This window comes from Mauremys mutica, unplaced genomic scaffold, assembly GCF_020497125.1.
Source record: "Mauremys mutica isolate MM-2020 ecotype Southern unplaced genomic scaffold, ASM2049712v1 Super-Scaffold_100183, whole genome shotgun sequence".
NCBI lineage: Eukaryota > Metazoa > Chordata > Testudines > Geoemydidae > Mauremys > Mauremys mutica.
In genome coordinates, this window is record NW_025423281.1 from 687,955 (window position 1) to 758,946 (window position 70,992).

Consider the following 70,992-nt stretch of genomic DNA (forward strand, 5'->3'; position numbering starts at 1 on the left):
TCGCCCAGCCCCGCCTCCCCCGCCTTGCCCGGCCCCGCCTCCCCCGCCTCACCTGGCCCCGCCTCGCCCGGCCCCGCGTCCGCCTCCGCCGGCCCTGGCCTCGCCTCCCCCGCCGCCCGGCTCCGGCCGCGGCCCCGCCTCCCCCGGCGCCCGACCTCGCCTCCCCCGCCAACCGGCCCCACGTACCTGCCTCCGCCGGCCCTGGCCTCGCCTCCCCCGCCACCCGGCTCCATCCCCGCGTACCCGCCTCTGCCGGCCCAGGCCTCGCCTCCCCCGCTGCCCGGCTCCGGCCCCATCCCCACCTCCCGGATCCGTGTACTCGCCTCCACCGGCCCTGGCCTTGCCTCCCCCGCCGCCCGGCCCCGGCCCCACCTCCTGGCTCCGGCCCCATCACCCGCTGCCCGTCCCCGTACCCGCCTCCGCCAGCCCTGGCCTCGCATCCCCTGCCGCCCGGCCCCGGATCCCTTCCCGGCCGCCCTACTCTGGCCGGCCAGCTACGTCGCTCTGGCCGTCCGGCTCCCGCCACATCCTCCAGCTCCGGGCTCCGGCCGCGTGACTCCTGCACCGGCCCAGCATCCCGGGGCTCCTGGCTCCAGCCGCGGCCAGACTGTAGTGCCGCCAGCCACATCCAGGCAGCGCATTGAGGGGGCAGGGAGGGGGTGTTGGAGAGAGGGCAGGGGAGTTCGGGGTGGGGGGTGGATAGGGGTTGGGGGGTCAGAGGGCAGGGAACAGGGGGATTGAATAGGGGCAAGGGTCCTGGTGGGGCAGTTAGAAAGGATCAGGGGTTGGATGGGGCGGTGGGAGGCAGTCAGGGGCAAGGGTTCCAGGGGCTGTCAGGGGACAGAGAGAAGGGGTGGTTGGATGGGGCAGGGGTCCCTAGGGTGGGGGGAGGTGTCAAGGAACGCGGGGCGTTGGATGGGGCAGGAGTCCGGGGGGGGGGCCATGATCCCTAACCCTAACCACATTTGCTAATGTTGTTGATTGTTGTGCAGGGGAGAGGGTGAGAACTGTTCCCATCAGTCTCCTTGTTCTCCATTCCTTTTCCCTTCTTTATTTACAGTATACCTACAAAATAGTTTTCAATATTTCTGAGTATATAACATATGCCGTCAAAAGCAGGACTACCAAAAGTGTTAAAAAATACTGGTTCATGTCTTCCTATTCATTAAATAAAATACTGTTTTACTGTTCTACTAATGTGTATATTTTCTTTAAGTTAAAGTTAAAAATTTAATTTTTTTAAAATAGCACCAAACTTTAAGGATGCGGCTTATAATCAGGAGTGGCCTATACTCGGAACAATACGGTACTAGGGAATCCTCTTCCCAGCCCTTTAGAAAAAATACTGACCTAACCAACTGAACAACAGGGGGATTGGGATGGTGATGGGGAATAAGGGAATCCCTCTGACTTACCCTATCTCCTTCTATTGTTACAAAGGGTGAAATGACATTTTCCCCTATCCCTGTCCTGTTCCTGCTCTTTCTTATAGTTCAATATATTTGAAGTGAGGAAAATAGTAGCAAAAATATCTGCTCTGCAGCACAACCTGAACCAACATCAGAGCAACTGGGAATGAAACAATTGGTTTCCGAAGGGAGAACTCGATGACTAACAATTGCTGTGAAAAGGGGGAACAGTATAACCGTGCTGTTCAGGGTTTGTTTAGACTAGGGAAAGTGATGGAGTTTAGGTCAGGTCAAGGGGGAAGCTAATGCCAACCCCTGCACCTGGGCTGCATCTGCACTACAAGTATAATTGTCTTTTTACACCAAGATCACTAACTTGAGCAGCCAACGCCATGTACAGTCCTAGTGGATGTCAGGCACAGGTAGTTTTTGCCTCAGTGTAGCTTGTTGGGATCAAACCTCCAGGAGCTGATGAACATTCCTGGCTCAAAAGGAAAGGAGTTGATAGAAAAGATCACAGGACTGACCCCAAAGAAGGGTGAGCTGCAAGAGGCAGAAGCAGGTAACTGATCTGGTGGAGCTGAGACACCACGGTGAAGATGGTGCAAAAATCACAATGTGGGAATTAGGAAAATGTGATTTTTTTTTTTATTTTGCCCAGCCCAAGTCAAGGGATTTATTACAGTTCTCTCTCATGTGGATTCTCTGATGTCTGATAAGGTGTGAGCGGTAACTGAAGCTTTTCCCGCACTCAGCGCACGTGTAGGGTAGCTCCCCTGTGTGGATTCTCTGATGTGTGATAAGGTTTGAGCGCTGATTGAAGCTTTTCCCACACTCATGGCACATGTAGGGCTTCTCCCCAGTGTGGATTCTCTGATGTGTAATAAGGTTTGAGCGCTGATTGAAGCTTTTCCCGCACTCAGAGCATGTATAAGGCCTCTCCCCTGTGTGGATTCTCTGATGTAAGATGAGGGCTGAACGATAAATGAAGCATTTCCCACACTCAGAACATCCATAAGGTTTCTTACCCATGTGGATTTTCCTATGTGTCATAAGGGCAGAGCTCTGATTGAAGCTTTTCCCGCACTCATGGCACATGTAGCGTGTCTCTTCCAAGTTGATTCTGTCGCTTGTTATAAGGTCTGAGTGGCTACTAAAGTTTCCCTCTGGCCTCTGCTGAGTCTCACAGGCTTTTGGTTTTTCTGGGAGTGCACAACTCCTGGAAACATTCCCTTTGGGTCTTCCTAATAAAGTTCCATGTGGTTCTCCTTGCTCAGCATCTTGCTGCTGGAGTTTCTCCTCCTCATTCTCACTCACCATCCCATCACCTGATGGGAGACAGAGAGAATCCAGGCATAGATCACTACCTGCACCGGAAAGAAATAAAATCTCAGAGAGAGGAATGGAAAAAGGGATGAACAATTCAAAATATGTGGGGGAGAGATCAAACCAATCAGGAGCTGATTTTCCCCAAACCCTTCCCCAGAGGAGAGAGGAAGGGATCAGTTTTGGTCTGCATCTCATGAGAACACTCAGGGGAAAGTGAGACCGGGGAGGGACCTGCTGCCAGTTGTCAGTCAGAATAGGAGGGAAGCCATGAGTGACATCTGCCATAATGACTCCACATCTGCAGGGAACAATCCTGAACTTGGAGAGCTCACAGGGTCTTTGTAGGGCATCCCGAATGTTTCCTGCATTCCCGCACAGTTGTTGAGTTGGTTTAACCAATTCCTCACCTGTGCAGGCAGCTCTCGGGAGCACTTCTTTCTCAGAGCCCTGGAGGTCTGGGACCCACGGCTCTTCCCCTCGTTCCAGCTGCGAGATCACATCAGGTTTGGAAACTGGAAGCCCTACTGCAGGCAAAGAAAACACGGGAGGTCAGTGGAATTTGTGGGATACTTATCACAAAGAATAGTCCATGGTTTTACCCCCGGCTCATTGTTAAGCAGTAACATCCCAAGGCCAGCTTCCTTGGCTCAAAGTGGCAGGAGAGTTATTATAATAAATCATATGAACTACCTTCGTGCCTAAGAACTAACAGTGGGCCCCCATTGTGCTAGGACAAGTACAAACAGAGAACAGTAGCTGGGCCATGCCCTGAAGAATTTACAATCTAAATATACAAGACAGACACAGAATGGGGGAAGGGGTAGAACCCACTGTTAGGTGTATTTTTATCACTCAGCTAGTTACAGGGTGTAGATGAGCGGACTCACTCCTGCGGTGCCTTCTGCTGGTGACTCCTGGGAATTGGCTCTTTCCAGCTCTGGAGCGCTTTCTGCAGGCCGGTGATCCGCCTGTCCTCTGGCCCCCCTGCCCCTCCCTGGACCTGGTGCCCCTTTATTTGGGATGCTACCCACTGGCAGTACCCCACCAATCTGGGTCTCCCCTCCCTGGGAAACCCCCAAGCCACTATCCCCACTTTGCATCAGTTACTGCCTAGTCTCCATCTAGCCCCCGTTCACTGGGGCAGACTGCAGTGTCAGCCACTCACCACAGGCAAAGCGGTTTGGACCTGCTGCCTTTGCCTACCCCTAGGCTGCCTCTGCAACCCCCCAGTACCTGTTGGCTTTGTGCTAGGCCGCAGCCTGGGGCTTTCCAGGCAGGAGCTCCCCAGCTTCTCTGCCTTTCCCCAGCCCTGCTCCACTCAGGTACCCTGTGTCCAGCTCCCTGCAGCCAGGCCCTTCTTCCTCTACAGGCAGAGGGAGACTCTTGTCTGCCCCTGGCTTCTCTGCCTTTATAGGGCCAGCTGAGTCTGTCTGGGGCGTGGCCCCAGCTGCAGCCACTTCCCCCCATCAGCCCAGCCTAAAGGCTGCTTTCTCCAGCCACAGCCCCATCCCAGGGCTGTTTTTAATCCTTCAGGGCAGGAGCAAGGGACCACCCTGCTACACAGGGGTATAAAAACAAAGAATCAAAATCACAGTCTGCCTGTGTCTGGGCCTTCTCTCACTAGGATCGTCTGAGGCCTTGTTCTTAGGCTAAGGCCTTTGGCTAAGCAGCAGGGGCAGCCGTAAGCTGGGAAGCGAAGGGTCACATCCTCACATCCCAAACCAGTCACACTGAAATAAGGTGCTATTGGGCTGTTAGGAAGATGATCCTGTCCTGATAGCGCTCATCACCACCAGATAAAGATACAGATCTTAAGATTGTTAAAGAAAACTTAGTTTGATAGCAGCCTGTCCGGCAAGAAATCACTTCTCAATGCTTGTAGTTGTAAAACCCTCATTTCTGTATTGTTTTATCTTTATGTCCCCCACTTTTACATTGTTAATCAGTCTGGTTCTCTAATTGTTTCTATCTGCTGTATAATTAATTTTGCTAGGTGTAAGTTAATTAGGGTAGTGGGATACAATTGGTTAGAGAATTATGTTTCAATGTGTTAGGATTGGTTAGTTAAATTTCAGTACAATGATTGGTTAAGCAAAGGTATAGCTGAGAATATTACTATATAACTGAGTCAAACAGGACGGGGGACAGGAACAGGGACGCAGGCAAGGCTCTGTGGTATCAGAGCTGGTAAGGGGGACACGGGGTAAACGCTGTGGTGTCAGAGCGGATAAGGGGGACACGCCGCTGAAGACCCCAGGCCCCCTGAATCCTCTGGGCAGCCCTGGGTGAGAATCATTCCCTTGTCTGTGTCGGGTATTCCATTGATGTAGGTTACTCCCAGCCAGTCCTTAATGACCCATTCATATCACCCCATGACAGCTACGTGACAAAACACTTCATGTCTCCTGCTTGTTCTAATCTTAGCAATACCAGTCACAGCAGGAAACTGCTGACTTGGCATCATACAAGTATCACCAAAAGTCCCACCTCTATCACACACACACACACTGCTCACAGCCCCTGGAGAGAAAGCAAAGCACAGGAACTGGACGTTAGTCCAGCAAACACAGTGGAGGACAAGCTGCAATCCTCACACCCTGGTCAAAAAGGAGAGACATGTGAGTCCCTACCCATAGAGAGGGGCTGGCTACAGGCCTGATACCTGACAGGGCATTCCTTGAGCAGACCAAGGAGGCAGGTGAAAGGGTTAGCTACCCCTGAACTGTGAAATTGCAAAAGCACATTTTGGGGCATTAGGAAATCTAGTGACTCAGGTGTAATGGGAGGGAGAATTACACTCCCGCAATGTGTGGAAAAGGCTGGGGAATTACACACTAAAATTCAGAAGTAACAGCCTCTAATTCTTCCAGAAAAGGAGAATGTAAGAAACAAGAACTGGGCCTGGAAGCCTGGAGGGAAGACAGCTTGTGGCTGCTGCAGATGGGGAGAGGGGGGACAAGACTCTCTCCAAACTCTCACTCTTGTTGACCCTGACCTGATTTTACGATCTATGACCTAGTCTCACGTCTTGTGGGCAATTTTATACTCGCTAGAGGTAAAATGTCATGATCAGAGTATTGCTTATTAGCTTGGAACATGCGTGGAGGGGCAAAGAGGTGAACATAAAGAAATGGGTTATTAAGAGCAGGTCGACACTACAGCCGGGATCGACGCTCTGAGATCGAGCCATCCGTGGTCGATTTATCGGGTCTAGTAAAGACCTGCCAAATCAACTGTATATCGACTGCAAGTCGCTCTCCAGTTCTCTACTCCAGACTCTACCCGTGAAGGTCTCCCGTGTACCCCCCTCAGTGCACACACTGCTGTAACTCGACCTAAGCTACGTCCACTCCAGCTATGTCATTCATGTAGCTGGAGTTGCGCAGCGCAGGGCGACTGACCGCGGTAGTGTAAACATAGCCTAAGCTTGCTACAGTTCAGGGCCTTATATTAAGTTGAGGCTTTGTGAGAGTGGTTATGCTGAAGTCTGGGATTTACCTGAGGTTTGGGTCGGGATTAGGGGTTAAAGGTCTGGGATCCCCCACAGCTCTAGATCCCCAAACCTCTCCTCCCTCCCACTGACCCACCCAGCCCACTTCCTGGGTGCCCTTCCCCCACACTCCCCTCCCCTTCTTCCCATTACTCTCAGCCGTCACCACCTCTCGGCACCTTGGGAGCTTCTTGTGTTCCCTCCTCATCTCTCACAACCTCCTCCCTCTCTGCTGATTCTTAGCTCTAATCCTGCACACACCCTCCCCATGTCCTGGCACCCCAGAACTATCTACTCCCCTGCTTCTGCTCCTCTACCACAGCTCTGTTCTCCCTTCACCCGTGGGCTCCTGAATGGCAACATTATGTGCTCTCCTATTAAAAGAGGAGCTCATCTGACTGCCACACAAGCCATGAATGAATCATACACCTATTTACTTAATTTAGAATTCTACCAGGTGGTATATTTTCCTATTAAAATGAGGAAAAGGCATGAAAGCTACAGTGATTAATGTAGTTATGAATGTAGCCAATGAGGATACATTCAATGCAATTTTAAAATGACTGACAGCACCAAAAAGGCACATGTCCAAAAATGATACTAGTGGGTGGGAGATAAGGCAAAAAAGGAGGGCAAGGAAACTTGTCAAAGCTTGTATGACGAATAAAGGTATAAAGTTATTACTACTCAGGTTCTTTAGAGACCCCACAGCTTCTAATAACCCAGGGGACAGGACTCCTTACCCAGTGAGGTCACCGTCTCATAGTTCTCCTGCATGACATCCCTGTAGAGGGCTCTCTGAGTGGGGTCCAGCAGAGCCCATTCCTCCCTGGTGAAATACACAGCCACCTCCTCAAAAGTCACCGGCCCCTGAAAGAGAAAGAGTCCGACACTCAGTACCTGCTGCCCCACTCACAGCCCCACTATTCACGGAACAGCAGCACCAGGTAAATGTAAGCTCTGGGAGGCACATGTTAACAGAGTCCCACCCCACCTTGCCTAGAACAGCCAGAAGGCATCAGAGGGTGGAAAGAAAGAACCTTTGTGTCTCCCATCTGACAGACAGAGGCAGGGTCATCACATTTATCACATAGCTACTAGCCAGAGCTTAATATAGGAGATGGGGCCGTCTCTGGACCCTGCTGGTAGCTCCCTGGTAGGAATCACAACACTCTCTAAATAAAATATATGGAAGAAAGGGGAAGTCAATAGTAAAGAATAGAAGTTAGAAGGTCAGAATTGTAGAAAATTGTTAAGGGAAGCTATCAGAAATCAATGATCAACCAATGAAAATAAGAAGGAAGTTATTAAAAGTACAAAATTAATCCTAACAATGGTAGTGGTACATTACTAGATGGAAATGGCAGAATAATCAACAATCATGCAGAAGAGGTAAAAGTGTTCAATAAATATTTCTCTCCTGGATTTGGAGAAAAACAGATGATGTAACTCATATCATAAGATGCTGACACTGACAGTCTTTCCATTCCAAAAGTAACTCATGAGGACGTTAAACAGCAGCTATTCAAGTTAGATGTGTTTAAATCAGTGGGTCCAGATAACTAGAGTTCTGAAAGACCTGCTGGAGGAGCGTGGTGAACTGTTAATGTTGATTTTAATTAGGACTTGGAATACTTGGGAAATTCCAGAAGACTGGAATAAAGTTAATGCTGTGCCAATATTTAAAAAGTATAAAAGAGATGACGCAGCTAATGACAAGTGTGTCAGTCTGAAATCGATATTGGGCAAGAGAATGAAGCAGCGAATATGGATTTAATTCATAAAGAAAGGAGGGTAATATAATTAGTATCCATTAAAAAGGTTTAGATACAATAGATCCTATCAGACTAACTGGATATCCTTACTGGATGAGATCAAAAGTTTGGTTGCAGCTAATAGTACTGATGTAATATACGTAGGCATATGAGTTGCTTCAGCACAATATGTTGACTAGAATGTACAAAATACACACGGCATACATTAAATAGATTAAAAACTGGGATTTTAAATGGGGAACCAGGGTCGAGTGGATTTCTTTCTAGCGGGTTCCCGCAAGGATTGGATCTTGGCCCTGTGTTATTTAACATTCTTATCAATGACCTGGAAGAGAATATAAAATCATCACCGATAACGTTTGCAGTTGCCACAGAGACTGGGGGTGGGGGAAACTAATGAAGTGTCAGTAGGTTCAGGCTCCAGCACTGGGAGTCTGGGAAGTTTTCCCATTCCTGGCTGGAGGGTTATTTCCTGTTCCACAAAGAGGGGAAGTTCCATTCCCTACACTTGTGCTTTGACATTAGGACCTATCTGACACTACAGCCCATATTCAGCACATAGTGGCAGGATTATAATATGATTAGGACATGAGGCATTTTGTACAAGATGAGTCATGTGCGGTGTCACTGGAAAAGTTATGATTTGCTGAATATGATTATCCTACCTGTGTGCATGGATCATGTTTGTATCTGAAGTTATGGATATTGACTCTGTATCTGTCTTTCAAATGTGCTTACTCTGCGTAACAGCCACAACGAGCCTTTCAGGTACAACAATGAAGAAGCCAGACAGTGCTGATGGTTCAGCAACAAAGACATGTGACCAGACCACATGACAGTGAACTTCATTTTGGTACCTGTATTTTTCAACAAACTGGACTGGGAACTGAGTTTAGAACAAAGGGTTCCTGCCATATGGAAAAGCTACATAAGGTGGGGTGTGACATCATCTCTTGGCCTCCTTCCCCACACAAGAGAACTCCTGGAAGCACCCGAGGAACAAAGACTGAACTGGGGGAAGTGCTGGTCTCAGAGTAAAGGGATTTCTAGCTTGTGTATGGAAACTTGGTGGACTGCTTGTATCATCAGTCAGGGTGAGAAATTTCTAGTTCAAATTCTATCCATCTGTTAGGCTTGGTTTGAGTTTTTGGTTATTTGCTAAGTAATCTGCTTTGATCTGTTTGCTAACACTTATCGCTGGGAAATTGGCTGTTGTCTTCTCTCTCTCTCCTTGAGTGGCTCAGGTAAAGCACTCAGGTAGCTTAGCTGGGTGTATGGCGCCACCTGCTGTTGTGTTGGGTGATAACAGGCCCTGGAGAGGCTGGCTGAATCTCCAGCAAAGCAGTGTGAGAAGGGCCAGCCCAGCTTGAGGGTTAGAGGGCACAGCGGTTCCTAGAAGCCCCCCAGACTGCACCCGGGGGTGATAACACATCACACCCTAGAGTACACAAGTCTCAGCAGGTTTGTCACATCCTGTCCCCTCCCTTTCTCCACCCAAAATACTTCCTGCCTCCCACCACCTCTAGCAGCTCCCACCAGTGGTGAGCTCCAGCCGGTTCGCATGAACCGGTTGTTAAATTTAGAAGCCTTTTTAGAATCGATTGTTCCAGGACAACCGGTTCTAAAAAAGCTTTTAAATTTAACAAAGGCTCGGGCAGCTGTCCACCCGACCCCCGGCCCCAGCTCACCTCCCCCTCTCCTCTGAACGCTCCGCCCTCCTTCTCCTCCCCCTCCCCTGCTTCCCCCAAATCAAATGCGGGAAGCCTGAAACAAGCAGCAGGCAGGTAAGCCGGGCCGGGGGGGGACGGCGCATGAGGCCCAGTCCGGCTCCACCTGAGTGGCTCCCCCTGGCTCGGGCTGATCCCGGCCGAGCGGCTCCGATCCGGCCCAGCTCGGGCCCTGCAGCACTGCTCCCAGCCGAGCAGCTCCAGCCCGGATCGGGGAGTTGGATCCTGTGGCACCAGTCGCGGTCCTGGCCCCAGGCAGTGTGGTAAGGGAACAGGGAGGGGGTGTTCGGTGGCTTGTGGGAGGCTGGATAGGGGTCGGGGCGGTCAGAGGGCAGGGTACAAGGGGGTTGAATGGGGGCAAGGGTCCTGGGGGGCAGTCAGGAAGGAGCAGGGGTTGGATGAGGTGCTGGGGGGCAGTCAGGGACAGAGAGAAGGGGTGGCTGGATGGGGCAGAGGTTCCAGGGGGGCATCAAGAATGAGAGGAGGGGTTTGATGGGGCGGCAGGGGACAGTCAGGGGACGGGGGGGATGGGTCAGGGGTCCCCGGGGGGGGGCGTCAACGAGCATGGGGGGTTGGATGGGGCACGACCCCTAGGGGGGCATGACCCCCTCGTGAGGTGAAGAGGAGGGAACCTGTTGTTAATATTTTGGCAGCTCATCACTGGCTCCCACCCTCCTATACATTTACTGCTTCTCTCCCTCCAAGCAGAACCCACCACCACCTCCCTGAGAATCCCTTACCTGAGCCAGCTCCATTGCAGCCATTTCCTTCCCCCTGGGAGGAGGGGATGATCTGGAGCAAAACGTGGACGTTAATCTGTAGCCTGCCAGGGCGAGAAGGGCAATGCTAGAGAATTCAGACAGGGTTTAGGTAATAGGTAATAATTGGAGATATACCAATCTCCTAGAACTGGAAGGGACCTTGAAAAGTCATCAAGTCCAGCCCCCTGCCTTCACTAGCAGGACCAATTTTTGCCCCAGATCCTGAAGTGGCCTCCTCAAGGATTGAACTCACAACCTTGGGTTTAGCAGGCCAATGCTCAAACCACTGAGCTATCTCTCCCCCCCAAGTGACCTTCTCCCAGTAGAGGCCTAGCGCCCTCCCACCAGGGTGTAACCCTCTGACACAGGGTGAAACCCTCCCATCAGCAGAGTCTCTCTGTTTCAAGTACATAAAAGGTTGTTACAAAGATGCTGGAGAAAAATTGTTGTTCTTAACCTCTGAGGATAGGACAAGAAGCAATGGTTTTAAATTGCAGCAAAGGCGGTTTAGGATGGAGATTAGGAAAAAAAACCTCCCTAACTGTCAGAGTGGTTAAGGACTGGAATAAATTCCCTAGGGAGGTTGTGGAATCTCCATCATTGGGGACTTTAAAGAGCGGGTTAGACAAACACCTGTCAGAGATTGTCAATACTGAGTCCTGCCTTGAGTGCAGGGGACTGGCCTAGATGACCTCTCGAGGCCCCTTCCAGTTCTATAATTCTAAGAACCAAAGGCCAGAGAAGAGCAGAATCAAAGGAGTCACTCCGGGGATTCTCCCTCTCACTGTCCCCAAGGCAGCTCTCTCAGATTTACAAAGCTGTTTGATGCTCCAGCCTTTATCCAGTCTCTCCTGGCAGTGCCCCCTTCATGGGCTGGGCCTAGTTTTAGCCTTTGGGAAGTGTGACCCCGGGGGCTCTGAGACTGGGCCTTCTTGCCGCAGCACATCTTGTTCCTTTCTGTGGCTCCCCAGTGAGTCCCAATGAGTAGATACTCCTCATACAGACTGTGAACATAAGAACTGCCCACTGCATCAGACCAATGGTCCATCTAGCTCAGTGGCCAATGCCAAGTGCCCCAGAGGGAATGAACAGAACAGGTAACCATCAAGTGATCCATCCCCTGTCACCCATTCCCAGCTTCTGGCAAACAGAGGCTAGAGACACCATCCCTGCCCAGCCTGCCTGTGACACTGGCAGATGAGGTGTTAGCTCTTGCAAAAGCCTTTGTGTCTTCATTGAACAGGGACAAACGCACAGTGGAATCAGTCTGACTCACCTGTGTTAGTATTGTTAAAACAGGTATTAGGATTATAAGAACATGTTTAGACTTTATTGAATGCTTTACTGAGTTGCTGCCTGGGTTAACATCTGACTAGTTGCATTGTGAGCCTCTGTGGCTCTGTAAATCACCAGACAGGAGAGAGACTTTACCTAGGTGAAGTGCTGATTGACAGCCGAATGCATTACACCCTGCCTGGCAGGAAAGGTCCATCCACACCAGAGAGACTATTATGGGATGTTAAAGAAGACACAAGGCTGGTGTTGTGCTCTTGATTTCCCATTAGCTGAGTTTCCAGCTCAGAGCACATGGCAGGAAGGGGATGAAAAACCCCATACAGAAGGAAGTGATGATCTGTATGTTGTTTGGACTCTGGGGGGCAAAGTTTCTAGGCATAAGCAAGAGATCCCCAGTTGATTAGCCGGGGTTAGTCCTAAGGAAGATATAGAGCTTGCTTATTATAGAAGCTTCTATTACCTTTGAAATTTAAGACTGCAACTCGTCTGCATCTATAGGATTACCTGCTTTAACTTTGTAAACAACTCTCCTTTCCTTTTAAATAAGTCTTAATACAGGTTATGATAGGACTGGCTACAAGTGTTGTCTTTGTTGGAAGATCTAAAATTCTGTTGACCTAAGGAAGTGACTGGTCCTTTGGGACTGGCAGTAACCTGAACATTGCTGTGATTCGTGGGGTAAGGCAGTGGTTCTCAACCTGGGGGGCCGTGAGCAGCTTTCAGAGGGCTGCCAAACAAGGCCGGCATTAGACTCGCTGAGGCCCAGGGCAGAAAGCTGAAGTCCCAGCGCATGGGGCTGAAGTCCAGGGCCCTGAGCCCCACCATCAGGCCTGAAGCCAAAGCCTAAGCAATGTAGCTTTGTGAGGGCCCCTGTGGCATGGGGCCCCAGGCAGTTGCCCTGCTTGCTGCCCCCTAACGCCAGCCCTGGCTTTTATATGCTGAAAACCAGTGGAGTTTTTATAGCATGTTGGGGGGGGCCCGAAAGAAAAAGGTTGAGAACCCCTGGAGTAAGAGACCATCTGTCACAGAGGTTGGCTCACCTGCGTGGTGAGATATATGGGATCACCCAAGAGGACTGTCTGTGGTTGCATGTTAATGCTGTTACAGAGCCTGAAGCGTTTACACTGGATTCTAGGTTGGTGAAATCTCCATATAGACCTCACACCCAATTTGGGGTTTGTTCCCTGTTTCTTACCAGTCTGCCCGAGGCTGGTGCTCGTGCTCTCGAGTCACTGAAGACAGCGTTACAGAGAGAGGGGCTGTGACTTCCCCACGGTCACTGAACAGGTCTGTGACAGAGCCAGGAACAGACCCTGTTAGCTCCAGAGCCCCGTCACCCGCAGCTTGGGAAGGTCCCCCGAGCACACTGTATTAGGCTGCAGGAAGAGGTGTGCAGGGACTGCAGCTGAGCTGCCCTGCCAAGACGGCCTGTGCATCCATGGACAAACCACCTCGCAGGGGGGTGTCCCCTGGGTCAGGAGAAGTCAGTGTCCAGCCCTGTGGGGCTGTGCTCCTGGCTCATACCTCCAGCACTCACTGCTGCCCCTCCCTTACCAGCTGCACTGTTCAGCCAGCCCCAGGCCTCTGTGAGGTCACTTCCCCCCACCCCCACCTCAAACCTTCAAACTGGGACATGGTGCACCAGTACCAATCAGAGTGCACTAGTGTAAATTCTATCTGTACTAATGGTTTGCACCAGTGCCTAAAACACCAGGGTGGCAGAGACCTTCAGAGACAGCAGTGCGGTGGCACTAGAACCTATTTCTAGCTCGGTCACAGACAGCCTGGGTGACCTTGGACACGTCAATGTTTCTCCTCCCAACTTCAGTCTCTTTACCCAGCTGCCCACTCACTGGGGTCTCCTCTCTCTCCAGAGCTGCTCACCACTAAACTCTGTGTGGGTGTCTCCAGAGCTAAGGCAGTTCAGCTCTGGAATAGTCTTACAAGGGGGGCTGGGGAGTCTCTGTCCCTGGAAGTTTTTAAGAACAAGTAGGACAAAGCTCTGTCAGAGATAATCTACAGATACTTGGTCCTGCCTCAGCAGAGAGCTGGACTTGATAACATCTTGAGGTCTTATCTAGCCCTACATGTCTAGGATGCCATGAAATATATACATATAAAAACCCAACATACAGAATAAAACCCACCACAACATAATGTCAGGCAATTCGGGGGGGGGGGGGGGGGGGAAGGGGGAGGACGACCACAACCTACACTCCACAGCATAAAATGACAATACAAAGGAGAAGAAAGCAACACGATGCAAACGACGACATCCTAGGGCAAAAGCAGACAATGGAAAATAGCTCAACTCAAACCAACACAGCACAGGCACCAAACAAGCTGAGGCAAAACAATTAATCATAAAACTGCTACATAACACGGTGTGATCACAGTTCCAAATGGCACCATGCAAAACAGCTCAGCGTAGAACAGGACACAGCACAAAAGAGAATTATTTCAGTGTAGGCCTGGAAGGGATCTTGAGAGGGCGTCTACTCCAGCCCCCTGTGCTGAGGCAGAGCCAAGTATCCCTAGACATTCCCAGACTGGTGTATCTCTAACCTGGTCTTAAAAACCTCCAGTGAAGGAAATTCCACAGCCTCCCTTGGAAGCCAATGCAAGGCAAACACAGACCAAAACAACGCTGCACACACACACGCTGGGCCTGGGGTTAAGGGGAGAGGCAAGAATTCAAACAATCTGGGTTCAGTTCCCAGTTTTGCCCCAAATTCTCCATGCAAACTTGAGCAAATTACTTCAGCTCTCTGAGCTTCAGTTTCCCCATCTGTAAAATGGAGAGTCGCCTCCCACCATTGGCCTATTTAGCCTTTGAGCTTTTTGTGGCAAGGCCTCTCTGTCCCTGTGGGCATGTCTACACTGCAGTTAGAGACTGGCGGCTGGCCCGTGCCCGCTGACTTTGGCTCACACAGCTCGGGCTGTGGGGCTGTTTAATTGTGGTGTCCATGTTCCGTCTGGGGCTGCAGCCCAAGGTCTGGCCCCCTCCCACCTCGCAGGGTCCTACAGCCTGGCCCCAGCCCGAGCCCAGACACCTACACTGCAATTAAACAGCCCCTTCGCCTGAGCCCGTGAGCCTGAGTCACCTGGCATGGGCCAGCCGGGGGTTTTAATGGCAGGGTAGAGATACCCTTGGTGTCTGTTCAGCACCTGTCTCAATGGGGACCCCGATCTCGGTGTCGGTGCAGAGCCCTGCACAACAGGGGCCTGACCTCAGTCAGGGACTCTGCAACTCCCAGCATTACAGGATCCCGGATTTTGTTTAGGGCCCCTGCAGCATCTGACAAAATATGGGGCCAGGATCTCTGTCAGGGTCTGTGCAGTGCCCAGTACAGTGGTGCAACGTGATCTGGGTTGGGGTCAGTGCAGGGCCAGACCCAACGGAGACACAGGTCTCAGTCGAGGTCTCTGTAGTTCCCAGCACAATGGAGGCAGCGGTTTGGGTCACAGTCACGCGCTGCCTGGCACAAGGGAGGGGCCCATGATCTCGGTCCAGGTCTGTTTTACCTGGCACAACAGTGGGGTCTGATCTCACCTGCGGTCTCTGCAGTGCCTGGCAGAACAGGGCCCAGATCTCAGTTGGGGTCTCTGCAGCAGCTGTCAGAACAGGAACACGCTCAGTACGATAAGAGCCCTGATCTCAGTCAGATATCTGGAGAGAAAAGTGGGAAGATTTTCGAGAATTCGATATCAGTATTTCAGAACTGAGGAGAAAATGGGGCACAAACTAAATATTTGCTAATGTAAGAAAGAAGAACCAACATCTGGGGAGATTTTATGTCACCATTTAACAGTTCAAGAGAAAAGATGGGAAACTGGAGATGATTTTACAGGGTTATTCAATCAACAACAGACTGGGACAGATTCTTCTTGTCACATAGTCACATGGCCAGCAGAGCCCTCGGTGATGTGGCTTTCACAGGGGACAGGAGTGGGAATGTGACTAGCAGGTGATGGGGTGGGGGAGGCTGCTGGGTTGGGCAGGTGGGGGAGGGGAAGTAGCTGGGAGGGGAAACCTGGTGCTGGGCCATCTCCATGGGGGACACTGGCTCCTCCCTCCCCTTCCTGGCCCGTCCCAGGCCCCGTTGCCAGCAGAGAGTGCCCCCCCCCCAGCCCAGCCCAGAGGTGTCCCTGTCTCAGGGCCCCCCCAGCCTCTGCCCATTCACCCTCTGCCCAGCTCAGGAATCACTGGGGGGAACCATTTCCCACCCGCACAAGGACAAATCCCGGCAGGTGGAAATGGGGGAAACCCCCCAAACCTGAGACCTGAACTGGCCACTGGCGAAGGGGAGAGAAAATGGGGCACAATTGGGGGGGGGGGGACAGGGAACTTCTCAGGGGTGGGGGGAGGGGGGGTCACCCTGGGCGCTGCTCGTGGCTCTCTAGGGAGAAAGGGGGCAGGACGGGGGAGGAGGGGGGGTCCCCACGGGAGGGGGCAGCGGTAAATCCGAGGGGATCTCAGCCCCCCCCTTTCTCTCCCCGCTCCTCGGGGGTCACCTGCCCCCCCCCCGGCCATGTCCAGGCTGCACCGACATTTCCCGCCCGCCCCTCCTCCCCCAGCCCGGTCTCACCCCCCCCCCCCGAGCCTGGCGGGGCCCGGGGGGCGCTGGGCTCCTGCGGGGGCAGCAGCTCCGAGCCCCCCGTGGGCGCTGCCCCCCCCCCAGGGAACAGATCCCGGCGCTGCGAGATGCCGGGTCCCCCCCCCCGGGCACTGGGGCAGAGTCACCGCCCGGCCCCGCCCCCGGGGCTCGCTCCGGGACCTGGAGGCTGCAGCTCCGCAGCGGGGCGGGCGGAGCCCGGGGCGGCCCCAGGGCGGCTCCAGCGGGGCAGGGCCCGGGCCGGGCACGGGGGGGTTAATGAAGGGCTCTCCCGCCGCGATCTGCGCATGCCCAGAGCCCCACCGGCACCAACCCTCCAACGGCCCCGGGAGAGGCTCCAACGGCCCCGCGCGAGCCAGGCAGAGCCGCAGCGCCCAACGCTCCTTCGCAGCCGGCTCCGCCTCTCCCGTCAACGTCACTTCCGCTCCGGGGCGAATCAGGAACTACATCTCCCAGCCTGCCCCGGGGCCACTTCCGCCCTCCGCAGCCCAGCTAAGGGAGGCCCCATCTCATCCCCGCCCCTCGCAGAGATCCCGCCCCGCTGCCCCAGGAGCAGCGGCCCCGCCCGGAGCCCCCAGCCCCGCCCCCTCCCACATGCCGGTCCCAGCCCGCGGCCGGGGCGCGTCCCCCTCGCGCCAGAGCCCGAGACCAGCTCGCGGGGCCCGAGACGCGGGGGCCTGTGGGGGGGAGGCGGGGCCGGGCTCTGCCCGCAGCCAGGCCGGGAAGGGACCGGAGGGGAAAGTGCCCCCCGGAGACTGTCCGGCCCCAGGTTCCACCGGCCTGGTCCTGCTGCTGTGCCAGCGCCCCCCCCCCCGCTGCTGCCCCCCCTGCCCCGCGCCCCCCCCCCGCTGCTGCTGCCCCCCCTGCCCAGCGCCCCCCCAGCTGCCAGTCACCCCCCTCCCTGCTGCTGCTGCCCCCCCTGCCCAGCGCCCCCCCAGCTGCCAGTCACCCCCTCCCTGCTGCTGCTGCCCCCCCTCCCCAGCACCCCCCCCGCTGCCAGTCACCCCCTCCCTGCTGCTGCCCCCCCTGCCCAGCGCCCCCCCAGCTGCCAGTCACCCCCTCCCTGCTGCTGCTGCCCCCCTGCCCAGCGCCCCCCCAGCTGCCAGTCACCCGCCCCCCTGCTGCTGCTGCCCCTACTGCCCTTCACCCCCCCAGCTGCCTGTCACCCTCCCCCCTGCTGATGCTGCTGCCCCCCTGCCCAGCGCCCCCCCAGCTGCCAGTCACCCCCTCCCTGCTGCTGCCCCCCGCCCTGCGCCCCCCCAGCTGCCAGTCACCCCCCCCGCCCTGCTGCTGCTGCCCCCCGGCCCGGCGCCCCCCCAGCTGCCAGTCACCCTCCCCCCTGCTGCTGCTGCCCCTACTGCCCAGCACCCCCCCAGCTGCCAGTCACCCCCTCCCTGCTGCTGCTGCCCCCCTGCCCAGCGCCCCCCCAGCTGCCAGTCACCCGCCCCCCTGCTGCTGCTGCCCCCACTGCCCTGCGCCCTCCCAGCTGCCAGTCACCCCCCGCCGTACTGCTGGTGACCCCTGCCCAGCATCCCCCAAGCTGCCAATCACCCGCCCGCCCTGGTCCTGCTGCCCCCACACCCAGCGCCCCCCCAGCTGCCAGTCACCCGCCCGCCCTGCTGCTGCTGCCCCCCCTGCCCAGCGCCCCCCAGCTGCCAGTCACCCGCCCGCCCTGCTGCTGCTGCCCCCCCTGCCCAGCGCCCCCCCAGCTGCCAGTCTCCTGCCCGCCCTGCTGCTGCTGCCCCCCCGCCCAGCGCCCCGCCAGCTGGCAGTCACCCGCCCGCCCTACTGCTGCTTCCCCCACTGCCCAGCGCCCCCCCAGCTGTCCGTCACCCCCCCTGCTCCTCCTGCCCCCACTGCCCAGCACCCCCCCAGCTGCCAGTCACCCGCCCGCCCTGCTGCTGCCCCCAGCGCCCCCCCCAGCTGCCAATCACCCGCCCGCCCTGCTGCTGCTGCCCCCCTGCCCAGCACCCCCCCCCAGCTGCCAGTCACCCTCCCGCCCTGCTGCTGCCCCCTTGCCCAGCGCCCCCCCAGCTGCCAGTCACCCGCCCCACTGCTGCTGCTGCTACCCCCCTGCCCAGCGCCCCCCCAGCTGCCAATCTCCCACCCGCCCTGCTGCTGCTGCCCCCCCGCCCAGTGCCCCCCCAGATGCCAGTCACCCCCCGCCCTGCTGCTACTGGTGCCCCCACTGCCCAGCGCCCCCCCAGCTGCCAGTCACCCATCCCCCTGCTGCTGCCTCCTTCCCACTGCCAGGGAGTTTTCCTGCTCCATACTCCCCTCACGTACCCTCTTAAAGCACCTCCCCACAGGGCTCCCTGCTGCCCATGTGAAGGGTGGGGGCATGGGGGGGGAATTATTACTGTCTGTTTATGGAACTTCCATATACAATCCTGTCACACTGTCCAACTGCTGTCACTTACTTAGTATAAAATCTCTTCAGAACCGGGTGCTTTTCTCTCATCAAATATTTCTTTTTAGACCTATTTCTTCCCCAGTTCTCAAGGATAGATTTAAAATATCCCGGGTGCAGTGCTGTAGTAGCCATGGTGAGCCCAGGATATTCGAGGCTGCCCCCGTGATTTATATACAAACGTTCCGTGTTATTCTCCATCCCATTCCTTGTGAATCTGAACACGTTCGCTTTTCTGCTGGCAGCTGTGCAGTGAGTGGAGCTTTGCATTGATCTGTCTACAGCAGTGCTTCCCAACCTTTTTGTGGCCAGTAGCACATTCATGTTTTCAGAAGAGTGTGGTGGGCGCCAACAATTTTTCAAGGCTTATTTTCTGTTTACGTTAAATATACAAAAAAAATCATTTAATATTACATAATATATGAATCCATAAGATAAAAACGGTAATTTTACATGTGAAAGGTATTAACTAAATTATTCGGCAATTACTCTTTCACCTTCCCATGTGAATTTGTTCTTTTTTATCTACAAAACATTTTACAAAATAAATATAAACAGTTTTCATCTTCTTTATTTTTAAAAAAGTAAAACATTGTTGAACTGCTGGTCCAAATATATTTATTATCCTTACTTTAACATAGAGTGAAGCCTTCAGCCCCAGAGTTCTCTGTTCCCGGCCGGGGCTGGGCTGCAGCTTCTCTCCAGCTTCGAAGCCACAGCCCCACGCCTGCCAAGGACAGAGAACGCCGGCGCCTGCAGCCCCGGAGAAGCTGGAGAGAAGCCGCAGCCCCGCGCCTGCCAGGGATGGAGAGCACCGGTGCCCGCAGCCTGCAGCCTCGGAGAAGCTGGAGAGAAGCTGCAGCCCCGTGCCTGCCAGGAACACAGAGCACCGGTGCCCGCAGCCTGCAGCCCCGGAGAAGCCGGAGATAAGCTGCAGTCCCGCGCCTGCCAGGGACAGAGAGCACCGGCGCCTGCAGCCTGAGTTCTCTGTCCCCGTCAGGCGCAGGGCCACAGCTTCTCTCCCCTGCTGGGCAGTAAGTGGGTGCACATAAATGTGGGTGCACCACGTTGGGAGCCACTGGTCTACAGCAACGTGCAGATCCCTTTCTTTAGTTGTGTAGCCGATATGTTCTGCTGACGCTGCCAGGTGTAATGCATGTTCAGTAGGGGTTTCTCCCCTACTAATGCTGCGTTGTCCTTCTCTTCTAGGTTAGTATATTAATGATCTCATTTTGGTGTCATGTGTGTCAGTTCGTTGCCATGGCACTTGTGTGCTCAGACATCTGAGGATGCTCTGCAGAAAAGCTCCTTGAGTGGGGTGATCCACAGGGAGCAGCTCAAACCTCCAAAGGGCCTGGGCAGGGGCAGGACATTAGCCCAGCAAGGGAGGGGTGTGGCAGTGACATCACAAAGGCCTTTTGCAGGACCTCAGACTATTGGTCAGAGGTGGTGGGGAGGTGGTGACCTCACAGAGAGATGCTGACATCAGCCAGGCAGGACTGGGGCGAGGGGCCAGGGAAACCTCAGAGACCCCTGTGGCTTTGCTCCAGCAAGTCTCCTTCTCCAGGTCTCTCTCTGAGGACTGAGGGAGTATTCGGGCTTTTTAAGAGCGCCAGCAGGAACCTCTTTCGAGTTTTCTCCTTCCTTTCTAGGGAGCCCTGTGAGGAGCTGATTTAAGGGGCGGGGGGAGCTGGAAGGCTCCCTGGATAAAGGAAGGGGGCGGAAGTGGGGAACGGGCAGGTGACTGGCAACTGAGGGCTGGGGGAAACTGTGTTGGTAGTTTGGGGGCAGTGGTGGTGTTGCCGTCCCAAAAGGCCTGAGGCAGCAAACAGTGGTTCATTGCCCGGTGTGCTTCGCTCCCAATGAACACACCAGGGTGGAGAATGCAGTTTAAAATTTATTTGAAATTTCAAATAATAGGATGCTCGGAGTCACACAGCCTCAAATCAAGCAGCCCAGACATAAGCTGTGTGTCTCTTCTTATACATGACTTCAACTAGACATCCCTATTACCCCCACTACCTACCCCCCCCTTCTACCCTCTAGTCCCCTCCCATATAGTAGACACATTGTATAGCTAGTGTTTACATTAACCAGTTAAATCATTCTTGACAGCAAACAATCCATCTGCTAGTAACTTTTCAAGGCTGTTAGGTTGGTTTATTCCTGAATTTATTACTCTGTCTCTCCTCTTCCCTCCTCCTCTCTCTCTGGGCCTCTTTTTACTATCTCCTGGTGTCAGAGTTGTACTGATAAGCAGCTTTTACACATTCCATTCTCACTTCTAACGTGTGAGTTCGACCAGAGTTTAATATGGAGTCACTCTGGACAAGCATAAAATAACTTTGGCTCATTCAGGCCTAGTATAGATGCCTGATGACGCCAACAATTCCCTCCTTTGAGAATACTCAACAAACTTTTGGCTGAGTGTTCTCATATACTGTGGACAAAATGTGATTGAGTGCCCTAGAGCTGGGGCTCTCAATGAGAGGGTACATAGGGACCTTCGGGGCACGGGGAGCACAAAGCTTACGGAGGAGCAGTTTAAAACAAGCAATCAAGAGGAGGGTGACTAGGCACAGTACCACACCTGTGAGGAGGAGGTGCATAAGGCCACTTCCCAGTCCTCCTAGGTTGGGCAACCAACTCCAAAGGGAATCAAAAATTGTGGGTTCCCCTTCCTGGGCCTTCCACTGCTTGAAAGCCTGTTCGGCTGACAGGATGTGTTTATTAATGTCCTGTGAGTTTTCTGGGACATAAGTACAACATTCGTTCCCAATAAGGGCACACACCCCGCCTTGAGAGGCTAAAACATAATCCAGGGCCTGTCTGTTCTGCAAGGCCAGCAACCGGAGCTGGTAAAGCTCTGAGCTAAGGCTTTTCTCTATGGCCAGGGTCTCATTGGCAAACTTGGTGAGAAACATAGAGAGCTTACGGTAAATTTGAGACAGCCGTCCCACCCCATAAGATGGGAGGAGGATCATGCCAAGTCTGTCTCCCTCCTTAATGGGCTCTGGGGTGGCATACAAGGACCTGCGCTGCCTGGGACGGCCAGGGGGCAGTTTAGGGAGCACTTGAAGGGGAGGGGCAAGATATCCTACGTAACAGCTTCCATACCATCGATGAGGTAGCCACTTATAGGCAGAGGCGCCACAAACATAAAAGGAGTGGCCATTTCCTACCAACCCATTATAACCACTTTTCCATTGTTCTGCTCGGGCACCACTAAGAGTTCCAACCCGGGCAGTAGAGTTGGATTTGCCATTAACATAGACCGGGAGAGAATCATTCCTGTCAAGAGAGAAATAATACTGACAGGTGCTATTTCCAGCGGACCAGGTGTGATTGTCAGATTGGAACTGTCGATAACACACCAACCCAGGGTCCACTGACCGCAGCCTAATAGGGGTAGGAATACGCGTCGAGTTGGCCTGTGGTTCCCAGGGGTCATCCCTCAATGCATACTGTGATTCAATAGTACAATTTTGTGACAAGGGGGTACCCGAGATGTTTCTTCCCCTACTGAACCATCCCCAACAGAGATCTGACCAATTCTGGGGAACCACCCTCCAGGGTAACCCAGCTGCATGGTGCGGGATTTGGGAACATATCCAGCAGTTAGAGAGATTAAATTCTCGGGCAAAACAAATCTTCAGGCCCTCGTATGTATTTGCTTCTAATTTGTTAGGGATTCCCCTCCATCCCGCATGTTCCTGGGGAGAAACGGGAGTTAATGAGAGGAGTGTTCCCATAGCAAAGAATAACACTATAGCAAACCTTAGGCCTAAATCCATACTGGGCAAGTAACTCTAAGCTAACAATTACAATTCCCCAAATACCCACAAAATAACAACTACCAATAACAAACAGATTAAAAACAAAAGAAACCAGGCCCACAAGTTAGGCTGGTCCTGTGAAAATAAACACAGCCAACGCTCAGAGTTTTCACGGGGAGTGCGCTGTAACTGTCCAAGGGGTCACAGGGCATTCCCAGCAGGCCTTACTGTCGCCTGAATAACAGTTTAAGTCCCAGATCGTCGCTGGCAGTCTTCTCCGCGGGCTGAACGGTCCACCGTTCAGGAGCTGGCACTGCTTTCAGACGAGAGTGGTGGATCCAGTTCTTGTATCCCTCGACCTTTGCTGCTGTGTGGGAGATCAGCAGGACGGTGTGGGGTCCCTTCCACTTCTCTTGGAGAGGCTCGTCCTTCCAGGTACGAATGAGAACGGAGTCACCGGGCTGCAGGGAGTGGACAGGGGCATCCAGCGGGAGAGGCTGCAAATCTTTGGTATACCTGTGGAGAGAACAAAGAACAGCAGACAGAGAGCACATGTACTGAGATAAGAAACCGCAGCCTACCTCCCACTCCCCTAACAGAACCGGTGTACCATTCATAGGCCATGCCCTCCCAAACATAATCTCAAAGGGACTAAGCCCTAACCTGCCCTTTGGGAGAGCACGAACTCGTAGCAAAACAAGGGGTAAGGCATCAGGCCACCGAAGAGAAGCCTCTTGGCAGACCTTTGAAAGATGCCGCTTGAGTGTCTGATTAGTGCGTTCCACTACTCCACTGGCCTGTGGTCTCCATGGAGTGTGGAGCTTCCAGGGGATCTGTAAGACATCTGAAATCCCCTGAATGACTTGTGATGTGAAGTGTGTCCCATTGTCAGATTCCATCCACTGTGGGAGTCCGAAGCGAGGAATGATCTCCTTAACAAACTTGAGAGCCACTGTTCTGGCAGTGTTGTTACGGCATGGGAAGGCTTCAGGCCATCCGCTGAATCGATCCACTAAGACAAGGAGATATCTGAACCCTTGGGTGCGGGGGAATTCAGTGAAATCTATTTGCCACACCAATCCTGGCCCTGGGGTGGGTTCCAGAGTGGCTGGTGGTACTGACACTCCTGGTCGAGGGTTGTTCTTTTGACAGACTAAACACTCAGCCTGTACTTGAGATGCCAGGGGTCTCAACCCAGAGGTTAGAAAATACTTATTCATAAGCTGGGTGAGAGCTTCCCTTCCAGCGTGAGTAGTCTGATGTAGCTTCTGTAGTACTGGCCGTATTAGGCTTTTAGGTAGGAGGATTTTCCCTTCTGTGGAGTGGAGCCATCCCTCCTTTTCCTGGAGCCCAAGTGAATTAGCCAGGTTCCTTTCTTCGCGAGAGTGCTGAGGGGCTGGGAGCTCACCCACTGATGGGATGAGGGCATGCATATAGGCCTTCTCAGCTCTCAATGGTTCCAGGGTGGCAGCTCGCTTGGCTTCCCTGTCAGCCCTAGCGTTGCCCTTGGCTATGTCCTGGTCTTCTCGTTGATGAGCCTTGCAGTGTACTACTGCTACCTCTGAGGGGAGCTGTACCGCTTCCAGAAGCCGGAGGATCTGTGTCCCATGTTTAACTGGAGAACCCTCAGCTTTCAGCATCCCTCTTTCCTTCCACAAACCAGCATGAGCATGTAGCACTCCAAAGGCATATCTGGAATCAGTAAAAAGGTTAACTCTTTTTCCTTTTGACAATTCGAGTGCACGGGTTAAAGCTATCAATTCAGCCAGCTGGGCTGACGTTCCAGCAGGCAAACCCTCTGCTTCCACAGTTTCGTGGAGACTCACAACAGCATAGCCCGCCCTCCTTTGTCCGTCTGTGACAAAGCTACTGCCGTCAGTGTACCACTCATACTCTGCATTCGGGAGTGGCTGATCTTTTAAGTCTGTACGGCTGGAGTACTGGGCATCTATGATTTCTAAACAGTCATGTTCCTGCTCCTCTGTTTCTGGCAACATAGTGGCTGGGTTAAGAGAGGGGCAGGTTTGCAGGGAAACCTCAGGATTTTCTAGGAGTTTAGCCTGGTACCGAGCTACCCGAGCCTGGGTGAGCCAGAGACCACCCTTAGTGTCCAGCAGGGCTTGAACCATATGAGGGGTATACACCTGCACAGTTCCCCCCAAAGTCAATTTCTCTGCTTCCCCAAGCACTAGGGCAGTTGCTGCGACCGCTCGCAAGCATGCTGGCCATCCCTTGGCAACTTGATCCAGCTGTTTAGAGAAATATGCCACAGGATGTTTCCAGGTGCCTAATAATTGAGTAAGCACCCCTAGAGCCACTCCCTTCCTTTCATGCACATACAGTTGAAACGGCTTAGAAAGGTCAGGCAGACCGAGGGCGGGGGCTTCCATTAGCTTTTTCTTTAACACTTTAAATGCCTTGTCAGCTTCTGAGGACCAGTGGAAGGGGTCGTGGTCTGCTCCCTTAACACATTCATACAAAGGTTTAACCCACAATCCAAACTCTGGGATCCATATTCTGCAGAAGCCTGCCATGCCCAAAAAAGCCCTGAGGTGTTTACGATTGCTGGGGACAGGGATTTGACAGATTGCTTCCTTCCTTTCATTTGAAAGCTGTCTCTCTCCCTGACGTATGTGAAACCCTAAGTACTGCACTTCTGAGAGGGCAATTTGAGCCTTGCTCCGAGCTACCCGATATCCTCGGAGTCCAACAAAATTCAGGAGGCTCACAGTAGCCTTAAGGCAAGGAGTCAGACCCATAGCTGCAATTAACAGATCATCAACATACTGCAGGAGGAGGACTTTGTCCGCATTATCCCATTCTTCCAAGTCTCTAGCCAGAGCCTGGCTGAAAAGGGTGGGGGAGTTTTTAAATCCCTGAGCTAGCACAGTCCAGCAAAGCTGTCTCTTAACTCTTTTCTCATCCTCCCACTCAAAGGAGAAGATCTCCTGAGATTGAATATCAACCGGAATTGTGAAGAAAGCATCTTTTAAGTCCAGGACCGAAAAGTGGGTGTACTGCCCCCCTATAGATGCCAACAGTGTATACGGGTTTGGAACAAGGGGGTGCAGAGTCTTAACCCGCTCATTAACCGCCCTCAGGTCCTGGACCAGCCGATATGTGCCATTGGGCTTTCGAACAGGCAGGATGGGGGTGTTCCAGGCTGACTGACATTCTCGCAGTATTCCATACTTCAGAAACCGAACTATAGTTTCCTGCAGCCCTTCTCTGGCTTCCCTTTTGATCGGGTACTGCTTAATCCGCACTGGACCTTTTCCTGGCAGGAGCTGAACCTTAATGGGGGTGTGATGGGCTGCCTTTCCTGGGACCCCCGATGCCCATACTAGAGGAAAAACCTGGTCCTCCCACTGGCTCCACTCTGGGGCTTGCATGGCTGAGGGCTCAACTGCAAGAGTCATTATCCAGGCATTTTCTGGGGGCAGGGTGAGGGTAATGTCATCTTGGGTGAAATGCAGAGTGGCACCTAAGCGACAAAGCAGATCCCGTCCCAGTAGAGGCGTTGGACAGTCAGGGAGGTAAACCAGCTTGTGAGATAAAGTTCTGTCTCCCAAGGCACATTCTGCTGGGGCATACACTGGACACTGGGTTCCTCTCCCTGTGGCACCTACCACAGTGAGGGAATCTGCCACAGGCAGCTGAAGGGGTTGATTTACAGCGGTCCGAGCTGCTCCAGAGTCTATTAAAAAGTCTATTTCCGAATTTCCCACCCGCATTTTTACTCGGGGTTCCGGGGGCAGGATAGTCCGTCTCCCCTGACACCCCTAGTTTTGATTCTCTGCTGCCATCATAGGGATATCTTCCCTTTCAGGGCACTCATTTTTCCAGTGTCCCTCCTTTCGGCATATGGCACACTGGTTGCGACCCAAACGCCTTTCCTGTGAGCCAGGGCACCCACGTCCACGGCCTCTCATCCCCCGGCCCCCTTCCACCTCCTTCCTGAAACTTTCTTCTGCCACCAGCCTGTACTGCTGCAACCATCATCTTCACTTGCCTCTGCTGTGCCTCCTCCCTTGCTTTGGCTATAACCTGATTTCTCTCCACTTCAGACAACAGGGTTCTCATAAGGATATTACAATCATCCCAATCAGGCTTGTGACTAGCTAAACATCCCTCAAAAACCGAAATAAACTTGCTGGGGTTCGTTGAAAATTCCCCTGCCTGTGCCTTAAAGGCTGCTAGGTCCACCGGATTAAAAGGCACATGCGTGTAGACCTGCATAGTGGTAGCCGGGCGCGCCTCCGCTCCATGTCGGGTTACCACAGTCTCAGTGATCAACGGATAAAATCCCACTGAGGGGGAAATCCCCGGAGCACGGGGTACCTGTTCTTTATATGGTGGGGGTGTAGGAGCCGAAGGGGACACCGATTCTGCCATTACAACCAGGGAGGAGTTCGGGGAACTAACACTAGTGACTACCGAACCTGTCGGAGTCAAATTACACTTTAACAAGAGATCTGACTTATCTCTTAACGTCATAAACAACTGTGCATACATAAGTTCATGCCATTTATTCATTCGCTGACAAAACAAAGCTAATTGAAGGATCGTGCTGTAATTAAGTGATCCCTCTGGTGGCCACCTCTCCTGGCCCTCTAGCTGGTACTGAGGCCAGTCTACTGTACAGAATCTTTTCAATTTACTTTTAGTCAATGGATCCTTTTCAAACACTTTCCAATTTAATAGAATGCATTCTAAAGGTGTACACCGTACCCTGCCTGTACTCTGTTCCTGCCCCATACCTATGGGAAGACACTGGGCGTCCCCAGGTCTTAACAGGCAAACAAAAGGTTAACAGCACTGGACTGTTCCTACCTTATCCACGGGACCGGTTCCCCACCGTCGCCCGCAGCTGCTTCTCCACTATTTGAGCGCGTTGCACCGTAATGCCCTCCAGGGTCGACCACAATGCGTCTCCGCCGAGGCCCCCGATGAAGTCACCGGTGCGCGCTGGGCGTCGGTCATCGCCGCCATCCGTCGACCTCCAGGAGGGGTCCGGGCAAGGCTAGATTTTAGCCTCGAGCCCACCCAGGGACGCCAAGACTGTTGCCGGCCCAAAAGGCCTGGGGCAGCAAACAGTGGTTCATTGCCCGGTGTGCTTCGCTCCCAATGAACACACCAGGGTGGAGAATGCAGTTTAAAATTTATTTGAAATTTCAAATAATAGGATGCTCGGAGTCACACAGCCTCAAATCAAGCAGCCCAGACATAAGCTGTGTGTCTCTTCTTATACATGACTTCAACTAGACATCCCTATTACCCCCACTACCTACCCCCCCCTTCTACCCTCTAGTCCCCTCCCATATAGTAGACACATTGTATAGCTAGTGTTTACATTAACCAGTTAAATCATTCTTGACAGCAAACAATCCATCTGCTAGTAACTTTTCAAGGCTGTTAGGTTGGTTTACTTCTGGATTTATTACTTTGTCTCCCCCCTTCCCTCCTCCTCTTTCTCTGGGCCCCTTTTTACTATCTCCTGGTGTCAGAGCTGTACTGATAAGAAGCTTTTACACATTCCATTCTCAATTCTGACGTGTGAGTTCGACCAGAGTTTAATATGGAGTCACTCTGGACAAGCATAAAATAACTTTGGCTCATTCAGGCCTAGTATAGATGCCTGATGGCGCCAACAACCCCATCTCCTCCAGGATACATGCCTGGTGGGGCAGGAGAATCCACAGCACCCCGCTCCTGGTCCCCTAAAGAACCGCAGCATCCAAAACCCTGCTGCAGCCTGGGACTGGAGGAGCTCTCAGTCCCTGGTACAGCCATGACACAGGAACAGAGCTTCTCCAGTCCTGGTGCTGTGTGGGAGAGTGGGGTGGGTAGGAAATGAGACAAGGAGTTCTGGGGCAGGCAAAATGGTGGGGAGCCTACGTGGAACATGGCTGAGATCCTGGTGAAGAGGACGCAAGGGACAGGGCCATAGGTGGTGCTGCGGGTGGAAAGGGTGGGTACAGGGCGAACAATTGCTCTGGCCCAGGGCCATGATAAACCTTAATCATCCTCCATGCTCCATCTTCTATTATCAACAGAGGGGAGATTGTTCCATTCAGCAAAAGGAAGAAAGGTTGTTGTTGTGCATACCATGAAAGAAGCCCAGAAACTCTTTGAAAGGTTTCATGACAGTGAAGCAGGTGGACATCTTGGAATATTCAAAACGAGGAATGTGCTGACATCAAAATACTATTGGCCAGGGATGACAAAAGACATTACCAATTGGGTATGTACAGTAATGAAACGAAATCCTGATGAATGCTATTTAAAAGTGAAATAGAAGTTCACAATGAAGAAAAGGAATATAAAATTATATTTGGTGGGCAAATGTTAACTGTGTTCCCTTGCAATACTATTTCCATAACAAAATGTTCATGTCATCATATTGTTCCATCAAAACCAGGTTGCACAATGTCTGACTTGCCAGAAAGAGGGAAAGCAATCAAATCTGGATACCACCTTGAAAAGCATAAAGGTTAATTTTTGATCAAGACACATTATTGTTTATCATTATCCATTGTTATTTCTGAAATACAATGAGGGTTTGTTTTTGAAATGAGTCCAATGCATACAAGTGGCACAGCATAGTGCAGCAATTACTTGTCATGCGACATCTCACTGGCTGGGGATACTTCTACAGCTTTACTCTAGTATTGTTTTCTATAACCCATTCCTGTACTTCTTTTTATTTGTTTTTCCTTTCTTTCTTTTCCTTTAGCATTTAAAAGTGGGCTTTCATTCGGATTCTATGGCTGTTGTAACCATATTACATTCTGTACTCTCCCTATGACATATGGGTTTTTTGAGAACATTTAGTAATAAACATGTGTAGTATGAGTGTAACTATTACCCTTGTATGTAGGTCACGCGGAACTGGGAATTGTTGGGAATGGATTTAATAGGACCATTACCAGTAAGAAAGGATGGATACCAGTATATAATGACAGTCATAGATTATCTGTCAAGATGGGTTGAAGCCTTTCCACTTAGAAATAAGTCAGGATTAGAGGTGGCAACGAACATGCACAAATTGATTCTTCGACGTGGATGCCCATATCAGATACTGACAGATCTTGGTTCAGAATTCAATAATAAGGTAATGGACTTTTTTTTTTCTTGTTATTTGTACTATGCAGTAAAACTCACTATCAGGTCACCCATTGATCTCAAACAATCACCATCCTTTATTTATTTATTTTTTCCCAAACTGCTGTTGGTCACCATCAGTATTCCTATACCATTATTATTCTTCATATCTAACAGAGAAACGCAAAACTACTTGTTTCCAAAACAAATATCAAAAGATAGTCTATTCCTGTTGCTAATTAAAACATAAAAGTAGAGGCAAATATGCAATGGAACATTCCTCAACACAAGCCTATATGTAAGTTTATGGTGTAACTTATTTTCTTTCAGTTTAACTTGTTTTTTTGTGAAAAATTGGGAATAGAACATAGCTTCACCAGTCCGTACCACCCACAAACCAATGGCTTGGCTGAGAACGCTAATAAATCCATAAAAAGGTAAGTGATTTGTTGGGAATATTACAGTACTAATGGCAAGTAGACTGTGTTATGCTAGAAGATACAATTCACAAAAAAATCTCCAAAGGAATTGTGTTACATGGAAAGTCTTTTTCATTCTGTATTACACCTTTTTTATTATGTATGATCTGTTTCAAACAAGACCGTACATGTGACTTCCTTTTTTTAAACAATCAAATCAATGTCCCTTTTTTACAGAGCACTGCGGAAGATGGTTGATGACAGTGGGACTAACTGGGTTCAATTACTTGATCCCATTTTGTTTTCTTTGCGAACAAAAGCACACGCAACAAAAAAATTTCACCTTTTCGTCTAATGTTTGTTGACGAACCAGTGTTTCCAGAAGACGTCCCAGGGAATTACCCGGTAAGTGTATGTTTTTCCCAGCCCCTTTCATGTACACATGGCATTCAGTGTGTCTTCATTTTCCAAATACAACCCCTTCTCCATTTGTTTACAAAGATCCCAGATATGAATACATTCGTGGAAGAGTTCTGCAAAGAGTACGGCATAGATATGAAGTCAAGACATGACGCTGACATTGCACTGGCCCTAGGTAACATTGCCAAAGCACAGGAGAAACAACAAAGACATTATGCTAAAAGAAAGAATTCTAAATACGGGGAAATAGCATTTGATGTCGGGGACTCTGTTCTATTACTGAACGCTAGAAAGAGAACCAGATGCAAGAAAAGACCAACGTAGTGGCAGCCACGTCATCACAGGTCGGCCTCAACATCCACAAGGACAAGACCAAGATCCTCAAGATCAACTCCATCAGTAATGACCCAGTCACACTGAATGGAAGCCCTCTGGAAGAAGTGCAGTCCTTCACCTACCTAGGCAGCATTATCGACCAGCAGGGTGGCACAGACGCAGCCATCAAAGCAAGGATCGGTAAGGCAAGAGCAGCCTTCTTACAGCTCAAGAACATCTGGAGCTCCAGAGAGCTGTCTTTGGCAATAAAGATTCGACTGTTCAACTCCAATGTGAAATCAGTCCTACTGTATGGAGCTGAAACCTGGAGGACAACTAAAACAACTACCAGGAAGATCCAGACCTTCATTAATAGCTGAAGCCTTAGAAGGATTCTCCAGATCCGCTGGCCAGACACCATCAGCAACATCCATCTCTTGGAGAGGACCCGTCAACTCCCAGCAAAGGAAGAAATTAGAAGGAGAAGGTGGGGCTGTATAGGACACACACTACGCAAGCAGCCAACCAACATCACCAGACAGGCACTGCGGTGGAACCCCCAAGGCAAGCGGAAAAGAGGCCGTCCAAGAAACACCTGGTGACGCGACCTTCAGGCTGATAGCACAAAAATGGGCTATACCTGGAACCAGCTAGAGCAAATGGCCCAGGACAGAGGACTCTGGAGATCTGTGGTTGGCGGCCCATACCCCGACTGGGGTGATGGGCATGAGTGAGTGAGTGAGAAAGAGAACCAGAAAAGGTGGAGTACTGGAATCTAAGTATCGGGGACCGTACAAAATTATGAGAATTGAAGTAAGAGAGTGAAATTACAAACCCTCTCAGGGAAACAGTTACGAACCATGTACAGTATTGCACACTGAAACCCATTAAAAGAGCCACCAACATTAGCTGCTGAAAGCAAATCAGAGGGAAAAATTGGAACTGAAATTGCAGTTGGTGACACTGAACCAGAAACACCCACGGAAGAGATTAGAAAAGTGGATGGCGCTGGCTCTCACGACAGCACAGTGGAAAACACAGAAGTCACAGCAATGGAAGAAAAGGAGTCTAGAGGGCAAGATGTTTCATACAATGATACAAGTGATGCTGATGACAGTTTTGATGACATGCTTACGGAGGAGTTGGAAGACAGCCAATGGCTTCAGAAAGGTAATTGGTTGCAGCACCTTTCTTACACAGATTAACATACTTCATAACTGGAACAATGTTATAGGTTTTCATGTACAAGGTGGTGGCTTTGACAGTAGTAAAACAGAGGAAAAGTAAAGTATATTACCATGCATATAATACGTGTTAATTTTTTTTTCCTAGTCAAATTGGTAATGACCAGCAAACACACAGAGAGACTGGAGGCCAAAGTGAGAAACATTAAATTGTATGGCTCCTCCTTTCATTGCCTGAAACCTAGAAGCTGGATAAGTGATGAGGTCCAGTTAAGTACCAGTAAACAAGTATTTTTTAATGGGATTGATTAATCAAATGTCATTAAAATTGTGCTTTTCTTTCATCATGTGTTGTAGGTTATTGATGCATATTTGAGCTGTGTAGTTGAGAAAGCAGATGGAAAGGTAGGCTACTTACTGTGATGATACATGAAAGTATACATTGATTCAATAAGTAAACAATCACGTGAATGTGGCACAACATATTTAAGTCCAAATACCCTTGAAATATCAACAGACACCTGTTATCGCAACATTTCTGTGTATTTTCTGCTGCCAAAAATTTAGTAAAAGGTATTTGGAGGTGCATATCAGACATACAATAGAGGGCCCCATTAGTTTTGCTGTACAGTTCATTGGGTCCATTAATTGTACACAAGTATGCGAACAGCTTAGTCACATTTTTAAATTAAGTAAGACAGAGCACATTGATTACAAATCATTTTGTTTTTATAGGACACTCTTACATATACATATCTGATTTGTAAAATGAAGGATCCCTTGCATGTCTGTCTATGTTACATTAATTTTGTGCTTGACGTGCCACCATTATTAATGCATTAATAACTTTGTTGACTGTCAACAGGTAGAAGCCATCTCAGCAGTAGTTTCCACTACCATTCTCTCAGGAAGAGCTACTCAAATGAAAGTGAAGGTAAATGCTGACACACTTTCATACATAGCATGAGAAAAGCTCAGTTTCATTCAGTGAGTAAAACGCAGGTTGAAGCAGCAAATACAGTGGTATGTTTGATGTGGAGGAGTAGTCTAATAGTAATACATGTAATGATTTTGGGAAATACAATATAACATACATTTCATGGTTTGCTTCACTGGAAACTATAATTGAAATTCTAATTTTTTGTTTTTTAAATAAACACAGAGTGAATTACTTCAAAATGATATATTATTGCTTCCTTACCACACACCAGGTCAGTGGGTTATTGCGGTAAGATGTTTTATATTGTACTATAATTTCCCTTGTTGCGGGTTTTCAGTGAGTTCAGTGCATGCAAAGGAAAGAGGAATGTGAATGTTATAAAAAATTGCTACTGTCACTTTACATTGTTCATGTATCCTGGAAGAATACGTTCTGTAAAGAATTGATTGATTTCACAATATGCTTATATCTTGTGTGTTACTGAGACATCACAAATGACAATATGTTAGTAGCATAATGCTTGTTGATAATTCAGTATAAAGTTTTTGAAAAAATCTCATTACCAATAAAATTTGTCAATATATTGAAACTTACAGATAGCCTTGATGGAAAAAAAGGAGTTGTTAATAATTGACCCCTTGTGTGATGAGATCAGATATGAAAGGACATGCCTGAGGAATTGGAGGTGATTTATTAGATTAACTGTTCCATTGACATTTTTTTAAAAGGGAATGTAACAATAGTGAGACTAATATCTTCCTGTTAGCGACAAGTAAACATTGAAACAGCATGCACTTCTACTGAATATGCTTAATGATGGACTTTGAGTGAACTTGTGTGATTTGATTCTGGGGAAAGACTTCACAGAATGTGGACACGAAACAGTAGCATGTTGCATGTTTGAGAATGTGTTATTATCAACATGGGGCACAGCAAATCCGGTGATACATTGTATAAGTGTGAGACAATAATATGAAAACAAGTGTGTATGTATGTGAGCAATAAGTCATTTCAATTACTAATTGAAAAGAGAGAGAATGGATTTTTATCTATGTCAAGAAACCAGAGGGGGGAAAAACGGAAAGCAAAGCTCATTTATGCAGTCTGCTAATGTACTCTCTAAAAATTTCAGAAACTTCATCAAACGATTAACTAGTAATTCCTCATCTGATTGGAAGAGTAAAATTGTTCCGCATCCCAGACAAAGTGATGGCCACAACTGCGGACCACTCATCTTAAAGGTATTGAATACCAAATTGCCATTAATATTGGTTATGTATGTTTACTTATCCATGTTGAAAGTAAATGCCAGAGATTACCAGTGGGCACTGCACCGGTGTCCTTGCCAGGGTGTACGGGGTGTGCTTCTGGCCCCAAGAAGGGATGGGGTCTCCAGTGGAAGGTGCGGTGCTGGGGGGACCAGATTCTATCAGCCAGCCCTTCCTGACAGCTGCTGCTGCAGTGGCCAGGAGCACCAGGTGCTTGTAAATCACCATAGCCCAGAGCCCCTTTCACTCCCCCCACTATAGGCAGCCCTGCCAGGAGCGTTCAACAGCATTGCCGGACCCTGTGGCTGGGCCGATGATGCGGGGGCGATGGGATAAAGGGGTGAGCGCCGTTAAAGCATAAAGCACTGCCACAGCGGAAGTGTCATGTCAGCCATGTACGGGAAGGAACCAGTGGCCAGTTCTTACAGGTACACTGGACTGGCCCACTTTCACCTCTGTTACTTATGTGTATTCTAAATATCTGTGTTGGTAGTTTGCAGAAACGTATTTGCAGCACAAAGACTTCAGTGCGATAGAAACAACACAAGAGGCTAATACTGCATTTAGAAGACATATAGCAATTCTTCTAATGAAGGAGTCAGGTAATTACTTTCTTGCATGTATTGTGGACTCATTAGGCACATGTGAAGATAACATGAAGAGTGGAACTTTGTCACATAGTAGACAGTTATCGTAACACCCCTAAAGTGGGATATCTCACAGGTTTGGTTCTCTAATGGTGACTACGAATCAATAATATCTTTAAGTACACAAAAATTTGAATGGGGTGAATGATTGCTATCGATCAGTTGAATGAAATTTGCATTTTTAGATACAGGTGCAGTAAAGTAAAAATTTGAGAAAATATGATTCCCAAAAAATAAAAAAAAGTTCAAACCATTGACTGCATTAAAATATTGACAAGTAATAAATCAAGGTTTGCATTTTCAGTGTTGGTCATACCATATTCATCATTTCATAACGCTATAATTATTTTTTAGAAAGCGTGGAGGACTACTGCATATATTGCAACTGTATCAACTGTGAAAAAGAAAATGAGGATTGCACGATGGTAAGAAACATAGTATTGAATGAGAAATATATGCCAGAAACTGGTTAAGGATCATGATTCCTGTAAAAAATCCACAGCAGTAATCCTTTTCTTCATGCTGATAGTCATATATTAGGTAACGCTCCCATGTGGAAGGAATAGCATGAGTGAATGCTAAGTATGTGTAACATTATAACTTCTGTGATTTCATTTCTTAATTGTTACTTATCAAAGGTCCAGTGTGATTCTTGCAAGAGGTGGGCACATATACCCTGCATTGCAGAAGGAACCAATCAAGAAAACCTGACAGATGAGAAGAAAGAGTACAAATGCAAGAAATGTGCATAGTTCACTTCATTACCCCCCAAAAAACCCCAATAGAAAAACCCATAGTTTAAATGCCTCTTGTTCAAAACATAAAACTATATTTTGTTGGGTTGCATTATGTATAATCAGAATTTAATAAAACATGTTTTTTACTTGAAAAAATTATTCTCTCTATTTGTGTCCATATATATAATGCAAATTATAAAATTATAAAAATAGATTTAAAAAAAGGAAAGTGGTCTCATCATGGGCGTTCTCCATACCCCCAAACCTTACCTCCCTTTTCACGTATTCACACACAAACAGTGAAAGCGCGCGCGCGCCTCACTCATCCAATAGGTCAATTTGGCACATTAGCCAGGAGGAAGCAAATCGTGAGCGTTTTCGACCGCAAACCCCATCCCTCCAGATTTGCAACCGTCCCTGGACCAGTGACAGGGGCACAACCATCCCTGGGCCAGTGACAGGTGCATACGCAGCCAAGTCACTGGAAATAATCAAGGAGGAAGGCAGTGGAAAAAATGAATGGGGCCATTCTGGTTATCACCTTGGGGTCAGGGGCGTCCTTTGTACCCCCAAACCTTACCTCCCTTTTCACTTATTCACACTGTGACGAGGCAGTTCTGGCGGTACCAAAGTGAGAGTGCCAATTCAGGACAAATTGCTCAAACAGGGCAGTTACAGCCCTCGGCTGGGGGTTTTCCACCTCTAAGGCAAACCAAACCAGCCAGACAAAAAGGACTTTGGTTTCACCGCACTGGGTAACACAAGTCACACAAACAATGTCCTTAGACATTCCAGTCTCCCAGTATTACCACCAGACCCACTTATCCTGGGGATGAATGGTTATGAAAACCAACACCCCAATAAAAGAAAACGGTTCTCTCGATCCCAAAGGACCAAGCCCCAGCCCCAGGTCAATATACACATCTGATCTTACCCACAAATCATGCTGTTGCCAATCCTTTAGAATATAAAATCTAAAGGTTTATTCATAAAGGGAAAAAGATAGAGATGAGAGCTAGAATTGGTTAAATGGAATCAATTACATAGAGTAATGACAAAGTTCTTAGTTCAGGCTTGTAACAGTGATGGCATAAACTGCAGGTTCAAATCAAGTCTCTGGAGAACATCCCCTGCTGGGATGGGTCACTAGTCCCTTGTGTAGAGCTTCATTTACTAGCAAAATCCCTCCAGAGGTAAGAAGCAGGACTGAAGACAAGATGGAGATGAGACATTAGCCTTATATAGGCTTTTCCAGGTGTAAGAACCTCTTTGTCTTCACTGTGGAACATTACAGCAAAATGGAGTCTAGAGTCACATGGGCAAGTCCCTGCATACTTTGCTCAGTTACAAGGCGTGTCTGCCTTCTCTCCATGGGTCGATTGTGTAGCTGATGGTCCTTAATAGGCCATCAAGTGAACTTAACAGAGCTAACACCAACTTGTCTGAGGTGTCACCCAGAAGCAGAGCACAAATACAAAATACAGACAGTACAGAGCCAATACTTATAACTTCAACTACAAAATGATACAGACAGCATAATCATAACCACCAACCCATAACCTGGTTTTAGCCACCATATATGACCACCTTTACCTAAGATTTGGTGCCACTACAGGACCTTGGTTGCAAACCATGTTCTGTATGGTCCCAGTTTATATCAATAATGTCACACACACACAAACGAGTGGAAGTGCGCGCCTCACTCATCCAATAGGTCAATTTGGCACATTAGCCAGGAGGAAGCAAATCGTGAGCGTTTTCGACCGCAAACCCCATCCCTCCAGATTTGCAACCATCCCTGGACCAGTGACAGGTGCATAGGGAGCCAAGTCAATGGAAATAATCAAGGAGGAAGCCAGTGGAAAAAATGAAAGGGGCCATTCTGGTTATCACCTTGGGGTCAGGGGAGTGCTCTGTACCCACAAAGGTTACCTCCTTATTCATGTATTCACACTCAAAAAAGTGGAAGCGCGCGCCTCACTCATCCAATAGGTCAATTTGGCACATTAGCCAGGAGGGAGCAGATCGTGAGCGTTTTTGACCGCAAAGCCCATCCCTCCAGATTTGCAACCATCCCTGGACCAGTGACAGGGGCACAACCAACCCCGGACCAGTGACAGGGGCATAGGCAGCCAAGTCATTGGAAATAATCAAGGAGGAAGCCAGTGGAAAAAATGAAAGGGGCCATTCTGGTTATCACCTTGGGGTCAGGGGCGTCCTCTGTACCCCCAAACCTTACCTCCCCTTTCACGTATTCACACACAAAAAAGTGAAAGAGCGCGCCTCAAGCATCCAAAAGAGCAGGGTTCGGCAACCTTTCAGAAGAGCTGTGCTGAGTCTTTATTTAGTCTCTCTGATTTACGGTTTCGCATGCCAGTAATACAGTTTAATATTTTTAGAAGGTCTCTTTTTATGGCTATAATGTATAACTGCTTAAGAAGCTTCATTTAAAATTAAATTAAAATGCAGAACCCCCCAGACCCCTGCAATAGGTCAATTTGGCACATTAGGCAGGAGGAAGCAGAATGTGAGTGTTTTCGACCACAAACCCTGTCCCTCCTGAGTCGCAACCCCGTGGACCAGGCGGTAGCAAGTCCTGAGCAGGAGCCCAGATGGTCACATTCTGTGTCAGAAACTGCAACTAGTAGCAAAACGTGAGGGTTTCGCAATCTGTCGTTACACCCCGCCCCCCCGGGCAGCCCCGGCGGGGGGGGGGGCGGAGCTTTCTCCAGCTGGGCCCCGCCCCGGGCTCTGCTGAGGCTCCCGGTGATGGAGCCCGGGGGGCGGGGCAGGTCCCGGGCTCTGCGCGGTGCCCCCCCCCATCGCTGCCCCCGGGGGCCCGGAGCTGCTGCGGCGCTGAGGCCGGGCGGATCCTTCCCGCAGCGAGTCTGAGCCGCCCCCCCCCCCGGCTCTGCTGTGCCCGGTAACGGGGGGGGGGTGAAGCGGGTCCCCCCGCCTGGTGCCCCCTTCCCCGCACGGGCGGAGCGGGGCAGCCGCGGGGGGAGAGCCCCCGGGAACGGGGCGGAGACCCCGGCTCCCAGCCCGGGGCAGGGCGCTAGGGGAGGGGGGGAGGGGAGAGGGTGTGAGGGGAAATTAGAGGGGGGGGCAGGTTCCCAGATCTCTGACCCCCCCCCCCGGCACAGTCACTGCAGCGTCCCTGCCCAGGGTCACTTCCCTGTGACCGAGGTGAGGGGCAGAGAGAGGAAGAACCAGCCCCGGACTCTCCCTGTCCCCCCTGCGGCAGGAGTGCGCTGCCCTGGGGGCAGGGGCAGGGGGACCCCCCCCAAGGGGGCTCCTTTGGGTCTGGTCTGGTCCAGGGTTTGATTCACACCCTGCTGCTGGGAGGGCTTCAAAATGTCTTGGTTGGTTACTGCTGCTGGGGGGAGCACAAGGGGCAAAGGAGGGGCCGGGGGCCAGGTCTGTGCTGCACTGTGGGGACTGAGCATGTTCCCAGCCTGGCAGAATCTACAATCTCTGTCCCCAGGGAAAGGGCCTGGGGGAATCGTGATGTGAAATGATCTAAAGCCTGTTCTGAAACCTCCGCAACTGCCCTTCTCGCCCTGCCAGGCTGCAGAATGACGCCCACCTCTCGCTCCAGCTCGTCCCAGCCTCCCATGGGACAGGAGAAATGGCTGCAGTGGAGCCAGCTCAGGTAGGGGTTATTGGGGGGTTGCTGGTGGGTTCCTGCTGGAGGGGGAGGGGCAGGAAATACTGAAGAGGTGGCAACTTCTGGGGAGTTAGGGCTGGAGGGGGGCAGGGAATACCCTGGGTGAGGAAAGGGAGTGGGGACAGAGTGTGACAAACCTGCTGGGACTTGTTAACATGGGCCTAGATCCTCAGAACAAACACTTGAGTGTTGGGGGAGAAAATTCCCTAATTTGTGAAACAGAAAACAGACAAAGCAACTCCCTGGGTGGGGCTGGGAAAACTGACCAGACTTCCAGTGCTGAACCCTCAGCCTGCTAGCCAGGGGCTGGTGTGACATGGAAAGGGGGCACCCAGCAGGGAGGTCTAGGGAAGATGTCCCAGCCCCACACATCCAGCTGCTGGCAGTGGGGAGGGTGTTGGGTTCCCTGCCATGGGGCTGTGCCTGGACCCTACTGGGGGCTCCATCTCCTGTATCAGCCTCTGGCTAGTAGGTCTGTGGTGGATCTGCTGGGAGAGACAAGGGGCTCTCACTTCGTCCCCTCACCCAGATGTCTCCTGGCTGCTCTCAGCAGTATGGGGATAGGACTCTGCTGACTCTCTCAGAGCTTCCATTTGATTGGCTGCTTTCCCCCATGAATAGTGGGGCTGTGAGTGGGGCAGCAGGTACTGAGTGTGGGACTCTCGCTCTTTCAGGGGCCGGTGACCTTCGAGGAGGTGGCTGTGTATTTCACCAGGGAAGAGGGGGCTCTGCTGGACCCCACTCAGAGAGCCCTCTACTGGGAGGTCATGCAGGAGAACTGTGAGAATGTGACCTCGCTGGGTAAGGATTCCTGTTCCCTCGGCTCTTGGAACGGGAAATGCTGAGTTAAGGTTCATGCCACTCCCCCAATGCCACCTCTGCTCTGCCCTGTTTCAGCATCACCCCGACATGCCAGAGACACCCCCACTAGCCCTCTCCCCTCCCCTGTTACAGAGCGCTCTGGGAACAGAGCAGTACAGCAGAATGTCTAACATGTTCTTCTCTTTGCTAAGATAATATTCGGGTTCAACTCCATCTTAGCAAACAGAAGCTTCCTCCCCCTGGCCTGCTCTCCAGTACTGAACCTCCTGCACACAAACCAGCTGAGACTTCCACAGTGTTACTACCCCCTTGCCCTCAGCCTGAGTTTTCCTTGTGAGTCGCTGCCTTCACTTACCCCTCACTAAGCCCCACAGATCACTCGAACATACGCCACCAGGGTGCTGATAACCCCCATGGCAAGAACACGCCCTTGGGCACCTTTGCTGACCAAGCCTACAACACTCAGCACGGAAATGAGGCAGAATTGCCCTCCAAGTTTCACATGCACCTCTCTGCATAGCACAGGCACAGCTCTGCCCAGCTGCTCCAACCCATCCCTCCATCAGCCAGTCACAGCTACAGCTGGCCCAGTGCACACAGCTGGAGGGCATGCGGATAAATGCTGGGATTCCCACCTGTGAGCACAGCACAGACAATGTCTTAGTCTTTCCTCGGATCGATTATAGGTTCATAGATTTTAAGGCCAGATGTGACTATTAGGTCGTCTACTCTGACGTCCTTTATACCACAGACCATAGAATTCATCCCGTTACTGCTGCATTGAGCTGAATACCTGAGTCCCTGTGGCAGTTGGTTAACCATTGCACGGCCCACGCAGAACCATTCTCACCGGTTCTGGCCAGCTACAGGGTTAAGGGTTGGGGGAAAGTTTACATTAACTTTTCATTTCCTGGTCTGCAGAGGTTTAAGTTTACTCACCGTCCATATGGTGCAAGGCAGGAGACAGCACTGGGCAACCTTAACTCTGCATTAATGTAGCTTATGAGCATTTAGTTTCCTGTTTTAAAAAATGGATGCTTTTGCTGCTATAGCTGTGTCTGTAATTGAGCTTTGGCCAGCAGAGCCATGTTGGATGGTGTGCGTGTGTGCGCATGCGTGTGGGCACTTTTTCACAGCCTTAAACAATAAAGCTGGACTGGCAAAGCTTTAAAGAGCTACCTAAGACCTACCTAACTAGTTCCTCGACAGACACCTGACACGACCCCTTTGGGTGAACGAATATGCGTGTACCTGGTCTGTGGGATCCCAGTAAAACATTAGGCACCCTGTGCCCTCTGCCGGGTGGCATCAAGAGGTCCATGATGAGTCACATCCTTCTCCTCCTCCAGTCACTGCATTAGAGTGTCTTTAGAATGAGCTGGCTGACCCCCGTTCCAGCCTTCTGTTTGGGTTCCACGGGGCTCTGTCCTTGGTCATCTTCTTTTCTTCCTCTGCTCCTTATTTCTGGGGAATCTCATCCGCACACACACATTCAACTACCATCTCTGTGCTCCTAACTCCCAGTTCTGCCTCTCTGCTCCTGGCCTGTCTCCTTCTGTCGCAACTGAAATCTCAGCCCCTCTCTCTCTCATCTCCTCACTGATGTCCAGGCATCAGCTAAAGATCAACAGCTGAAGCAAAGCTCTTAATATTTCCCCCAAGCCCTCCCCCCACCTTCTTTCTCTACCGCCGCAGACAGCACCATTGTGCTGCCTGTCACTCAGGCCCATAACTGTGCAATACCTTTGTCACGGAGCTCCCTCTGGGGCCTCCTATCCAGGCTGTGCCTACACCTGGCATTTTCTCTTTGCGTAACATCCTTAACAATTGGCCTTTCCTATCCAGCCGCGCAGCTAGAGCTCTTAGTCATCCTCTCCTGCCTCAGTTACTCCAACATCCTTTTCTCTGACCTCACCTTGCGCATCTCCATTCAGAAGGGAAAAGCGCCCTCCTGGTCCTCGAACATGACTTATGAGGGAAGGTTGAAAGAACTGGGCATGTTTAATTTTGAGAAAAGAGTGAGTGGGGAACTGAGAACAGTCTTCAAATATGTCAAGGGTCGTTATAAGAGAGCAATGATTAATTGTTCGTCACGTCCACTGAAGGTAGGAGGAGAAGTAATTGGCTTGATCTGCTGCAAGGGAGGTTGAGGGTGGGTAATACCAAAACCTTTCCAGCGATAAGGATAGGGAAGTGCTGGAATGGATTACAAAGAGAGGTTGTGGAATTCTTGTCCCAGGAGGGTTTTAAGAACAGGTCAGACAAACTTCTGGCATATTTACACCTGCTCCTGCCGCAGGGCGATGGGAATGGAGTAGATGACTTCTTGAGGTCCCTTCCAGTCTATATTAGAAGATTTTAGGATTCATTGCCTTAGCCCTTCGCTTTGATCATGTCTCCTGGTGGAGAATTCGGACCATTTTTGTGGATCGGCTGCAGGAACAAATTTTGTTCCTAGAGCCCTGAAAATCTGCAGATATCCATGGACCATTTTTGCGGATCGCAGATCGGATGCGGATATAAATTTTGTATCCATGCAGGGCTCTACCTGTCTTACTTCTGCCTATACCTACAACTTAAATCTATTGCGTACACAGTGACTACATCTGAAATAACATATGAGATCACCATAACAATGATCAATGAATGATAAAACTAACTAATTGGCTCCATGAACCACGGAGACTCTTCCTTTTCCATCCCCACCTGCAAGAGCCGCCGTCTCTCTTCTCTGCATGTTCTTTGGATCTTCGAATTTGTCCCTCCTGAAGTCACGTGGCCTGATTCTTATTTTTCACATTCTCCTTTGGCAGAAGAATTGGTCTGTGGCTCTTGAACTACACCATCTAATTTGCCAGCTTTCTCCACACAGTGTTTTTTATGTTCCTTCCCTTTATACCTGACTCGCTAGGTTCCCTAATGCCGCAGGATGTGCTTTCCTGACATATAATGCTGCTGAGATCCTGCCTTCAGTGATATCCCTGCCCTTCCTGGTCCTTACTCCACTGAACCCCCCCAGCCCATGCTTCCTGTTCCCAGCTTCCCCTGGACTCTCTCTTTGGCTCTGGACCTGTCTGTCAGCAAGAAGCAGTGCCAGGGACACTTGCCCTCTGTCTGGAGTCTTCACTTTCTGGGAAATGCAGTTCCAGTCTCTGTTTTTTAGGAGCCTCTTTGATAATGAGTGTCTGGCTGTGTGTGTTCCCAGCAAAAATGGGGATAGTTAAATCCCTCCTAAGCAGAGTGTTGTGCACCTTTGAGCACCTGGGGAGCTGGCCCTGCGATTTTATTGTTTAAAATGGACTGGGGTTAAACTAATAGAATGTTTTTATGATGATAAATGGCCTATGAATTCCCCTGATCTCCTTTGTTTTCTTTCCCTTGAGCAGGGTTTCCAGTTTCCCAACCCTCTGTGATCTTCCAGCTGGAAGGAGGGGAAGAGCCCTGGGTCCTGGATCCCCCTGGTTCAGTGAAAAGCGAGATCCTGGGAAGTCCCTGCACAGGTGAGGAAACATTAAACCAACCCAGAAACTGTCAGTGCCTGAGAGAACCCGCTGGGATTCCCCACACAGACTCTGTGAGCTCAGGACAGTCCCCAGCAGCTCTCACTCCTAGCTTCCTACAGATGATGATTGACACCTTGGCTGGAGCTCCCTCCCTTCCTACTGAGTGTTTGGATGGGATGTGGGCAGGGCCGGCCTTGGGGAAATGGCACCCTGGGCAAACTTGCATTTTGGTGCCCCTGGCTCCCATGGGCTCCTTAGACAACCCACGTGTCATAAACAGATAGTTAAGGGTTACGGTCTGTTTTACCTGTAAAGGGTTAACATGTAGTACCTGGTGACCACCTGACCAGAGGACCAATCAGAGATAAGATTTTTTCAAATCTCTGTGGAGGGAAGCCTTTGTCTGGGAGAGAACTGTTTTTGGATCTAACAGAGGACAGTCATGTCTCCAAGTTCTCCTGGAGTAGTTTCTACTAATTAATAGTGAGTATTAATTAGAAAGGCGAATTAGTCTTATGATTTGATTTCTATATTTGCAATTGTGTGTTTGCTAAAGGAAATGCTTTATTCCTGTTTGCTGATATTGCTTTTACTGAGAAAAGGGGGAGAGGGGATTCTCTCCAGAGATTCATAAGGTTATACCCTATGAGTGTCCAGCTTGGATTCATAGAGTTTCTGTATTTTCTTTTGTTCTCTTAATAAATTCTTTCTTTTCTTTGGACTTGGTTAATTCCTTCCCTTGGGGAAATTCAGGGGAAGGGGAGGGGGAAGTGGGCTGCTTCCCTGTGTGTAGAGATTCAAGGCGTTTGAATCCAGGCAACTCTGTCTCCAGAGCAGGCTGGAGAGAGGGAAGAGGGGGGGGAGGTTCCTCCTCTGTGAATTGATCTGTGTTCCCAAGGGGGGAAACAGGGGTGTCCCGGCCCACGGAATTGACCGGGTGGTGGCAGCCGAAGGGGAGACCTACCCTAGGATTTTGGGGTGGGGGGAAGACATGCGGGTCCTCACTTTGAAACCGCCCAGTTTCAAGTGAGGGTAGACTCTGACATGGTGGCAGTGGTGTTTCGGACCCAGAGAGAGAGGCAAGGCTTTTCTACCAGAGGCACTCTGAGGCAGTTTCAGGGTTAGAAGTATTTTCAGTTTTTTGCAGGGCTTTCTGTTACAAAGCCCTCCGGTGTGGTACTTGCGTCCATTGTGATACGAGGTACCACTCAGGATTCCTGAGGTGGGGGGAAGTGCTCGCCAAAGTTCATACCCATCCAACAGGAAAAACAGGTTTGGGGGCGGGAGAAAGAAACCCTCCAGCCAGGTTTTTTTTTTCTCCCTGTGTCTTTTGAAAGGATCAGAAGACAGGAGAACACAAATCCCTGAGGAATAGACCAGATTTTTCTCAGGGGTATTGTTAGCAGCAGCCTTTCAGCTGGGCTGCTGAGTACAGCAACTCAGAGCAGAGGCAGTTTACAGTTTCAGCCAGGTTGGCTGGAGGCAATTTAGTTTTCCAGCAGGCTTTGTTGGAAGCATATTTTCGTTCTTGTTGCTTGGACAGGCAGCTTGAGGAAAAGGCAAGTTTCAAGCAGTTTTCAGGGTTAGGAGGAGTTTTTTTCTCTGCTGGCTATGCTGAGGAAAAACTCTTCCCTAGAGGTGTGTCCTTCCTTTGTGTTATCAGGTATCACTCAGGATTCCTAAGGTGGGGGGAAGTGCTCGACAAAGTACATTCCCATCCAACAGGGAAAACAGGTTTGGGGGGGGGAGACAGAAACCCTCCAGCCAGATTTTTTTTCCCTGTGTCTTTTGAAATCCTCTGAAGCCAGGGAATACAAATCTCTGAGAGGATTTACTACACTTTTCTGCAGGTACTAAGTAGCACCAGCCGGTCAGCTGGACTTATTAGGAAGATTGTTTTTTTTGGAAACAGATTTTCAGCTGGGTTTAGCTGAGGCATAAGGTTTTCTAACAGGCTGTGTTAGAAAAGGATTTTTTTCCTTCTTCTTTTCTTTTTTCTCCTTTTTTTTCTTTCTGTCTGCTTAAAAACAGCTAGGAAAGAGGTGCAAGTTTTTCTAGGAGGCTTGTTAGAAAGGACCCCCACTGTGAGGTACTTAGCAAGTGCTAAAAACAGGACAAACCAGTTTTTTTTGGTTTTCTCAGTATATCAGCAAACAGCAACTACACATTTGCAAATGGAAAGGTTTTGTTTCTTTTCTATTCAGTCTCTCGGGAATAGAAAGGGTTAGGAATTGGGGGAACCAATTCCCTGACTGCAAAGGGGTGTGGCCAGCACCAAAAAGCAACACCAGCAAGCCACACATAAAATTCACTGACTGCAGAGGGGTGTGGCCAGCACCAGAAGGCACTGTTCCCCATCCCAAGAAATTTCCCACCTACATGGCAGGTGAGGACACTGAGGCCTTCTTCAAAAAGGTTAACAGGACCTGCCATGGGTACAGCATCCCTGAGGACCAGTACAAGGACTGGTCAGGAAAAAGGACTTTTGCTGTCTATTACAATTATTCCATCCCCATGCTATTGGGGGAAGACTTGGCCAACCATGTGCAGCTGGCCAAGAGTGGGGGAGTGGTCACCCGCGGCCAGGCCAAACAAGCAGGCACTCCCATCCCTGTTCCTGAGCCATCCACCAGGACCCTGTCTGTGTTACCAGAGACCCAGACAGAGGTGGTGGAACCGGATTTCATGCCAACAACTACAGCAGCCATAGTACATCCAGTTCCAGGACCGGAACTGGAAAAGCAACCAGCGGCAGAACCAGCGCCGGCACTGACGCCAGCGCTTGCAACTCCACCGCCAGGGGGCGCCAACGGGCCTAAACTGGCAGAAGCAGCAGACAACTCTACCCAAGAGGCTCAGCCAGAGCCTGAAATATCACCTTGTGCACCAGCGGAGAGCGGTCCACAGTCAATGGAAACAACCTCATCACCTACATCGCTCCCAAAGGAACTGGTGTCTCCCGCCTCAAGGGAACAGTTCCAGACTGAGCAGGAAGCCGATGACAGCCTTAAGAAAGCTTGGGCGGCGGCACGAAGCAACCCACCGCCTCTCAGCTCTTCTACCCAATTCCAGTTTGTTGTAAAACAAGGACTTTTATATAAGGACATTCTTTCTAGTCAACACCAGAAAGGCCAGCATCCTCAAAGACAGTTGGTAGTTCCAACTAAGTACTGGGACAAGCTCTTAAGCTTGGGCCCTGACATCCCAGTGGGCATTCTGGGGTCAACAAAGCAAAAACAGGTTAAAAACATTCCTTCCACTGGGAGGGGATGGGCAAGGACAATGCCAAGTATGTCCGCTCAAATGCATACAAAGTGTTCTTCAGTGTCAAATATCTTGTTGTTTACATACTTAGTAGTATATGTAATAGTGCATGTGTTTTGTTTATCTGTTTATGTTACAGTGCTAGGAGGAAATCACCACCAGTAGTTCCCACTGTTGGCGATTTGGGGGGCGTGTCATAAACAGATAGTTAAGGGTTAAGGTCTGTTTTACCTGTAAAGGGTTAACATGTAGTACCTGGTGACCACCTGACCAGAGGACCAATCAGAGATAAGATTTTTTCAAATCTCTGTGGAGGGAAGCCTTTGTCTGGGAGAGAACTGTTTTTGGACCTAACAGAGGACAGTCATGTCTCCAAGTTCTCCTGGAGTAGTTTCTACTAATTAATAGTGAGTATTAATTAGAAAGGCGAATTAGTCTTATGATTTGATTTCTATATTTGCAATTGTGTGTTTGCTAAAGGAAATGCTTTATTCCTGTTTGCTGATATTGCTTTTACTGAGAAAAGGGGGAGAGGGGATTCTCTCCAGAGATTGATAAGGTTATACCCTATGAGTGTCCAGCTTGGATTCATAGAGATTCTGTATTTTCTTTTGTTCTCTTAATAAATTCTTTCTTTTCTTTGGACTTGGTTAATTCCTTCCCTTGGGGAAATTCAGGGGAAGGGGAGGGGGAAGTGGGCTGCTTCCCTGTGTGTAGAGATTCAAGGCGTTTGAATCCAGGCAACTCTGTCTCCAGAGCAGGCTGGAGAGAGGGAAGAGGGGGGGAGGTTCCTCCTCTGTGAATTGATCTGTGTTCCCAAGGGGGGAAACAGGGGTGTCCCAGCCCACGGAATTGACCGGGTGGTGGCAGCCGAAGGGGAGACCTACCCTAGGATTTTGGGGTGGGGGGAAGACATGCGGGTCCTCACTTTGAAACCGCCCAGTTTCAAGTGAGGGTAGACTCTGACATCCCTTCCCCCCAACCTCTGCACTGTGTCCCTTTGCCCCAAATGCCAGCTCCCCCTCCTGCACCCCTAATCCCTACACCCCTTCATTCCTAACCTCTGCCCCCCTCGTGCACCCCAACACCTGCCCCCTCCTGAGCCCCTAACCCCTGCACTGTGCCCCCTTCACCCCAGCCCTTGCACTCCACTCCTGTGCCGCAATCATTAATGATCTGGAGGATGGCGTGGACTGCACTCTCAGCAAGTTTGCAGATGTCTCTAAACTGGGAAGAGTGGTAGATATGCTGGAGGGTAGGGATAGGATACAGAGGGACCTAGACAAATTAGAGGATTGGATCAAAAGAAACCTGATGAGGTTCAACAAGGACAAATGCAGAGTCCAGCACTTAGGACAGAAGAATGCCGTTCACTGTTACAGACTAGGGACCGAATGGCTAGGAAGCAGTTCTGCAGAAAAGGACCTAGGGGTTACAGTGGATGAGAAGCTGGCTGAGTCAACAGTGTGCCCTTGTTGCCAAGAAGGCTAACGGCATTTTGGGCTGTATAAATAGGGGCATTGCCAGCAGATCGAGGGACGTGATTGTTCCCCTCTATTCGACATTGGTGAGGCCTCATTTGGAGTACTGTGTCCAGATTTGGGCCCCACGCTACAAGAAGGATGTAGAAAAATTGGAAAGAGTCCAGCAGAGGGCAACAAAAATGATTAGGGGGCTGGAGCACATGACTTATGAGGAGAGGCTGAGGGAACTGGGATTGTTTAGTCTGCAGAAGAGAAGACTGAGGGGGGATTTGATAGCTGCTTTCAACTACCTGACAGGGGGTTCCAAAGAGGATGGCTCTAGACTGTTCTCAGTGGTGGCAGATGACAGAACAAGGAGCAATGACCTCAAGTTGCAGTGGGGAAGGACTAGGTTGGATACTAGGAAAAACTATTTCACTAGGAGGGTGGTGAAGCACTGGAATGGGTTCCCTAGGGAGGTGGAGTCTCCTTCCTTAGAGGTTTTTAAGGCCTGGCTTGACGAAGCCCTGGCTGGGATGATTTAGTTGGGAATTGGTCCTACTTTGAGCAGGAGGGTGGACTAGATACATCCTGAGGTCCCTTCCAACCCTGATATTTTATGGTTCTATGCAGCCCTTCACTGCTACCCCCTGCACCACTCTCCTGTGCCCCCAGCCCCTGCACTGCGCCCCCTTTGCCTCTAACCCCGGCACCCCCCTCCTGCACCCACGTGGGGAACCTGACCTGGATGCACAAAGCAGCTGGCATTGCTGCTCGCTCCCCCACTGGACTGCTGCTCCCCCGCCCCACGCAGCCCTGGGGGGCTGGGAGAGGGGAGCAAGGAGTGATGTCAGGGCTTCCTGCACCCAGGTCACTTTCCCTGCAGGCTGTGTAAGGGGAGGGCAGGAGAGCAGCTGCTCCTGATGTCTCAGCACCGCCCAGGTGGGGAAGTGACCTGGATGCAGGGAGCCCTGGTGTGTGTGTTGAGGGGAGGATATTAAAGAGTGTGTGTATGTTGAAGGGAGTGTGTAAAGGAGTGTGTGTGTGTGTGAAGGTAGTATGTGCCTGAGTGAGTGAGTGCGCTGTCTCTTTAAGAAAGTTCTCAGGGTCAAGAGCCTGAACTAGGCTTGTTCAGACACAAGCAGCTGCCAGCAGCTCCGGCCCCAGAGAGGCAGCAGCACACGCAGATTCCCCCTGTCCCGTCACCCCAGCTCAGCGGAAATCGGGTACCTGGGTTGGGGGGAGGGGATCACCCCGCCATCAATCAGCACCTCCCCCCTGCAGAGCAGTCAGGAGGATGCTCCCAGTCGGGGGTGGACGGGGCGACTTCGGGGGTGAACGGGGGGTGGGGGGGACAGGAACAGCAGCAGCTGCAGACATGGAGCAGGGCAGAAGAGGGGCCCTTCTGCTCTGGAGCAATCACCTGACTCTGACGGCTGGTCGTCCAGCTGCCCCCTGCAGCTCGGGTCTCTCCCACTCCCCCACGCTGCTGCTTATCTGCCTCCCTGTGCCGCTTTCATCAGCCCAGCGAGCCTCTCGGCAGCAGGTCAGGTGGGAATCCAAACCCTGCACCCGGCACCCCCTTGGGTGGGGCACCCGTACGGCCCCCCATAAAGGCCGGTCCTGGGTGGGGAGCAGAATTGATCCCCTCCACTGTCCCCTGTGGGGAAGAGTTTGGGGGAGTTCAGTCCCTGATTTTTATTTTCTGTCTCTCCAGCACTTACTTGAGTTTGTTCTCTGCCTTTCCATCCCCAATTCTGAGATTTCTCCTCTCTTCTAGCAGGTGATGGGGTGGTGAGGGAGAGCGAGGAGCAGAATCCTCACCAGGAAGATGCTGAGCTTGCCGAAGCAAATGGGGAATTACTGCGAAGATCCAAAGGGAATGTGTCCAGCCCCCGTGAGCAGGGAAAAGCTGGTGAAAATTACCCCAGACCAGAGAGAGAGCAGGGAAACCACTCAGAGGAGAGAGTGGATGAACCCATTAATGGTCAGGGACCTCACAGGGACCTCAAGGAAACTATGTCCCAGGAGAAAATCCTCACGGAAAAGCAAGAGAATACATGTAGTGAGTGTGGGAAAAACTTCCACTACCGCTCAACCCTTATTCGACATGAGATAATCCACACGAAAGAGAGACCCTACAAATGCTGTGAGTGTGGGAAAAGCTTCAATCGTACCTCAGCCCTTAGTAGGCATCAGCGAATACACAGAGGAGAAAGACCTTATGAATGCTGTGAGTGCGGGAAAAGCTTCACTCAGAGATCAGCCCTTATCTCTCATCAGACAACGCACACAGGAGAGCGACCCTACGAATGTTGCGAGTGTGGAAAGAGCTTCTCTCGGAGCTCAAACCTTACTACGCATCAGAGGATCCACACAGGAGAGAGACCCTATGCATGCAGTGAGTGCGGGAAAAGTTTCACTCACCTCTTCTCTCTTATCTCTCACCAGAGAGTCCACATAGGAGAGAAACCCTATGAATGCAGTGAGTGCGGGAAAAGCTTCTCTCGGAGCTCAACCCTTGTCACACATTACAGAGTCCACACCGGAGAGAAACCCTATGAATGCAGTGAGTGCGGGAAAAGCTTCTCTCGGAGCTCAACCCTTCTTACACATTACAGAGTCCACACCGGAGAGAGACCATATGAATGCTGCGAGTGTGGGAAAAGCTTCACTCATAGTTCAGGCCTTTCTAAACATCAGAGAATCCGTAAAGGAGATAAACTTCATAAAAACCTTCTCTAGAGCTGTCAGGAGATTTTTTCTTTAATTCTTTTGACAGTTCCCAGGTAGTGAGTGTTAAGGCTGTTTGCATCTTTTGCACATTGTAGTCCCTCAGCTCCCACACATGAGTTGCCCGTTTTTGAAGCTCGCCCGTCTTTGGGGTGGATCCTGTGGTCCTTTGTATCAACTCCATTGTCCTGCGAGTCATTGGAGTGTGTGTCCTTTCTACCAGGAATGTCCATCATCCCAGGTGGGGGAGATGGGGGGTGTCTTCAACCAGCTACGTTGAGATAAAATCTACCTGGGTCTCATCACTGTGGTTGTCATGGAGTTAGCTAGCTTGAGTTCACTTTCCTGATGTAAAAAGAGAACTATTCTTGCACTAAAGACATGGGCCATGGATAGTCGGTGGAGTTATCTTGCACATTTCCTCCTGTCTGAGCTAACCATCATCACATTTCCTTTTCTAAACAAACCTGGAGATTCACATTTATACTCCTCCTCCCAGTGCAAAGTTACTGTTAGAGACGTCAAGTTCCTCTTTGAGGAGAGATTGTCTCCTTCCCAGTTGTTCTCACATTACCCTGGATTGTGCAGAACAGCAGTTATTTTGTTGACTTTTTTTTCTCATTTAAAATATATTTAAATATGATGAAAAGCTGGAGCAGTGTCAGGGAAATAAGGGTCATTTTAGGCTCTGTGACACTGGAAGGAGATGGGGCGACTCAGACATTCCATCCTTCCCCATCACCCCAGAACTGTTACCTTGTGCCTGAGCCATGCACAGTTCACCCCTTCGTATTCCTTCGCTTGTCAACGTGTCTGGTGGGGTCATGTTCTTGGCTGTCCATGCTTGGGAATGGTGCTTGTACACGTCTTTGATCCTAAATCAGAATCAGTCTGGCAGGAGATGAGTGTCAGACTTGGAAGGGGATTTCAAATGGATCCCAAACACCGTTCAAATCCCCTTTTCCCTCAATGGCAAAGCTGCTTCTGGGAAGGTCGGCTGTTTTTTCTCCCGTTATGAAAGTGCTAAAACTCCTGTAAATAACACTAATGAGAAAGGTATCAGAGGGGTAGCCGTGTTAATCTGGATCTGTAAAAGCAGCAAATAATCCTGTGGCACCTTATAGACTATCAGACTTTTGGAGCATGAGCTTTCGTGGGTGAATACCCACTTCGTCGGATGCATGAGAAAGCGCCGGGTGAAGCAGGTTTCAGTGGATCATGGGAGAATCTCTCATCCTGATAATGAGACATCAGATGTAACCTAGTCTGGAATTTCACTTTAAATTAAAATGAAAGTGTCTTCTACCTCTCTGTGATATGGGTTCTCTATCTTTCATGAAGGCTCCTTGGTCATATAACTACATGTTAGTTTTGTTTGATAGAATGTAGCTCTGATTTTTTGTGAAATTTCAGACAAATTACCATTTTTTTACTTCAGGTTTGTTTTTCCCCCTATCGCTGCATGATGACATGAAGAAAATTCAAATGCAGTTCAGTCAACAGGAGAGAATACTCCAAGCTGTTGGACATATTATCAGAGAAACAGTCGTATGTTTAAATCTCCACTCTGAAAAGGTGAACAGCAGCAGACCCCAAATGGGTGAAACTGACGGAAGTAAGTGCACATGGTCACAGGGTAGTTCAGTTGTTTAAGTCAATATTGTCTCAGATGATCCAGGGATAGAATTCCACAGCAAGTGATTCGGAACTAGGAAAACGCCAAGGTATTTGGTTCCCAAGGTGTTCGTGACCCAGTCCCTACAGGAGGTTACTCCTGAAGAGATCTCCTAGCTAATCCCAAAATTTGGGAAATGCTGTCTGTGATGAGCTGTATCAACCCTGACCTGGCACTGCTAGGGTTAACTGTGCCATGTGGGCTGAAGAGGCCACACCCCCTCACCCTCTCTGGGCATGCTCCGACTGGAGACGGAGTATAAACGGGAGCAGCTCAGCCTGAGCGGACTGGGGAGAACAAATCTATGTTGTCGGCACGGGGTGTGGGGGGGAGGGGGAGAGCCCAGGGCTGGGGTGGCAGGGGACTGCGGGTGCGGAGGAAGCCCAGGGCTTGGTCAGCAGGAGCATGTGGTGGGGGAACCCAGGGGTGGGGTGGGGGCAGCCAAAATATTTTTTGCTTGGGGCGGCAAAAAACCTAGAGCCAGCCCTGCCTCCACGCACCATGAGGTAGGTAGGAGCGGATCATTATTATCCCTACTTGAAAGAGGGAGAAGCTAAGGCTGAGAAAGGAGAATTGACTTCTCTTAGGTCACATACCCAGCCAGTGGCAGAGTTGGGAATAGGACCCAAGAGCCCTGATTTTTCAAACTAACCATCGGATCTTGAATTTCAGACATTGAATTACCTGAATAAAATGCTCTCAGATGAGCTCCAGACCAACAATAGTGCATTGGAATTATTCAGCAAGTATTTGAGGAGAACTGCAATGTTAGAGAGAATCGTGAACTGCTCAGAGACCATTAATGCAGAGAAGCAGCAAAATTCATCAAACATAGAACTGGTTCTGACTTATTTACTTATTCTTAAGAGAACACCAAGGACCTGACTCTCGTCCCTGTCAATAACTCCCCTCCTAACTGCCCGAGCACTATTTCAGCCTCATATTTTTGGGTGGACCTCCCACAGTGGGAGCTGCAGAGCACTCCCCCGCAACACCCCCCCCACCCCGCCCCCACACACACCCTCCTGGTGTTGGGAGGGGAACAGGTAAAAGGACAAAGGAAGCAAGAGAAAAAGAGGAGGGAGGAAGAGGGGAAGCAAAAAGAAAAACCCTAATGCCCCTAGTGATTCTAAGGGACAAAATCCCAGGTGCAGAATAAAGTTCTGCCTCCTTAAGCTCGTGTCTTCCATGCATAGAATTCAACTCTCACCAGACGGATCAGACTGAACAGCTTTCAAACCTCCAGGAGGCTCTTACCTTCTAAACAGGGACATCAGTTTTCTAGTAAAATCACTAAAAGGGAAGGAGAAAACTCTAAAGGTTCCTCCTGGTGCTCACGTCCGTGAACCCGAATACTCCCTCAGTCCTCAGAGAGAGACCTGGAGAAGGAGACTTGCTGAAGCAAAGCCACAGGGGTCTCTGAGGTTTCCCTGGTCCCTCGCCCCCATCCTGCCTGGCTGATGTCAGCATCTCTCTGTGAGGTCACCACCTCTGACCAATAGTCTGAGGTCCTGCAAAAGGCCTTTGTGATGTCACTGCCGCACCCCTCCCTTGCTGTGCCAATGTCCTGCCCCTGGCCAGGCACTTCGCAGGTTTGAGCTACTCCCTGTGGATCACCCCACTCAAGGAGGGGCAGCAAGGCAGCAAGCCGGCTAGACAGGGAAACAGCAGATGCTGCTCCCAAAGCTACACTCAGTTTTTACAGAAATTAGTCGACTTTATGGCCAGAAGAGACCATTAGAGCATCTAATCTGACCCCCTGCATATCACAGGCCTCCTGTAGGACACAATAGCTACTTTTGAGGCAAACACATTCCAGAAAGGCATCTTGTATTCATTAAATGACATCAGGAGATGGAGAATCCACCACTTTCCTTAGTAGCTTGTTCTTGTGGTGAATCATCCTCGCTGTTTGAATTTTTGTGCCTTTGTTGTAATATGAATTTGTCTCTTTTCATCTTCCAGCCATTGGGTCTTCTTATGCCTTTCTTTGCTAGATTAAAGAGCCCTTAAATACCCAATCTTTTCTCTCCATTAAGGCACTTCAATGAAGTCACCTTTCAATCTTCTTTTGATAAGCTAATCAGGTTGAGCTCTTTCAATAGCTCCCTAGAAGGTATTTTTTCCAGTCCTCAGAACATTAGGTGGCTCTTTGCTGCCCCAGCTTCAATTTCACATCTTTTTCAAATGAGGACACCAAAACTGGAGGCAGTATTCCAGTATCAGTCTCACTGATGCTGTGTCACCTCCTGTGATGTTATTGACATAATCTGTAACTGTATAGATCACCATTGCGACCACTGTTCTATATTTGCAGCCAATATTACAGAGAAGTGGTCGTGTAAGGGGTCTATGGAGAGGTTCTGATTGGCTGAATATAATGATGCTATCTCTAGATGTGTATCATTTTTTTTGTAGTTGACATTATGAATATTGGCTCTATGCTGCCTGTATTTCAAACTTGTGCTCTGCTTCAGGGAATGATACCTTTGTTTAATTGATGAAAACATAAACTAGACACTTAGAGGATTGGAACTGATTTCAGCTGATGGACAGGTTTGCTAGGTTTTTATGCATTTGGACAGTGAAATATTGAGTGTTCACATTCATTTCAAGCATCCTCGTATGGTGGAGCTCCTGAACATAATGGGGAATAGAAATGAAATTTTTTTTTCAAGAGGGCACCTGGGTTTGAACAAAGGGCCACTTGATCTGCACTCAAACATTCTACCACTGAGCTATACCCCCATTACAACAGGAGTATGGAATTGTGATCTCCAGGACTTTGAAGGACAGACCCTGCATCATCGAGCTCCTTTGTCATTCGCAGACCACAGGTGGTTTTAAAAATGGGGTTTGATTAAACTTCTTAAATGTGGTAAACACCACAGCTTGCACCCCCACTGATATAGCTTCTCCCCACGACAGAGCTGCCACCTCCTGGGGAAGTGGATTGACTACACCAACAGGAAAACTCTCCCCCCTCAGCATGGAGCAGTGGTTCTCAAGCTGTGGGTCAGGACCGCAAAGTGGGTCGTGACCCTGTTTTAATGGGGTCACCAGGGCTGGCATTAGACTTGTTGGGTCCTGGGGCTGAAGCCAAAAGTCTGAGCCCCCCACTCAGGGCTGAATCCCTCAGGCTTTGGTTTTGCCCTCCCCCCACTGGGGCTCAGTCTTTGGCACTCCCCACCCCCTCCCCGAGTGGAGGGGCTTGGTCCCTCTTTCCAGGGCTACATATTAAGTTATTTTGGCAGAAGGAGGTTGCAGTGAAAGGACGTTTGAGAAACCCTGGCACAGAGCATCTCCATTACTGAGCTGCAGCAGCATAGACTCACTGTTTGAAATATTGACCTGGCCTTAGCCTCTGAATATGTCTAGGCTTGGCTCCCTATGGCACTGTTGTGATCACACCCTGGAAGTACAGCCATGGAGACACCACACACCAGCCTTGCCTAGCTGGCAAGGATCAAACCTTCACAGAAAGACACCCATGGTTTTCTAGCCCAGCTACCTAAGGCCTCAGCCACAACCACTTAACACAGGGGCCTTTCTACACTCTGGTTCTGTTCTCACTGAAGGGTCATTACAAATTGTTTGCTCAGACCAGCTTCCCCAGCACACTCACTGCTGTGCAGCTCTGTACGTGTGGCCATGGCTGAACAGCAAGAATTCCTGCCCATTTCTCTACTGGCTGGAGCATGGCTAGAGTGTGTTTGTGGTTAATGATGTTGCTGTAGATTGTTCATTCCCTGCCTTGGCATTTCAGACAGTCCCTTTTCCCGTTGTATCGCCAGCACATCTGTGAGTCCAATAACAGAGGCAGGTTTTCCCTGGGCACTGAGATTTTTGAGTGTGTTGGTGGCTCCTTTCTTTCCTCACCCTGGAGTAAACTCAGCTTTTTATTCCATCCTTGATGACTCATAGAATAACAACAGCAGCATGAAGAGGAGAGCGAATATCTCACTGCCAGGGGAAAGGTGGACGCATTCCCTCTGTCTGACCATTGCCATTGCAGGAGAGAAGGTTTCAGTGGAATCGAATGCCCTGGCTCAGACAACAGACACAGGGAGGTTTTGCTGTTCATGGATCTGTGCAAAGGAAATTGTGTGTCTGTGTGAAAATGAGGAGGGATATGAAATGCCCACATGGTGGTGCCTAAGGCAAAAGGGAACCCTAGAGGATTAGAATAGGATAAGTTCTCAAGCAACATGTTTCTTACTTTGCCCATCTGTTAGTTTTGATGATTATCGATGGAAAGATTTTGCCATTGGGTCGTGTGTTTACACAGAAATTGACATTTACCAACAAATACGTAATTCTTCCAAGTCTGCTGGTGGTGAGTTTAGAGGGACACACTCACTCCTCCCACCCCCCATGCCAGGCCTGTGCTCTCCAGAATGTCAACTTCCCACAGAGCTGGGATCCTTCCCTCATCTCCCCCCAGACCACTGCCCCACCCCCACTTCTGGGGTCCCCTTCCAACACTGTCCAACTCCCCTGCTGGCAGGATCCCTTCCCATTCCTTTCATTTCCTGCCTCCCCTCTGAGCAAAAGCTCTGCATTGTTCCCACACTGGGAATTGAACCCACGCCACGTGGGTGAAAACCAGGAATCCAGATCACGAGACCAAATGGGACTTGTATAGTTAATAGCACATTTACACATTCACACCCAACAATTCAAAGTAGCCATTCAAAAAACCTTCAAAAACAGACTTCAAAGAGAAATTGCAGAGTTACAATTGATTTGCAAACTTAACACCATTAATTTGAGCTTGAATAAGGACTGGGAGTAGCTAGCTCACGACAAAAGCAATTTTCCCTCTCTTGGTATTGACACCTCCCCATCAATTATGGGGAGAGGACCACATCCATCCTGACTGAATTAGCCTTCAACACTGGTTCTCCCCTTGTACTCCCGTCACTTCATGTTCCAATCTATATTTATGCCTCTATCTGCAATTTTCACTCCATGCATCTGAAGAAGTGGGCTTTTTACCCACGAACGCTTATGCCCAAATAAATCTGTTAGTCCTTAAGGTGCTACCGGACTCCTCATTGCTTTTAATTCTAAGCTGATCTTAACCCTTTCAGTACCCTTACAAACTCAGATGCTTCTCACCACAGGCTGGCTGGTGGCTTTTCAGCCAGGCTCTCCCCTTTCATCAGCGCTTCAGTTGCTTGGTGTGGGGGTGTCTGTAGATGTAGGTGGCAGAGAGAGATAAAGCCTGGCAAATGTCTCTCCTTTTATCATGTCCTTTCTTCCCTCATGGCTTTGGCCCCTCCTCCCCCCTTCAGAGTCAGGTGAGCATCACTGTGTCTCTCCAAGCAAGTCTGAGCAATTCCCCTGGGGTGTCCTCATGCAGGTGAGTCGTTGCATTGTAGCTCCCTTGCTGGGCAATGGCTGTCGATGGGTTGTTTGACACCCTGTCCGGGTGTTGGTTACTTTCCTTGCTGTTGCCACTGGGGAGCTAATATCAGGCTGACTCCCCCACCTTACAGCACAGTGACAACCACACTGCACAATTCTCATAACTTCATATGCATGAATGGTCTACATCTATGGGTAGAGAAATGCCTTTCAGCAGATCATATCCTTTCCCTGATACCTTACAAGTCATGCTCTATATGTAAGATCACGATTATATGAAAATGAGGAATATGGGGGTTACAGCCGCTCCCCCAAAGGTATAGAATGTCACACTGAGATTCTATGTTCATTTGTTCTGTAACAGCATTACAGAGATCCAATGACTGACCAATGGCATTTCCAAGTGCTAAAATAGCAAGTGATGTCGGTCTCTCATTGGCCATCAGCGACTGAAGATGTGGTTTAATGAGCCGGAGCTTCAAGGCGAGGGTGGCTCTGTCCACTGCCTTCTGTTGCGCTGCTGGGCCCCAAGTCCCTGGTGGCCAATAAGTGACGCTGGGAGAAGAGAGTGGGGTGGCAAGTGGCGGCAGGACTTTTGCCACCAGGGTCTAGCTGCCCAACTTCCTCCTGGTACTGCTGGCCCCCCGTCGCCTTCAGGTAACGCAGGAACTAAGGCAGGAATAGGGCGAGGAAGCGAGTAAAGCTGAGCAAGGAAGGCAAAAGTGAATCTTGTCTTCATGGGCCGCTCGCAATGACGTCCTTTTTCTGTGCCACAGCTGACAACAACATCCCAGACAGAAAAGCAGGAGGCCAAAAAGAAACCGAGCAGCTGCAGAAGTAGTTCAGTTGAGAGCGTGCTAGACTAACAGGCTCTTCTGTCCCCCTTTGTGCACGGGTGGGATGTTTTCTGAAAGTGCAGCAGTTCCTTTAACTGCCACGAGTCCCTCATTTCAGGCTATGCAGCAGGAAAAGGCAGCATGGGCTTCTGCACCGAGTTGGCCCACCTGCCCTTTCATTCTTCTCTTGTTCTTTGTCAGCAAGGGGAAGAAAAAGAAGCTCTCCCTCAAGCTGGAGTCACAAGGGCGACATAAGGACGACTTCCTGAGTGCCGGCTCCAGTGCTCTGCTCTGCCAGCTGACCCATCGAAGGGCTGTCACCACTTTCTCCAGGTTTGTCCGTCGGTCTGTGCCAGGATGAGCAACAGCCAAGCAGATGGAGTTTCTGTAGTACAGTGGTTATCGCATTTGCCTAACATGTGAAAGGTCCCTGGTGCAGAAACATCCTGGTTTCCTTTTGCCAGATCCCCTTGCTGTTCAGGAAGGCCTCCTCCTTCTCCTATTGGCCTGTCCGTGGGATAACTCCAACCCCTGCATGAGAGAGGGTGCTGACAGCAGTGGAGAAAGCACCTTGGCATCAGGCTGGAGAACCTAGAGGAGTGCAGTGTGTCACCTTTTGGAGGCTTGTGGCTTGGCCTCCTCTGCCCTGGGAGGTTGGCCGGTGGAGGCCGGCTCTTCCTGCTGGCCTCCTCTGCATGACTTGCCAAAGGAGGAAGTGAGGCAGGAATGGGGCAAAAGAGGAAAGTGGAGCTGAGGAAGGCAGGGCAGAAGCTAAGCGCCTCAGTGCGGCTACGTGGGGTTAGTAGAGCGTCACCATTCGTTCTGCAAAGCCAGGGGAGGTGCGGTTGGCTGCTGGGAGGCAGAATCCTGTGGCTGCCTCTTGGCATCCCAGGGATGGCTCCTTGCAGCCCAGGAGAAGCGGGGTTCTGGGGAAACGGAAAAGCAGCAATGGCGAGGCTGAGTGGGCTCCTTTCTGGCCGAGATGGTGGGCTGTGGTGGGTTTGGGAGTTGCCTGTAAGCCTTAAGTGGACTTGGTGCAGTGAAAACCGCTGCTCCATTCTGGCTGACCTGTGGGCGCCCTTAATGACTTGGGAGTGGGGGCAGGGCGCTGGCTGTGAGCAAATGGGATCCAGGAAGCCCCAGCCTGCCCCTCCAGGGGCCGAGTCGTCTTCTTCTCTCCTGCCATGGGGAGCCCGGCCTTAAGCCTGCCCAGCATGCACTGCAGCTCAAGCATTAAGCCTTCCTGTGGCATAACCTAACTACGGCCTAGTGTAATAAGGTGTAAAGTTTAGATTGTGAATTTATCTTTAATTTCCATGGTAACTTACTTTGCTCTTTTATGCCTACCACTTATAATCCTTAAAACTCCATCTTTCTGTAGTTAATAAATCTGTTTTATGCTGTACTTAAACTGGTGTATTTTGCTTGAAGTTCTTGGGAAATCGCAGCTCCATTACAAGGCTGGTTCATGTACGATTCACAGTGAGGGAGGGGTGGACCCTGCGTAATAAACTCACACTGATCAGGCTTCTGATTAAGGCAAGATGGTATGATCCAGGGGCGCAAGGCTGCAGAGCTGGGGGGAATTGGCGGGAGGCTCTCTGTCATTAGTGTTATGAGTGGCTGGGAGAAGCATTCATGTAACTCAGTTGGATGTGTCCCTACCTGTAGATGTCTGTGTAAGTGCAATATCTGCCAGAGATTCACAGCTCCTCACAGCATCATAGTGTGAGAGGGAGCCCAGGCAGTGGGACACAGGGCTCAGGAGTCCCACTGTTCAGGTTGCATCCCATAGATCCCATCACAGACTTTCAACAACCACAGCAGATGTTCACTGGAACAGTGAAAGAGATGCCAAAATAGTGATCTCCAGGGCCTGCAGACATCAAACTATCAGGAATTCTGCGCACAGAGAGGACCCTGCAAGTGGAAAATGCCTTTGGAAAAGACCCTTCTGTCCCCAGCTGTGGTCGTACAGTGCTTAGTGCTCTGCGTTGTGGCCTCAAGAGCCATGGATGCAAGTTGAGTTACAGTGACCTTTTCCTTGTCTCCACGTTTCTTAGGTGCCTCTTTCCAACACTTGTCAGAAAAAACTACCGGTTTCTTTTGGAAGCATTGCAAGGCAGAGGCAGTCCTCTCTGTTTCCTCAAAAATTGACCAAAAGGTGGGAGGAGTGGACACATTTGGCAAGGCACTACTGGGTGGTGCATCTCTAACCTCCACTTTACCTGGCAGGTGCCTCTGGGACTTTTCTCCCAGCGGCTCCATTTTTCATCAGTGACAATCAAAAGGAAGATTACATGACATCTGTGTGCAGATATCCTCAGCGAATCACAAGGACGTGTGGCGCAGGCTCTTGTGTTGCAGCAATTGCAGTTGAAGCAACCACCATGCTAATGCCAGTCACAGCAGCCTTTTCATCAACTCCAGGCTTGTGATTTGATTCTTTCCAATGTTTCTCTCCAAAGAAACCTTTTCCTTAGCAAGCAATTACTTGGATACCAAGGGATGTCTCTTCTGTTTCCTGGAAAGACACAGGAAAATGTGAGCAGAGCAGATGAAAGCCATAGAACAAGGCACCACTGGGAGTTGAACCCAGGATCTCCTGTTTACTAGACAGGTGCTTTAAGCCAGCTAAGCCATGGTGCCTGCCTCAAGAAAGTATTTGCCACTGTTCCTTTTGATGGTCCAGGACAGCACCTGCAAATTCCAAACTACAGACGTTCCCCATTTCCCTCAAGACTTGCAAGGAAGAACTGGCAGGCCAAGCCAGGATCTCCTGGTTACTAGGAAGACACTTCAACCAGCTCTTCCCAAAGATCACTATCCAGAGACCTTTAAACAGCCACTGCAGATGTTCACCGACAAAGAGATGCCAAAATGGAGTTCTCCACTGCCTGCAGCCATCACGCTACCAGGAGTTCTGTGCACAGAGAGGCCCCTGCTGGTGGGAAAGGCTTTGGTAGAGACTCTTCTGACACCAGCCGTTCTCATATAGTGTTTAGCGCTCTGTGTTGTGGCTTAGCATCCACAGATGCCAGTTTAGTTGGGGGACATTTTTCCTGTCTCCACATTTGTCTAATGGCTCCTTTCAACACTTGTCACCAAAAAGACCTGTTTCTTTTGCAAGCGATGTACAGCTAGGCAAAGGCAGTCTTCTCCATTTCCTCAAAAATCACCAAGCTGTGGGGAGAGGAGACACATTCAGCCAAGCTGGATCCTGAATCTCCTCTTTATTCAGCAGGTGTCTGTGAAGGACACAAATCTCCACTGTGTAGAGGTCAAGAATAGGAGTTTATTACACACAGTGCTGGCGGAGTGGGCTTATTAGGCTCAGAGACACTGTTAATTAATTAATTACAATAGAATATATAGATTTTCCACGGCGGGGGAAAGTGACAGGCTAGGCAGTTCCACACCCTGGGACAGGTTTTGCAGCAAGACAGGATAAGCACATTTGCAATGGTTAACAGATTAGATAATGTCTCCACCCATGGTCTCAAGTTAGCAAGTTAACATTTCATTAATACTTTGATAAAATGTTATTAGTATAAAATATATATGTTGAATTCTGATTTGGGGTCCATAGGAATGGAGCAACTCCTTTGATTGTCCAACAGGTACATTCCTAGGGGTTAAAGAAAAGGAACAGTTAAAGTATATGGCAATAAAGATTGTTTTCTGTGTGTCTTAAGGCAGGCATTGGTCCCTTGGAAGGGAGGTGGAAGGATGCCATATCTTATACTGACGTGCCAACTTTTCATAAACTCAAGGTTGGATCTGTGGGAAGAATGTCTCCCTAGAGAAGAAACAAACACAATAGGAATAGGGATTCTTTGTTCAATCTGCAACTCTGAATAAGACACAATTCTTTAGTTCTTAGCTCCAACACCTGGCAATTTGCTGACCAGGCCTATCTTAGCAAGCAAGGCTTTCTGTTTACCCAGCTTTCTCTTAGCTGGTCACTATTTGCTAGGCCTCTGGTCCCTTGACCATACTCTGGACTTTGGGTCTGGAAAAGAGCTGGCACAATCCATAGATCAGGTTGTTATACAAAACACACATGGATTTGAACCCTTCACATACAGTAATGGCAAAGTTCTTGTTTCAGGCTTGTAGCGGTGATGGAATAAACTGCTGGTTCAAATCAAGTCTCTGGAGTACATCCACAGCTGGGATGGGTCATTCAGTTCTTTGAACAGAGCTTCAGTTTGTAGCAAAGTCCCTCCAGAGGTATGAAGCAGGATTGAAGACAAGATGGAGATGAGTCATCAGCCTTTTCTAGTCTCTTGCCATGTGGTCTTTGCTTTCTTTGTCCCAAGCACAGTCTATCCAGCACGTGGAATAGAAAAACCTTAGAGTTCTGTCCATAGGCAGGTTCCTGCAGTCCTTGCTGAGTCACAAGGCGTATCTGCCTTCTCTCAATGGGGCGATTGTATAGCTGATGGTCTTTAATGGGCCATCAAGCAGGCTACGCAGAACTGACAACAATTTGTATGGCTGGGGTGTTTCCTGGAAGCAGAGTGCAAATTTGAAACAGGGACAGCATAGATCCAATATTCATAACTTTAACTACGAAGAGGATACACATCTAGAGATACCATCATTTTAATAATTCAGTCAGAACCTCTCCATGGACCTCTTACACAACAACCTTTCTACAGTATTGGCTGCAAATATAGAACAGTGGTCGCAACGGTGATCTATACAGTTACAGATTATGTCAGTAACGTCACAGGAGGTGACACGGCATCAGTGAGACTGATACTGGAATACTGCCTCCAGTTTTGGTGTCCTCATTTGAAAAAGATGTTGTGAAATTGGAGCTGGGGCAGCAAAGAGCCACCAAATGTTTTGAGGGCTGGAGAAAAATGCCTTCTAGTGAGCTATTGAAAGAGCTCAACCTGTTTAGCTTATCAAAAGAAGATTGAAAGGTGACTTCATTGAAGCGTTGAAATGCCTTAATGGAGAGAAACTATTGGCTATTAAAGGGCTCTTTAATCTAGCAGATAAAGGCATAACAAGACCCAATGGCTGGAAGGTGAAAAGAGACAAATTCACATTACAACTAAGGCACAAATATTCAACAACGAGGATAATTCACCACAAGAACAAGCTTCCAAGGAAAGTGGTGGATTCGCCATCTCATGTCATTTAATGAAGACTAGATGCCTTTCTGGAATGTGTTTGCCCAAAAGTAGCTCTTGTGTCATACAGGAGGCCTGTGATATGCAGGGGGGGTCAGATTAGATGCTCTAATGGTCTCTTCTGGCCATAAAGTCGACTAATTTCTGAAAAACTGAGTGTAGCATTGGGAGCAGCATCTGATGTTTCCCTGTCTAGCCGGCTTGCTGCCTGGAACGAACGCTCGTTGAGTGGGGTGATCCCCAGCGAGTAGCTCAAACCTCCAAAGTGCCTGGCCAGGGGCAGGACATTGGCACAGCAAGGGAGGGGTGTGGCAGTGACATCACAAAGGCCTTTTGCAGGACCTCAGACTATTGGTCCAAGGTGGTGGGGAGGTGGTGACCTCACAGAGAGATGCTGACATCAGCCAGGCAGGACAGGGGCGAGGGGCCAGGGAAACCTCAGAGACCCCTGTGGCTTTGCTCCAGCAAGTCTCCTTCTCCAGGTCTCTCTTTGAGGACTGAGAGAGTATTCGGGTTCACGGACGTGAGCGCCAGGAGGAACCTCTTTCGAGTTTTCTCCTTCCACTTTTAGTGATTTTACTAGAAAACAGCCGTCCCTGTTTAGAAGGTAAGAGCCTCCTGGAGGTTTGAAACCTGTTCAGTCTGATCCATCTGGTGAGAGTTGAATTCTAGGCATGGAAAACACGAGCTTAAGGAGGCAGAATTTTATTCCACACCTGGGATTTTGTCCCTTAGAATCACTGGGGACATTGGGGTTTGTCCTTTTTGTTTCACCTTTTCCTCCATCCCTCCCTCTCTCTTTTCTCTTCTTTTCTTGCTTCTTTTGTCCTTTCTCCTGTTCCCCTCCCAACACCAGGAGGTAGGGGTGTGTGTGTTGCGGGGGAGTGCTCTGCAGCTCCCACTGTGGGAGGTCCACCCAAAAATGTGGGGCTGAAATAGTGCTCGGGCAGTGATCCCCACCAGTGACCTGGGCCATCCTTTGGGCTCTCTGGTGAGAACCCTCAGCCTCCCGTCCTCAGTCTCTACCCTGATTGGCTGAGCAGGGGGTTATTGACAGGGAGGAGACTCAGGTCCTTGTTGTTCTCTTTTAAGACCAAGGAAATAAGTCAGAACCAGTTCTATGTTTGATGAATTTTGCTGCTTCTCTGCATTAATGGTCTGCTGCCGCTGAGGGGAACCTGAGCCCTTTAAATCCTGGCCCCCAGCCCAGCCGCCAGAGCCACGGCCGGGATTCAAAGGACTCTGGGCTGCCCGCAGCCATGGGGAGCTCTGAGCCCTTTCAATCCTGGCCCCAGCCCGGCTGCCGGAGCCCTGGCCGTGGGCAGTCCAGAGCCCTTTCAATCCCCGCCGTGGAAGCCGGTGTGGTCCAGCACGGCGTACTGGCTCCTGCCGGTACGCCGTACCAGACCAGACCGGCTTACTTTCACCTCTGGGTGGGTGGGGGGTGCTGCAATCCCCTGCTAGAAAGTAATGGTGGTGGAGGACTCTGTGAGCAGCTCAACACCCAACTCTGGTGGCAGATGCGGTGTGGGGGACTCCAGGTATTTCTAGGATCCCCTATTTCCACCTGCCTGTAAAGTCCAGCTTTCCCCAGCACATTCACTGCAGTGCAATTGGGTCACTGTTTCCATGGCTGCACAGCAAAGAATCATGCCCAGTTTCCTTTTTCTCTGCAGCAGGATTAGCCTGTGTCGGTGGTTAATGATGTGGATCTTGTAATTTGTTATTCATTCCCCACCTTGACAATTCAGACAGTCCCTTTCCTACTCAAATCCCCAGCACCTCAGTGACCCCCGATAGCAGGGGTTGGGTTTTCCCTGTGGCCCTGAGATTTTCAGGGTTCTTTTCCCCTCCACCTGGAGTGAACTCAGCTTTTTCCCATCCCAGACAATCCATGAAATAACAGCAGCAGCATAAAGAAAGAGGGGAGGGAACATCTCACGGCCAGGGCTGGATGTGCCCAGAGCCCCCTGCTTGTCCATTGTTTCCATGGAATTTGGCCTCCTGCTTTGCACAAGGGACAGAGAAAGATCTTGCTGTTCCTGTGTCTGTACAAAGAAAATTGTGCTTCTGTATGAAAGAGAGGCGGGAAATGGGCCCATGATGGGGCAATAGCCTCAGGGTTAAGATCTAAGGACTCAGGCTGAGAACTGATTTAACTCCACTCATCTGGGATTTAACAAATTCTCTTCCACGGAGACACTGGGAACTTGTGACATTGATCCAGACTCTGGGGGTTCAGGCTGCTTTAACTCTTGGTAAAAACATGAACTTGATTCCAAGAAGGGCGAGAGAAGCCCGAAGCTGACTTTAGTCCCAGGCTGGGGTCTCCTGGATGGGTGGAAACTTCCTTCCCTGCAACCAGGGGACAGCAGCTACTGGAGACATACCAGGGCTCGGAGGAAGGGGGATTGTTGCATGGACTTTATGCGCACAGGGCCCCACTAACTCTAAATCCTCCACTGTAGCAGGAACTTAGAAAGTCAGACCTTGGTCAACGGTAGGACTGGGGTTTGAAAAAGAGATTCTTTTTTCCTCCCCTTCATGAGAAAGAAAGGAAGAGCTGGCAGCTCAGGTGCAGAAAACCACTTTTTCCTCTGGCTGAGGAGCTGGAAATCAGGTACATATGACTGGTGTCTCCTGAAGGGAGGGGGCACAATGTCAAGGTTCAGCCCCACCCCCTTATGATCAACAGCCCCTCCCAGCTGGGAACAGTGCAGGGAGAGGAAGCAGCAAAGGCAGCCCCTCTCCACTCACCCCTCCAGCAGCTGCTGTGCAGGGAGGGAGCCTGGCAGCACCACATGATGTAGCAGGCGATAGCTAACCCAGGTGGGGCACAGGACCCCACACACGCCCTCTGCGAGTGTTGCCTCTGAAATTAGGAAAACTGGTGAATTCAAGGCACAGCTGCACACCCAGAAGAAAGGCCAGCACGACACGCCCAGGGTGAAGGGGGTGCTAAAACCTGGTATCAAACCAGAAACCTTCAGATCTTCAATCTAATGCAATCCCAACTGAGCTACTTTGGCAATGACCAGGCCAACCAGGAAGGCTTAATACACCAGCCGCAGCACATGCTGGGAAGATTTAAACCTGGATGTCACAACACAGGAGACAAGCAGTGGACTTGGCCCGGAGGGGCAGGCTGGGTTTTCCTACATCCCAGTCACTCAAGCCAGCACCTGCCCCCTCGCAAGCTGTCACTGGCACCCCCAGCTCTGGCCCCTGCCTGTCCTCTCACCCCTGTCTGCGTCCCTTTGTCTGTAGCAGTGGCACCATTCCCAGCCGTGGACCATGAGGGACATGGAAAAAGGTAAGGGGGGACATGACCCTGAAGTGTGTTGGGACCACTGATCTCGGTGGTGGGACAAGGGGGTTAAATCTTGGCAGAGACCCCCAAAGGGCAGGTGTGGCTGCTGTTGAGCTGCCTGGGCCCAGACAATGGCCACAAATTCTGTCTCCTAGCAACCGAAGGCCGGGGCGCACCTGCTGCAAGAGGCCAGCTGGCTGGGAGGAGTTGGAGAACAAAGAACGAGCTGGAGGCCAGGTGAGCAGGTTGCCAGGGAAACAGAACAAAGGACAGACGAGGGGCAAACAGGCCTGGCTGAGTTGGGCTGTTGGGAGCAAGGAGTCTGCTGGTTTGGGACTGCTCGGCAGAGCCCAGGCTCTGAGTTCGGGGTCTCCCCAAGATGGACGTTGCTGAATCTTCCTGCTTCCTGTGCGAACACAGAACTTTCCCAGGCTGGATTCCAGACCGCTAACAAACCTTCTGTTGTACAGCGCTGACAGAGTCACTGGTGACTGTGGAAGTTGGGGGTGCAGGACTCCCCTTCGGGGGGGGGGTGTAAGGCTTTCCCAGGTGTCCTATTCAGATGGACTCATGACTGGAAGGTCTTGGGGGTGGAACAGGGATGCTGAAAGGTCCAAGGTTGGTCTGAGGAGATGCTGAAGCCAAGGAGGCTTCCCCCAGTGAGAGCATGTGGGAGGAAAGACTTGGACCTGCCAACTTTGGGAACCTGTGAATGTGAAGTGACCAAGTGGTGAGTTAACAATGATGCTGTTGCACAGGATTTGACTGGAACTAGAAAACAAAAAGTCCTTAAAGTGGAACTCTTGGGTGAATAGAATGAGCTGATTTGTATTCAACCTTGGAAGGCAATAGACTGTTACATCCCTCAGACCAGCCTGGTTTGGTTTGGTTGGTTCATGGGTTGGCTGCTTTCCCTGGTAAATTGCAGAGGGTTCAGAGAAGAGCCACAGGAATGATTAAAGGCTTGAGCAGGGAGAGAAGTTTAAAAAAATCCTGCAGCTCTGACAGCCCAGGATAACTTCCCACTGCTGGCAATGGGAATTGAGCCTTTGTAACTAGCTGCTGGTACCTGAGGTCTCAGCTATGGATTAAACTGGTGGCAAACGCAGCTTCATCCAAAGCAGTGAAGGATGTAAGTCAGGCCTGCACAAATCGTAAAGTGGCGAGGGCCATATTACTCCAAAGAAAACAGCTGAGGGCCAAACCCCCCCAGCCCTGCTGAGCCCCCCCAGCACCGCCAAGGCCCCCCCAAAACACATCACCCCAGCGCCACCCAGCCCCCCTGAAATACTCCCCCCCCAGCACCGCCTGCTCCACGGAAACAAACCCTCCTTCCCCAGCGCTGCCCCACCAAAACATTGAACCTTGGTAATATGTTATAGCGGGCCCCTAAGGTAGTATAATTAAGGTAAAAGAAAAATGTCTCTTTGCTAGAAGTAGAATAAGATCTTCCTCCCGCTTGGTAATCAGTTGCCCTGTGGAGTGAATGAGGTGGGACTGAGGAAGGCAGCACCTCCAGACAGCTGCACCCCTTGGAGAGGGGCTGGGAGCCAGACCAGATCAGCAGAACAGGTCAGCCACCGACTCCTCGCTCGCCTCCTCACCCCCCACCCTCCCGGCTCGCCTCCTCAGCCCCCACCACTGCCCGCCCACCCGCCTCCTCACTCCCCCACTCCCGGCTCGCCTCCTCAGCCCCCGCCACTGCCCGCCCACCCGCCTCCTCACTCCCCCACTCCCGGCTCGCCTCCTCAGCCCCCACCACTGCCCGCCCCCCCGCCTCCTCACTCCCCCACTCCCGGCTCGCCTCCTCAGCCCCCGCCACTGCCCGCCCACCCGCCTCCTCATCCCCCCACCCTCCCGGCTCGCCGACTCAGCCTCCGCCACTGCCCCCCCACTCACCTCCTCAGCCGCCCACCCTCCCGGCTCGCCTCCTCAGCCCCCGCCACTGCCCCCCCACTCGCCTCCTCATCCCCCCACCCTCCCGGCTCACCTCCTCAGCCCCCGCCACTGCCCCCCCCGCCTCCTCAGCCCCCCACCCTCCCGGCTCGCCTCCTCAGCCCCCCACCCTCCCGGCTCGCCGACTCAGCCCCCGCCACTGGCCACCCGCCTCTTCAGCCCCGCTCTCTCATCTGCCACTTGCCTACTCACCTCCCACGGGCCGCACAGTGAGCCCACCCGGGCCGCGTGTTGTGCAGGCCTGATGTAAGCGAAAGAGCAAAGCTGGCCATCCGGGGAGCTGCTGCAGTCCCGTAACCACAGCTGGATGGGAAAAGAGGAAAAACTCCCTAAAGTGCTGGGAGCAGCCCCGAGAAAAGGAAGTTTGTCAGTGAGATCAGTAACAATAAATGTGAACTGAAGGAGTGCTTTCTCCTCTGTGCCGACAGGTTTGAATTGTGTTACTGTACTATGAGATAAAGCTTTACAATATCCTGCTCTAATTTCAGGAGGGGTCTGTAACCATAATTAGTCTCTGTGGGAAGTGGGACATTCAAAATTCCCAAGGAATTTAAAGGGTGGGGTTCACGGTTGGTCACCTGAGGGCCATGCAGTTCAAACCGCTGACCAGAGAGGAGAGAGCAGGGATTGTGGGACACCTACCTGAGGCCAGCTGCAGCGCTGTAATCAAGCAGGGTGTCTACACTGGTACCGCGGCGCTGTAGCCCCGGCGCAGAAGCTGTACGCCTCTTGTCAGGGTGGATTTTTACAGCGCTGCAACTGTGCAGTTTCTGTGCACTAAGTGGCTTGGCAGTGTGCACACCTCAGGAGTTACACCACAGAAATCTGGTTTACTGTACAGAAACCTGCCAGTGTAGACAAGGCCGTAGATGGCTTAACTAAGAACCCAAGACTGGTCAAACTGGGTCACACCAATGGTCCATCTAGCCCAGTGTGCTGCCTGAGAGTGACCAGTGCCAGATGCGTCAGAGGGAATGAACAGAACAAGCTTGTTGACCTGCAAGATGAGGGTTTTTCACCATTGCCTTTAACTTCATTGTTGTTGATTCCTACTTATCCTATCTCACCACACCTCCCCCAAGGTCTCTGGGCAAATCAGGTGTGAACCACTCCTGTGATACAGGCCTGTCCCAATCCAGCTGAATTGAGGCAGACTTTGGGCCAATGTCCGTTTGGAAAAGGCCCACTTAGGCCAGCAGGTTTCTCAAAGTATCTGTTGCTGTGAACAGCATGTAGTGTGGATGTGTGAACCCTAGCATATTAAACATGAAAGAAACACAAGGCCAGCACTGAGGAGGTTTCCAGAGCCAGGCCTGAGGGTGAAACAGTTGTGCTCAAAAGGAAAAGCAGCCTCACCACCTATAAAAATAACTGGTTGCAAAAACAAAACAAAAATTAATTAAATAAATAAATATGAAAAATAAAAAAAACCAACCCAGAAAAGCTCCTATCACACACCCATCACCACTTCAGATTTTGACATCTCCTGCCAAATCACAGCCTCGGGACTCAGCATTCATGTATCCTGCAGTCTGAACTTGGAATCTCATACATTCCCCCATTGGCTGCCATCATTTGCCCAGCATGGAAGTGCTTCTTGTCCAACAAGGCAGCCAGATTGGG

General features: G+C 50.4%; 1 protein-coding gene, 1 long non-coding RNA gene and 1 other non-coding gene across 3 annotated transcripts; 2 read left to right on the forward strand and 1 right to left on the reverse strand.

Annotated features, from left to right (window-relative positions):
- The first annotated feature begins 33,576 nt into the window (after positions 1 to 33,576).
- On the forward strand, positions 33,577 to 35,670 carry LOC123359721 (transcription factor BYE1-like). The gene is made up of 5 exons (XM_045001137.1): positions 33,577 to 33,656; positions 34,104 to 34,212; positions 34,733 to 34,841; positions 35,241 to 35,311; positions 35,525 to 35,670. Exons 1-5 carry the CDS (start codon positions 33,577 to 33,579, stop codon positions 35,636 to 35,638), a joined length of 483 nt encoding a protein of 160 aa, XP_044857072.1. The 3' UTR covers positions 35,639 to 35,670.
- Positions 35,671 to 40,030: 4,360 nt separating this feature from the next.
- On the forward strand, positions 40,031 to 50,181 carry LOC123359720. The gene is made up of 3 exons (XR_006575910.1): positions 40,031 to 40,091; positions 43,499 to 43,612; positions 50,123 to 50,181. It is a non-coding gene; the product is annotated as an uncharacterized LOC123359720 (long non-coding RNA).
- Positions 50,182 to 61,530: 11,349 nt separating this feature from the next.
- TRNAT-AGU lies at positions 61,531 to 61,605 on the reverse strand. Its single transcript has one exon. It is a non-coding gene; the product is annotated as a tRNA-Thr (tRNA).
- Between the last annotated feature and the right edge of the window lie 9,387 nt (positions 61,606 to 70,992).

Coding starts and splice junctions, on each gene's coding strand:
- LOC123359721 (XM_045001137.1), top strand. CDS start 33,577: ATGGAAAAAAAGGAGTTGTTAATAATTGACCCCTTGTGTGATGAGATC. Junction 34,213..34,732: donor GCGGACCACTCATCTTAAAG/GTATTGAATACC, acceptor CTGTGTTGGTAG/TTTGCAGAAACGTATTTGCA. Junction 35,312..35,524: donor AAAATGAGGATTGCACGATG/GTAAGAAACATA, acceptor TACTTATCAAAG/GTCCAGTGTGATTCTTGCAA.